At 41.7% G+C, this 72,089-nt stretch overlaps 3 protein-coding genes across 3 annotated transcripts; 1 reads left to right on the top strand and 2 right to left on the bottom strand.

The window, feature by feature from the left end:
• Window positions 1-5,502: 5,502 nt before the first annotated feature.
• On the bottom strand, window positions 5,503-8,596 carry LOC308366080 (ADP-ribosylhydrolase ARH1-like; the record flags this gene model as incomplete). Its single annotated transcript, XM_080839716.1, has 3 exons — window positions 5,503-6,810; window positions 7,096-7,459; window positions 8,281-8,596. 3 exons carry the CDS (start codon window positions 8,594-8,596, stop codon window positions 6,408-6,410), a joined length of 1,083 nt encoding a protein of 360 aa, XP_080695842.1. The 3' UTR covers window positions 5,503-6,407.
• A 6,734-nt stretch (window positions 8,597-15,330) lies between these two features.
• LOC308365944 (SCAN domain-containing protein 3-like) lies at window positions 15,331-18,093 on the bottom strand (the record flags this gene model as incomplete). Its single annotated transcript, XM_080839581.1, has 2 exons — window positions 17,906-18,093; window positions 15,331-16,972 (listed from the first exon to the last, which is right to left on the bottom strand). Exons 1-2 carry the CDS (start codon window positions 18,067-18,069, stop codon window positions 15,331-15,333), a joined length of 1,806 nt encoding a protein of 601 aa, XP_080695707.1. The 5' UTR covers window positions 18,070-18,093.
• A 6,426-nt stretch (window positions 18,094-24,519) lies between these two features.
• arhgap15 (Rho GTPase activating protein 15) lies at window positions 24,520-66,144 on the top strand (the record flags this gene model as incomplete). Its single annotated transcript, XM_080839715.1, has 16 exons — window positions 24,520-24,611; window positions 26,840-26,892; window positions 27,041-27,047; window positions 28,370-28,526; window positions 32,254-32,319; window positions 32,498-32,559; window positions 33,974-34,061; window positions 35,406-35,495; window positions 46,454-46,552; window positions 46,876-47,005; window positions 48,308-48,439; window positions 50,095-50,193; window positions 50,569-50,646; window positions 52,786-52,920; window positions 59,403-59,508; window positions 65,961-66,144. 16 exons carry the CDS (start codon window positions 24,520-24,522, stop codon window positions 66,142-66,144), a joined length of 1,578 nt encoding a protein of 525 aa, XP_080695841.1.
• Between the last annotated feature and the right edge of the window lie 5,945 nt (window positions 66,145-72,089).

Below are 72,089 nucleotides of genomic sequence, written 5' to 3'. Positions count from 1 at the left end.
TATGGAACCTCTGTACAACTCCTTAGACGTAAGCTACACATGCAAGTAGAGACAAAGAAAAACAAGAAAGAAATTGACGTAGAATGCCTGTTTTGTCATGTCTCACAAACCACACTAAGTTGTTGACAAAGAAGCTGTTCTCTCACTGTACGAAGAACATTTTGGCAATTCTCGTGGATCTGCCTTTTTTATCATCACCATGACATATTGGGTGGTTCATCACTTTCATGTTATGTATGGAAATGAACAAACACCCACCCAGCCATGGATTACAACTTTAAACTTGAAATTAAAATCACAACTGAACTCCGGGAACTCCCGGATTTGATTCCTAACTGTGAAGACTTGGCCTTACCAGTGACAACAAGAGTGAATTAAACTCAGTGGAGTCATTGACAGATTTAGCAGAATGAAGGACTATCCATCCATACTGAATGTCATGTAACATATCACTTCAGCCAGGTTGACTTTTAGGTAATGGGGAGAAAGTGACTCCCTCTAGTGAAAGAGAGTCTCCTGTCATCAATAAAACAAGTGAAGCCTTCACAAAGCTGTTAAAGTGGCAAAACCAATTTCCCTGTCTCTGTCTTTTCCACAACATTGATGAATTATTAACCCAGAGTTTACATTGCTGAAGGGTGGCATCATGGCTGGGCTCCTGGCCTTGCCTGCCAGGCAGATAACCCAGCATAGACTGTAAGTGAAGTCAGGAGAATAAAATGTACATCTTACAAATACAATGAGGTTGATACATTTAAAAAATATATATATTTTTACAGAAAAAATTCACATCTTATCATAAACAACACAATTTGCGATCTACGGGGATATGAAGGACACACTTAAAGCACAGTCCACAATAAAATGAAAAGCAAGTATATGTACAAAATCAAGATTATTCTATCGTGTTTAACCAGTGAACCCAGACAGGCCTATCAGGGAAATGAATTTTGTCCAGGCCCTTAATGAGGGATTCTATGGTGACCGCTGACAGCATGGCATAATTAATTTGTCTGCATCAAATCAACAACAACATGGACTTTGATAAACTGAGTCAATGAGGTTACACGGCAACATGACATACTGTTTATGTACATGATGTATACACCTACTGGTACACTGTGAAAACACAACTGGAGAAGTCTGTCTCTATGGATCAACACATAAATAAGTATTGCAACAGCAGTTAAGAGCACATTGTGGAATTATATATAAGGCAGATGCTTATAGATATACAAGTCAGACGCTTACATACATTACATTCACACAGTCAGGGGCACTGAATTGTGTTGTTCCTCCTGGCATTGCAGTACACTTTGTGAATTTTTTTTAATAAGAACATTTAGAGGTTCACCTACATCTGCCTCGCATTATATATGATATGCTACAGGGTGAGGCAGCATTACTATAGCTAGGTAAATGACCTAACGCCTGTTTCACAGAAACCTTGTTTTATGCCCCAGATAATGCCCTGTAGATGGAAGAGGGAGTGGCCATGCTTGTGTTGTTTTGGGATGACATCATTAAGGAATGTGCAGCGACCATGCCAGATGCAGCAGAGATAGAGATCAGTGGTGCTGGATCCCAGGCCTCGGGGGCAGAGCTCCAGCGCTACATATGGCACGTGTTGGTGTTGACAGACAGCTGACCCCCACTTTAGCGGGAGTGCTCCTCTGCTCTTGGTCTTTGTACTGCCACACGCTTCCATTGCTCTCGCCAGAGGGCCTGTTTCCTGGCTGACCCCGCGCTCTACCTACAGATAGGGTGGTCTTCAGTCTTTAAAGGGTTTATTCAGCGGCGGCACGTTCAGAGGCCTAAACCACGGCGCTGGGAGCAGTAGGTGTTTGAATGGTTCTGGGGTATCTGAGCTGAGAGCAGTAGGTGTTTGAATAGTTCTGGGGTATCTGAGCTGGGAGCAGTAGGTGTTTGAATGGTTCTGGGGTATCTGTCTGACTGTCAGTGTTGACATGACTGTATGTCCGATTACCAAGTAACAATGAAACGACTCGTTTCATTTCACTCTTCCATTTTTGACATCTACCAACTACAATAAAAACAAAGAGTTAACCTTGGTAACCTGGGATTCACTTTCATTATGGCGTTATGCCACTGCTTTCTTTGTTTGTTTCATATTATTTTTCACTACTTGTGCTGGAACTGTACTGCGGCACCAAGGGGGAAGGTTCCAATGACTCGAACAACAAGAGTCACATGTGGGGAATGTGGCCCGACAGCTCCAGACAAGTCTGGGAATCATAACCTGTCTCGGCCAGGTGGACGGCTTTTTGGTCTCTCCTCACCCATGAGTGCACGGAGAGGCCTTTTTTAGAATGCAGGATTTTCTTTCCCTATGGAGAATGAAACTGTTTGGGGTATTAAGTGAATATATGGCTTTTGTCAGTCTAGAAATGTCAATACTTTATTTGTGGTATGGTATGTTTACATTATGTTTTTGGTAGCATGTATTGCATGTTTACATTTTGACCCTTAGGCAATGCATGCTATTTGTAAACCAGTCCTTCCTGGTATTTTTAACACCTGGTATTTTTTTAACCTTATCACCAGACTGACAAGGTCTCTATGAGATTACACTCAAGTCTGGGCATGTAGGAGTCAATTCTATCAAGGGCTCACTTGACACCTGGCTTACACTCTAAAAACAGGGAAACAGAGTGAAGCAGACATTCAATAATCAGAAAACACATATTTAGCGAAACTGTAGAGCTACACTGCCACCTGCAGGCCATTGTCCTTTTACTTGGGAATAAAATAAATGAATACAATTAAAAGTCTACAAAATTTAAAACAGAAGTAACCACCATCCAAGAAAAAGTTGTATTTCAATTCATGTAACAATGGCAGAGAATGGGACGGCTGTTTCTTTAACTCGAAATGTTGTTGCAAAGGATGTTGTAAAAAAATGTATTGGATTAACCTTAAAAACACATGAGCTCAGCAGATTGATCTGACCATACAGTGTGGCTTGGTATTCAGCGTTTTTCTTCTTTAAATGATCTAGTTGACGCGTTATTTCCTTTTGGGGAAGATGGAAGAGGTTTTAAATCTGAAACCCTGAGGAGATTCTAAAATCAATGCCTTCCTCTCTCACAACTCTTCAGAACTTAGTCAAAATGAATATGTCTCCATCTGCTGGATAGTTGCAGTGCAACAAGGAGACAAGGTGGAGTGCATCAATGTTTACACACACACAAAGTGCTGTGAATACTGATCCCCATAATGTTATTAAAGTGTAGTTGCACCCTAAAATGTGTTTTTGTTTTTAACCTTGTAAGGCTGACTTGAGGCAGATGCTGACGCAGAATCGATGGTTTGGGACGTCCCACCTCCCCCAGCCCCGCCCCGCCCGTTAGAGTCATTTTCATTTACTGATTGAAACGCAGCACAGTGGTTTATTCACCCCCTCACCTCAATGCCTACTTTTTAGCATTTTTCAAAATTATGTAGAGGGTACAGTTCAGAGCTGGGGGTGAGTTTACACTTTAAAAGTAACATTATGCAACGATTTTACCTTAAAATAAAGCTTCAAAATAATTGCAGTGGTACACTGACTTGTAATACGGAAAATGTCATCTGTGCCACAGCACACCTGGTATTGCACTATGTTACATTTTATGTTAATTACAATTTAATTTACTGATTGAGACTCAGATTGGCTTTTACTCGTTGGCGAGAGCTATAAGTTAGAAAAGGATGCAAGTCAGTACCTAACTTAGCTAGCTTGTATTAAATTGCACTGGCCAATGTATATTGAGCATGTTGCCAACATTTTATTAGATTACACATACTCAACATTTAAACGTTTAGAAAACAATGTATATAGGCTGAAGACATTATATAGTTTAGGCCAGGGGTGTCCAAACTTTTTTCAAAAAGGGCCAGATTTGATAATGTGAAAAATCTCGGGGGCCAATCGTCCCTTCGGACATATTTTAACCATACAAGTTACATGCAAATAATACACAATTTACATTGTCACAATTATCTTTATTTTTCAAATGACAATGTAACCAAATATAAGCCACTTAGGCAGGCGTGAAAAACTAAAAACACAATTCTGCCTTTCATTCATATCTGGAGTCAGATAACATTGAACAAACTACATGAAATACCTTAAATTTCATGAAATTCATTTTAAACAGCAGTTATAAGTAATGCTGTCTGTTGTCTCTAAAAACATGTGAATTTTGCTCTGTCTTTTACAAGATCAGAAAGTAATAGGCCTAGTTCGTGTCACACTCACTATAGGTACAGAACATCAACAGTTATAGCCAGGGATGGATTAACGAATGGGCCTACTGGGCCCAGGCCCAGGGGCCCATGTGCTCAGGGGGCTGTATTTTGTTAATTTGCTAATGGCTTTAATTAAGTGTACTTGTGCCGTGTTAGAAAATGTTCATGTCAGGGGCGTAACTATAGACATTGCAGCCAGCGCAGAAGGTCCGATGGCAAAGCAGACCCTGCTTTCTAAATATTATCGAACGTATGGATGACAAAGTGTCACTCATTAATTGCGACAGTGATTAAGGATGATTTTCTTTTTGAATTTCAAAGATCCCTTATGCTTTATATTCCCTCAAAATGGCAAACCTGTCTCTGTCATGGTATTCATAATTTTTAGGGGGAAATCGTCAGTAATAATCTATACCACAATTAGCGTACATACACTATAGAAACTATTAAAAAGCCGATTCAATTAAGTGAATGATTTCTTATTTAATTTGTTATTTTTGTCATATACAGATATGCAATGATGATTGCTGGGTAATATGTATCTTGTTCGCCAATATTATGCCTCTATTTGATCATGTGACGAGACGATATGATATGATAAAGCTAGTTGCACCACTGAGCACCACAGTCAGAGGCACAGTATACTTGCTGAACAACGCCTTGGCAATGCATGATTTGCTCTTTCAATGGACAGGATAGCCAGCACATTCAGCCTCTCCTGACCCATGCTGCTCAGGTAGGTCTTAATCAGTTTCAATTTAGTAAAGAATCACTCGGTTGTTGCCCTGTCACTCGGCTGTTGCCCTGAAACAATAGCAGGGCAGTGCACCAATAGTGGATGTTAAACTTTGACCTGTTTACTTTCCCAATACAATAGCCAAGGTATCTAATTTGACCGTTAAATCCAGCACATTGTTGATAAAATATATATACACGCCTAATGGTGTTTCTGTGTGAGTGCGTGTTAAGGGGGGGGGCTTTAGCATGTCCAGGCCCAGGGGCCCGTGGTTTCTTAATCTGTCCATGGTTATAGCCAAATCTTATTCAAGAGTTTAATGAATTCCAAGTGCATTAACTGTGCTTTTGGATTTTTATTGTTAAGTATGACAGATGTAACTGTTCAAAACACACATCATTTCAGATTGACAAAGAAACAGATAACTTGCTGACACTATTGAGAATCACTATTGAGATTCGTATTTCAGGAAACAGGCAGGTCGGGTTTGACGGCACTGGTTGAGATGCGTAAAATGTCACGTAAGTGGGAGTCACTTAGTTGACCTCAATCGGTTATTGTTTAAATTCATGACAGAGAAAGTCTGCTCACACAAATAAGCTATGCCGAATAAGGCAACCGTCTCTTGACAAATTAGGCAAACACAATTGCCTCGATTTTCAGAGAAGAAATATTGCAGTTCCCATTTCTCCTGAAAGCGGCTACCCTCACAGTCAACTTTCCTCTTTTTACTTGCTATGGTAGAAATGATCGGAAAAGGGTTCGCGGCAATGTGTGTTTAAAAGTAGGTTGGACAAGTGTGCAACAGTAAAGCTGTACTAACTATCAGACTGTTGCCTTGTTCTCGCGAGACGAACATTGGAACGATGCCAAAGTAAAATTCCAATACCCTAGCGGTTGAAGGAGGAATTGCATTTGAAAGTTTTATTATTCAATTAACAGTGCTGGCGGGCCATAGATAATACATTATAAGACCGAAGCTGCGAGCCTTATGAAATCTGACCGCGTGCCGAGATTGGCTCGCGGGCCGGACTTTGGACACCCCTGGTTTAGGCTGATAAAATGTAATTTAACCCAGGTTAAAGTTAGATTCACCGATCTTACTCTCAAAAAGTGGCAGAGTGTGTCCTTTCCTAAATTCTTTAGGCAGCAGGTAAACATATTTCAAAAAAATTGAGGTTAGTCAGGAATACAAATTTAAACGTGTGCAAAACATACATAAAAAAATAAAATGTGTCCGTATAGTAACCAAGGGAAATAAATCAATACAATTTGAAGTGGCAATTACATTTCTATAGAAGAGCTAACATTCCTAAATGTTGGTTACATATTGAATATGTTAGCAATCATTGGAAACCGAGGTTGAAGAGGGCAGGGCAATATGTCATCCAGAATCCTGCCACCTTTCCCTGACAAAGATTCATGAAAGTGGCTTATCCCGCAGCTGGTAGAGCGCATCTGCCACATTGGATAGGCGTTTGTAGTACTCAAGGCCTTTGTAGTTTCTGGAGGGCACGTTATGAAATCCGTAGAGGGCGCCCCACCAGGCAGCAGCGATGGCGGCAGTGGAGTCGCTGTCACCTCCGTGGAAGAACCCGTGATTGGCCAGCTCGGTCCACGAGTCCCCGGCCCGCAGGAGGGCATCGTAGGCGATCATGGGCGCGTCGTGCCCACTGGCACCACCTGTTCCTCTGTGGCTCACCGATTTGTAGAAAACCTCCCTCGCCTGCACTCCATAGTCATCTGGGAACTGAGCTTTTCCAGTCCCTTCAAGGATTCCCCTCTGCCCAAGGTAAACTGTCCAGCTGTCCTCAAAAAAGTTCCTGAAAATATGAGCGTTACAACCAGATCTTACAATTAATACAAACAAAAATCAAATCAATGGCAGAGCAGTTTTTCTGTAAGATAAAACCGTTTAAACCAAATCTTCTGATTAACGTAAATCAGACACAGAAAATGTGGGTCAGTGTCCAGTTTTTGGATGAAAGGAATTTCAAAGAAGCTTTCAAACATTTCATGCTTGTATAGGCATATAGAATTATAAAATATCATGACCAGACATAATTTCACAACTAGAATCTCATTCTCATTTCATGCAGAAATCTCACCAGTGTTCCATGTTCTCTTCAACGCAATGCTCTGCCTGCTTCACATACTCCTTGGCCCGCTTCAACACCTCCATCAGACCCTGGCCCCAGGCATCCACTGGGGGCTCTCCCCTGATCGCGTAGGCTGTGAAGAGTGCACCGGCCAGCCCTCCCAGGTAGCCTGTGGGATGGTGGTGGGTCATGCGGCCGCTCTCCACGCTCACAGCCACCAGGTGGTTCTCCTGCTCAGGCCCGGGGAAGCGCAGGCCCAAGCACATGGCCCTCATGGCTGCCCCGCAGCCCCCGCCAACTTTGCTGAAAGGGATCCTCCAGTTGCCATCCTGGCGGCCCCTTAGATAGGTGGTGCTACTTATGCATGTGAAACCTGGAGAGGTGAGGAATAATGGTTTTACTGCAGTGAGGATGTTAAAACATCACTACATGACAGTTTGCCCATTTTTAAGGTATGTTGTTTTAATAGGAAAGTAGTTTTGGTATCATTTTCAAATTGATTTTGTTGGGATACGGTCACTGAAGGACAGATTAACATGTGCCGTTCCCCCCTACCCAAACACCCAGCGAAAAAAGTAGAAAAAGCTTTCACAGCATGACATTGCCAACAATATCAGAACCAGTTACAACAGTGACAACTGGGCTGTTGGTGGTGTGCAAGGTTTATGCAAGCCTTTTAGGTAGTTAGCTTGCTAGTCTCAGAGCAAAGATCCTTAATACTGTTATAATGACGATCTATTAATTTGTGGAGAAATAAAGTACAACCGAACACAAATACCGAATCTTTTCCCAGTGGTACCAGTATGTATGGAAATAGTTGAATCTCTACACCTATAGTGGAAGTCTAACCATAGCTTTCCAATATTAAATGTCTTACATGACAACATTGTTTTTATAAAAAAAAAATTAATTAAAAAAGTATTATGACCACCATCAAATGCAAAGCAATCTCCAACACTTCAATAATGAAACCCTCCCACCCAACAAACTGCTTATATGACAAATAGTCAGAATGTTCTCATTGTTGTTTCTACTCAATTTGATCAAATTGATCTAATATTTTGTGATTTGCTTTGGACAGCTTGGTATCTTTATCAGAACTCCCAAATGTCCTGGTGACCACAACCATACAAAATTAGTTGAGGTTTCATCAAAACAATTATAAAGATATATATTTTTTTAACATATCCTTACCTGGGGCCCTGCCAGACATATCATCCATACACTTTATGTACTCTTTGACCAGGGCACCATACAAGTCTTTAAGTGATGCGCCTCCAGTCTTCACTAAGGCATCAGCTGTCGCTAGGTGCATGACCGTGTCGTCACTGATAGGAAACTTTCTGATGTCCAGTTTTGCCAAGCCCCCTTTCTCTGCTACCTCCTTATGGATTTTTTCAGCATTTGACTCAAACTCCCAGTCGCCATTGTTGTAGCCCAGAGCATCGCCAGCTCCACTCAAGATCATGCAGGCCTGGTACCTTTCCTGGAGAGTGGATCCCTCAGCCATGCTCAGCTTGACTTTCAGAAAGGATCTGTTTAAGGAGACATTATATAGTGAGAAGTCTAGGTAGGCTATCAGTGACAGTATCAAATACTGCATAGTAAGCATTCATACATTGACCCCAGATTATTGCCACGCCTCATGCTGTTATTACGTCATCAGGAACTGGCTTTTACCTCATTGTGTGGACCTTGCACTGGACCCTAAAAAAAAAGCAACATAATCCTTTACGATCGTAAACATAGACAGAATTTCTGAGTACCTGACTGAGTTATAGGTCTAATACTTGGCTTTAGCATCCCTGTCCAAACAGTCAAGTGCATTCTTCTTGGCCTATTTTATGTCTGCTGATGTGCCTTGAATATATTGCCTACTTCTCCATGATACATTTTTTTCCCCCTCAGTTTTTGCTGGTAAAATTTACAAAAATCAGATGAATTACGATCTTGCTGGTCAATAATGCCCATACAAAACACAACACGCAACCTTTAACAGAACGTTTGTGTTTGAACCAAATCAAACAAGTCAATAACAGAAGTTTTCTCCATCTTACGAATAGTGCAAGTCCATACAGTGCGAGTCACAACCTCTGTCTGCTTACACCCATGAGACCAAATGGGGAGAAAACTGATTTCATCCAACCACATTTCATTCTCCATCAAGTTGCTGAGCCCAATATCCCTGTTAAGTTGAAAAGTAGGCTGTACGCTGTACGCTGCCTTTTGAATCCTCAGACAACATTTTGACAGCGCTGTGTGTTTTGGTATGCTTCTGGCAGATTTTTACTCTCCTACGCCATATGTCTTGACTTCTGAATCAGGTTGAATAAGGCAGCTGAGAGAGCTGAACAGTCCCTGGAGAATGCCAGCAATCTTCCTTTACCTTTCTAAGTAAGCCTTCAGAGCGAGTGGACTGCCGGGGAATGCCAGGCACGTCTAGGTGAGTTTTTAAGAAACCGCAAGGAGCAGAGGGGCCATGTAACGCAACAGGCAGTTTCTGCTGTCACACCTGTAGGTGGGGCTGGGGAGTCTTCAGTGGGGGTGGCCAAGCCAGATACAAGCTTGCAGAGGGTACCACACTGGACAGGTTAGGTGTGTACCCATAGCTGGCCTAAGCAGATTGCCTGGTTGATGGCAAACCTATTATGGAGGGTGGTCGGATCGGTCCCCGACCAGTAGAAAAAATGTGGGCGGGGGAAGTGGTAGAGTATCACTGTGTGTATCACTACCCTTGACGGGTAAAACGCAGAGATTCAGAGTGTGTGTGTGTCACTATCTCTGCCATAAACATAGTCACTAAGGCTCATTTTGAATTCCATTGTTTTAAAATGCACTAGCAACATCCTTTTAAGATGACTTTTATATCGTTAATCAGGGTGTGTTATTTTGATACTGAAAAGCAATGTTTTTGCTCACTTATATTATATTCCATCATTCTGGAAAATGATTGAGGCCAAGAAGATAAAACATGCGTAACATGTGATACACAAATTCAACTTAATCAAAATTTGTCTAATGGAACACTTTTGCATCTTTCGAATTAGGTACTGAAATAAAAAATGTAGAACATACATCTTTGCTGAAATGTTAAATGTTTCTTGCAACTTGTGGGAACAGAAGAGGTCTGCTTTATTATCTATGGAAATAAAGGTTTTCGGATATAAACCTGGGTTTTCTTAGTGGGCTACCTTGCTCTTTTCCCCAACAGCATTGCTTAGAGTGTGGACATGCGAAAGAATGATCTTACACTTTTACCACAACAGCATATTAGGTCTGATTGAAACAATAAAGGCATTTGATGTTAATTACAATTACATTGAATTTTTATCCTTTAAATGTTTTTTTTTGTAATGTTTTCATTATTCTGGGAAAACATTCTAGGCTTTTTGGTGCAGTCAATGCATCCAGAACTCCAGCAGAACCGAACCCGGTGAATGAAAGCCTGCTTAACTGAGCATTGGATCAGCTGGAAAGAGTGGATATTGAAAGGTATTCATTTGCATAACATAAGGAAACTGGTGAATGTATGTGTAGATAAAATCTACTAGATATTAGTCAGAGACAGGGACAGAACCTGATGTATAACATGCCAGAGCAGCAGAGATCAGTCACCTATATGAATAGGGAATGCATAAGATATGGCATGCTGGGAGCTATGTTTACACTGATGAATTTGAACATCTCGACCAACCTGAATGCAATCTCTTACTACATCCCATTGCTATGGTGGCTGACAGGGGCAAATGCCCTACAGCTTAAGAAAACACATGCAAATTCAAACACCACAACACAAAGGACATTTTTACAGAAGTCCCAAAGAATGGTTCTGAATAAAGTAACTATTAACTTTAGCTATAGCACGATTCAGAATCTAGATGTGTTCATCACTCTTAAGTGCCCTCCTTAGATGGTTCAGGACCTACCAAGTAGGCAGGGGTTATTTTCTTCCTATCCGTACCTAAGAATCAGGCAAAACTGCTATGCCATTTGAACTCCCAGAAGGATCAATTTTTGGGCCCCTTCTGTTAAACAGATACATGCTTCCTCTTGGCCAAATCATCCAAGAGTACAAGGTGGCTTATCATAGCTATGCAAACGCCTATTTAGCGTGCTCACCAAATTACTTCTGCCTCATTGACTCATTGTGTCTGTACCTTGAAACAAGTTTATGATGATGTAACAAAATGTCCTTTAATTAAATAAAGATAAGACTATGAGATAGACTAAGAGATAGTTATGTTTGGGAACAAAGAAGGGAAGTTGTAACTTACCTGGAATCTACGGCACTAAAAACTGCACCCCGCTTCAAATACCTTGGTGTACTCATAGTGGTTTCACTGACCATGTCAAGGGCATAGCTAAAACAGCATTTTGAAATCGCAAAGATTTTGTGTCTTTGCCAGCTTTAGAGAAATTTGTTCATGCCTTTGTATCCTGCAGGGATGACAACTGCAATGCTCTCCTCACTGGTCTTCCCCAAAAGCCCCATTAGACAGCTACAGACAATTCAGAATGCTGCAGCTAAAATTTTAACAATAACTAGGAAAGAGACTTCATAACTCCAAATCTCAGGTCTCAGGCACCCGCGCTCAGTTAGATACAGAATTCAAATCAAAGGTGTAATTGTGAAATTACATTTAGCCATTATGCCACCCACTGCCGGATCCAGCTCCTCATGGAGATCAGATCTGCCCCTTGTTTTAAAAATACGCTTAAAAACTGCCTTCAATGAATCAGTTGACTGTCGTATGTGTGTTTAAAGGGATCGCTTTATAGTGTTAGGATTTTATTTTACAACAATTGGGCTTGGGTTTTCACACTCTTAAATTTAAATTTTTGCCCTGCTGTTTATTTCATATTTCCTATTGCCAAGTGTTTAAGTTCTCTTGAGCTTAAAAGTCTCCTGAGCCTAAAGTGCATATCACATTGGATGACCTTTGTATAATAATGTAATATATAAATAAACCTAACGTTATCAAATGATAAAAATAGTAGGCCAAGTCCAAACATATAGCCTAAAAACACAAACATGTGTTCATACATATGGACTTCACAATATGTATTGCTCAAATAGCCTACAAAAATGCTTCTTAAATCTTTCGACTTCCGTACATCCAGTTGCACTTCTGACTTACCATAGTTCTGTGAATACGTACGGCAACCTGGCACATACGCAATAATACTAGTTTAGTAACTGAAGGGAAATGGAACCGAATCGGGTGCTTCACCAGCATTCACGAAGACCATCAAGTCGAACTTTACCGCAAACAGCGAAGCCCCAATCAAGAAACACAGAAAATGAAAATCTCGTCCATGGATCTTGGATTGTTATGGGAACGACACCAGTGTTTATTCGTCTTTCAATTTGCCATATTACGTTACCATCAGAACAAATTTGAAGAGTAACGTGTCTTCACAATATAACTCAAAAAGGAGCCAATTCTTGAATAGTGTGGCTTTAAATGTGACATTAAAGAGCATAGCCATCTCTGTGTTTCATAATGGATTGCTTCCCGGTAGCAGAGTTTACTTTTGGTTTGAGCAATGATCTGCTGCCATGATAATACACTTTGTCGACGTTTTTTTTTTTTTTTCCAGAAATAGCCTAATGTGCCATTGTAATATTATTCGAAATTAGTTGAATCTAGATTCAATTATTGTTGTCATTCACCATTCTAAAACACTTTAAAATAATCCAGAAAACACTCACTCGTAGTCGTGTAGAAGCTGTGGGAAGTAGCCTACGAACTATTACGGGATGTCCCGCCCCTAGGATGGCAATACATTCCACATTGATGTCAACTGAGAGCATTGACTGTGTGAAGCATCAGATTGGAATGAAATGAATGTAAACATATGGATTAAATTGCCGACAGGCTCAATCTGGGAAATTGATTATCTGGTGTCAGATTCAGATGTCCAGACAAAGTGAAACCCACATGACATAGGTCATAAGGCCTGATCTGGCGTGGGTCAAGGCAAAATCTCTTCTAAATATGCCCCCTACTATTTTGGCTATATTCTCAGACTACACTAGAAGTCAAACAATGAAGGCATAGCCTTGCTAATTTCATATGAAATGACTTCCTACCGCAACAGCAGCTGTGCCATTGTCCCTTTTTGTGTAACCAGCATAAAGTTCCCCCTCCCACCCAAAGAGAGTCAACTGAATGACAGACAGAGGCTGATGTATTAAATATAAAAATAGGTTTATTATAAATACTATTTGTAGGCTTTGGGCAGCCGGTTCAAATCAACCTGGATAAAGTCACTCACAGACACCTCGTACAATGAAAAACAATAAACAAAAGAGAAAGTGGGACTATGAGAAGAAGTCTCTTGGATAAGGCCTCTACCAGGGCTTTGTAGAGGGTGTAGGACCAACCACAACTAAACAGTGGCTGGAGATGCAGTACCGGGACTGGCCAAAGGTAAGGGGGGGCTGGGGAGAGGGGTCAGCGTCACCTAACGGACCGAACAGGTTAAGATGTCTTAGCACACAATGGTGATACACCACACAATGGGCACTCGCTGAACACATTAAAGAGAGGTGAAGGGAGGGGTGTCAAGAACAGCACTTTGGTCAACGTGAGTTGTTTTTAAATGTGCTTCAATTTGACTTGTAGAAGGGCCGGCCAGGCCTAGCCTACACTACAACAAGACGATGAAGCCTCTGGCACTGAGAGAATGGGAAAGGACGTCTTTGTAATATCAAAGGAAACACAGTTCGCAAATTAAAATAACAAAACTTTGGTTGCGCTGTTACACATTTAGTTGCTTTTGTATGGTAGGGTAAACAGTGATTGAACGCGCGGCGCTGTAAATAGCATAGCACGTTTACCATAAATAACGTCGGAGTAACATAGTTACTTGTAATAGGCATACCAGATTATCCGCATCAAATGACAACACAGATCAATAGAATACAGTATAACCCACAATGAGTGTACAATTCACCATATAAATGACCATACACATATGACGACTATACACTGTAGAAAGAGTGTACAAGCTAACTGCACATTTGAGTAATAGCCTACATGAGAATATTTAAGATTGATACTATGAAAAGGTTCCCCAGTCCGGTGTGGCAGTGGGAGATAAAGGAACATGGTGCAACCCTGTAACAGTTGCGCTGTGATAAACAATGCAAAATAACCTATTCACCGTCTTCATCATCCCATAACCCGGCTACATACCCTCCCCGCTCTGCTGCTGGTATCGTACAATAACTGCTTCCACAGCGAAGCTTGATTCTCAATGAACAAACACATACCAGGGAGACGTGACTGTGAAATAACTCCGTGAAGACAGCGAAACTGGCTGCTTGTGGAATCTAATAACCCACAGGAGGAATACGAGCCGTAACGTGGACGCAAAACAATTCTTCCAGCGAGTATGCTGGTGAATTTCGCGGGTGCAATAAAAAAAAAGGATCTGCGTCAGGTGCGCCACACAGCTTCCGCTGAGAAGGGGGGTTCAGAGACTGGTGAGATGGGAGATGTAGTTTTCTTTGGGCACAGCGGCGTTACTAGAGGCAGTGCTGCTAGTGCGGCCGCAACATGTTCGTCAAATACAGATATGCAATGAGGATCGCTGGGAAATATTAATGTTGTTGTCCAATGTCAAGATCTAGACGATATAGCTAGTGAAGGCGCAAAATCTGAACTTCAAGACCGACAAGTTGACTGAGCACCGCCAGAGGCACAGCACACCTGCAAGCCGAACGATGCCTTTTAAACATAAAAGTGGTGATGCATGATTTGCTTTTTCATTTCACTGCTCCTCAGGCAGGTCTTAATGAGTTTGGAAAAGGAACACTCGGCTGTTGCCACCGTCACAGGTAGGCCTAATGTCAGAAACCAGGCACGTGCACAGACCCCTAGTGGTACTCAAGCACCCGTCCTTTTACCCTGTATGAGAAAAGTGCCCAATTTTTTTTTCATTCATCAATATTTCAGAATCAAAATTACTCTCTGTAATTATCAGATAAAACAACATTGGACTTAAAACATTGATGCACAAGTGGCATCTGATTATATTCTAGAAGGCCTCAGCAATAATAACATGAGAGTAAAAGTAATGTAGTAAAATACATTTTTATTTTAATCAAAAGTAAACATACCCTTACAAAAATCTATTTTCAGAGTATCTCAGACTTTGTACACATTGTAAAGATTTTGGAAATAGACATTTGAAATCTAAGCAATTGAGTAGCTTGAGAAGTATGGATGAAATATCTCATTCGTAGTGAGAGGCCTGACCCTGGTTGGTGGCGCATAGCTTGTCTATTCTGGGGCAGATGGAGGTTTTGAGGCAGAGTGCCAGATCAGCTTCATGCTTCAGTCTTGACCAGTATTCCATCTTCAGGTAGGCAAGAGAGGAAAATCCACTCACACAAAGACCTGTAGTAGCAAAAGGTAAAAGACTCCTCATTGCTTTTGCTGTCAATTGAGGGAAGTCTTTCTGGCAAGAAATCCAGAATTGGATGAGTGGTCTTGTCTCATATGCAATCCTGTATGTGCGGTCACAAGATATATCCATGAGCTGTTCTTCCTCTGTCACTGTTAAGTTTGAGCCATCTGCTGCACTATCTTTGAATGGGAACTGTATCCATGTCTTGTCTTTGCGCCACAACTCAGCCTCAGGAAAGTATTTCCCAAACTCATCATCAAGTGCCTCCAAATGTGCAACAATTGTGTGTGTTAGGTGAGGAGACAGCACAGCAGATCCACATAACTCTTCCACAGTTGGAAACATGGAAAAAATGCCCTCTCTGACTCGACCCCTCCATCTTCGGATCTTTTTCAGAAAGCCCTCCATCCTGTCATACAGCTGGATGATGTGTGTACTACATCCTTGCATAGAACTGTCCAGTCTGTTCAGCTCACAGTAAATGTCTGAAAGATATGCAAGCTTGGTAAGCCAGGCATTGTCACTAAAATATTCGGCAAGCTCTGTGGCATCGTGGCACACTAAAAATGCTTGGAGAGACGCACGTAACTCGAACACACGTGGCAGCACAGCTCCACATGAAAGCCATCTGACCCCAGAAAGATCGAGGAGCGGGGTGTGTTCTTCTCCTGCAGCATCACAGAGCGAGGAAAAAAGATCCGTTTGGAACTTCTTGACAAAATTGACAGCTTCAACGACAGTGTCCATGACGTTCGATAATTCATCACTCATGTCTTTTGCGACAAGATTCTCCCTATGAAGCATGCAGTGCGTCCATATCATTTGGGGAGCCACCTCTTTGACAAGCGGAATAAGTCCACTTTTTAAACCACACAGGGCTCTTGCACCGTCTGTGCACAGCGCAGCACATTTTGGCCAGGGTATATCATGCTCATGGAAAAAATTGTCAATCACTTTGAAAATATCTGAACTTGTTGTACGTTCTGGCAGCTGCTTACAGAATAGAAATTCTTCCTGCATCTCATTATGGTCGACAAACCGCACAAACGCTAAAAGCTGAGCGTCGTATGTCACATCAGTGGATTCATCTAATTGTAGTGCAAAATAATCTGCCTTCAGGAGTTTCTCCACTAGTTGTGCCCTCACATCAGCTGCCATGTCATCAATACGGCAGGCAATGGTTGTCTCACACACTGGGATGCTTTTCAGTTTTTCTTCGAACTCGTACTCCTCCCCCAACATTGTTTTGCACATAAGACTTACTACAGGCAATATCAAACTTTCCGCAATCTCGTATGGCTGTTTGGTCTGAGCGACACGTAATGCGAGTTTATAAGAGGCTTTCAAAGCTGGCCCACTGACTGATTTCTCTGAATTACTGGTCTTCTCCCATTTCCGTTTGCAGCTATTCATGGTAGTGGTGTTGGCCTCCTTTGTTGCTTCATGATCATCATCTTGTCCTTCATTACTGAAATAGAAAAGAGATGGTATTTTCAACCACCAACAAGAACATGGTCTTATAAATAATATTTTTATGACTGAATATTTTACATTCCACAACTGTAAAACATCTGGTACACATTACAACATTTTTCTGTATTATTTATGTTACATCAAACATATTATTTTCTAAGTTCATTAGATACAATGTTAGATCTATAGATCTTTATATGTATTATCAATTTACAAAGTGAAAATGTGCCTAAGATCGAGAACAACGGTATATAATGTGAACAAATTTGTTATGTTTCACACAGCTGATTGAAAAATCTACAAGTATCATCATCCTAACTTTCATATAATGTTCAGGGACCTTTTTTAAAATAGAATTCCAGCGCTGCAATTCAGTTAGAAGTTAAAACGTTAAAGCAGGTTCGGTCGTTTACACCTGGCTAGTTTCGATAATTTACCCCTGACCAGTTTCGATTCACACCTATCATACACGTTATAATAGCATACTTTAAGCACTACCCACAGGGTTAAAACATACTTTTAGTGTTTGCAGTTGTACATCCCTGGCTGCACCAAGTGCCTTATCTTTGCGCTGACAACCACCTCAAAACTTCTACAACAAACGTATAACGCTTGAGTGGCCTTGTAAGGGGTTGTTGTTGTTCCTGGCATGTTAGCTGGCATGTTAGCTATTTAATCGTGGGCTTACTTTAACAGAATGACATAAATACAAGTGACTAGATAGCCTACTAGCTTACTAGCTAGCTGGCTAACTGGCGCGCTAGTCCAGTGTGTTATGCTATTTCAACATGCTATACCACGCCAACTGCAAACTGTAGTAGCCTACAATATTTCACTTAACTCAGAGCATAATTTGACTTGCTTTTTAATCCCTATGAATTAATCAACACCATGCGTTACAAGAACCAGTCAAGAAAATAAAACTTACTCGTCAGGGGTATCCTCAACGCGGTCGAAACGAGGCACAAAGTTATGGTCGTCCTCACTGACTTCACTATTTTCTTCGGAGGAATGGTTGTCCTCCTCGCTCTCCAGAGCAAGTTCCTCCCGGACCTGGCATAGTGCATTATCATCAGAGATGGGTAGCGACATGTTGTTTCTTCTCAGTCTGTATGATAACAAACAACACACAATGTGGACTGGACTGGAATACTGCTGCAAAAGGGGCGTTTACTCAGGGTTCCCGCCATGTCATGACCAAATAGCGGTCGCCAAAATAACAGCTCTTTCCTATGAATAGTACTAATTTGCTATGCATTCCATTAGGAGCTAAAGCCTCGCACAGAGACTAAAAATGTGCAAGCTTTTGTTTCTATTCCACTGACAAGTTGCGAATTTCCCTTTTAGTTTCAAACGTTATACATTCTAAAAGTGAATGATTCAAGGTTTCTGGCCCTCCTTTTATATCTCTAGGACAAAATCTCGCGGAGCTAAACTTTCTACCGGTGGGAAAATACATTTAATATGAAAATGTGTGTGATTCAAAGTTTGAAGAGCTCCAGGGTTGGCTGTAGCCTACTTATCCAAAATGTTCACAAAAGGATTTAAGTGTCTCCCCTTTACAATGATACTAAACATAACAAAATAAAATACTCCAATATGTCCAATATAGATTTTCAGCTATGTCCGTGCTCTGCTGATTTATACGCATTATTTTCTCAACCTTAGTTTACATTATGTGTGATAACTCAAAACAGCTACTCTTGTCAGATGGCCATCATACATCATTGAAAAGTTGAGATTCCAGGCTTTCAGAAAAGGTATGGTAGCCTTTGCCACTTTTTCGGTAACGACCAACCCCTCTGGCTCATGGACTAAAACTCATATTTTATATAGGCCTATGTTCATTACACACAGACTGATATATTTCTTTTAAATTTGATGATTATAACTGACAGCTAGCTTAATTAAAACCCAAAATTCAGTATCTCAGAAAATTAGAATATTACTGAAGACCAATAGAAAAAAGGATTTTTAACACAGAAATGTTGGACTACTGAAAAGTATGAACATGTACAGCACTCATTACTTGGTCGGGGCTCCTTTTGCATGAATTGCTGCAGCAATGCGGCGTGGTATGAAGGCAATCAGTCTGTGGCACTGCTGAGGTGTTATGGAAGACCAGGTTGCTCTGATGGTGGCCTTCAGCTCTTCTGCGTTGTTGGGTCTGTTGTCTCGCAACTTCCTTTTCACAATACACTATAGAATCTATGGGTTTTAGGTCAGGCGAGTTTGCTGGCCAATCAAGCACATGGATACCATGGTCCTTAACCCAGGTACGAGCTAAGGTCTTGTCTGCGAATGGGTACATTTCGCATGTGCGAGAGTCGCCATTCGCTTGGCACAATTCGCTTCACGCGAGAGTCGCCACTTTGTGAATGAAGCGCGCTTCACTTAGGACGCGAACTACAAACAAATAGCTACACGTAACCTATAAACGTTGTTGAGACTTTTATTAAAGATAACAATAACAAAACAGAGACAAATAGCCACACGGTCAAGCAATGTAATTTATTACGTTCTACGAATCCAACTGATACAAACATGTAGTCTACTGTTCGGGTAGTAATCTACAGCAACTCTTGACTTCTATTGAAAGAGATTTTGAAATCCTCAAAACCTGGTTTGATGTTAATAGATTGTCACTCAATAGAAAAATAAAAAACTAATTCATGGTCTTTGGAAATCGAAAAAGGAAATAGGTAAGGACATTCAATTAAAAATAAGTGATGCTGAACGAGTGACCGAGATAACATTTCTAGGAGTGGTCATTGACCATAAATTAACATGGAAACCACATGTTTATTATATCAAAGGAAAGATCTCTAAGATGATAGCAATTTTGTACAAATAAAGAAGCATGTTAAACTATAAGGCCTTACATATTATTTACTGTTCACTTATACTTCCCTACATATCATATTGTGTGGAAGTCTGGGGATTGACATATAAAACAACTGTCAATGAAATCATTATTTTACAAAAACGAGCCATAAGGATAATAAATAAGGTTGATTATTATGCACCCACTAACCCATTGTTTATGAAATCATTTGTTATGAAATTTAATGATCTGGTATATTATAAAATAATGCAAATAATGTATCGAGCTAAATCAAACCAACTCCCAGTCAGCATACAAAGGTTTTTTTCATTTCAAGAGACAAAATATAATCTCAGAGATGTCTGTAAATTTAGTGTACCAAATGCCAAAAAATTAATTAAAAGGAGATGTATATCTGTTGTTGGAATTTCATTATGGAATGATGCTAACATAATCTTATGAAAGTGTAAGACATTTTTTGTTTTCAAAGGGATGGTAGCTAAAGCAATTTTTGAGGGCTACAAGTGTCCATAATGTATGCAGGATTTTGTGCTGTTTATTTGAGATCTTGCTTCATTGCTCTTCTTGTGACTAACTTTTTGGAGGCAATTCTTTTGTTTGTTTTTTTATTTCCATTACATGTATTACTTGTAAAAAATAAAATAAAAATGCATATGTTGATGGGTAGCTTAAATTGGTCAAACAGGACAGGCTTAAATACAAGCATTATTCTTCAGCTTGTGCCTTTTCAGTCACTTTGAATGTATTATTATTTGTGTTGAACTTGTTTGTTGTTACTGTGTGTGACTGAATAAAAACATAATCAATATCAACTTACATTACCACTGCACACTCACAACCTTACAGATAATGTATTGTATAGCATTTGTATTCAGTATGATATGGCAGCGCAAGATATATGGGGTATGAGTAGTTGTAACATTGGCAGCAATAGTTGGTCATTAGCGCAGATATGATACAGGTACAAGTCAAGTCAAGTCAACTCTTTTATTGTCAGATACACAGAACAACAGAGTTGGACTGGGCACTGAAATGCTTAAGACAGGACACCATACCACACTACCATAGATACTAAACATAAATACACATATTAAACAGATACTAAACAGATAAACAACCTACATGAGCTAAACTGAACATGAGCTGGACTGAGAAAGTAGTGCAAACAGCAGTAAAAGTGAGCCAGTGAAGAGTAAAGTGGCAAGTGTAAAGTGAGGAGTGCATTATTCTTCATTTAGGAGTCTGATGGCCTTAGGGTAGAAACTGTTCTCCAGTCTGCGGGTGCGAGACCGGACACTTCGGAACCGCCTACCAGAAGGCAGCAGGGTGAACAGTCTGAAGGATGGGTGATGACAGTCTTTTAGGATCCTGCCAGCTCTTCGGAGGCATCTTTTAAGGTAGATGTCCTGAAGGGATGGGAGTTTCCTGCCGATGATGAACTCAACGGATCTGACCACACTGCGTAGGGCCTTACGGTCCATGGCTGTGCAGCTTCCAAACCACACTGAGATGCTAACAGTCAAGATGCTTTCTATAGTGCATCTATAGAAGTTGGTGAGGATGTCTGGATTCATGCCAAACTTCCTGAGTCTCCTCAGGAAGAAGAGGCGTTTTCGGGCAGCTTTGACCACCTTGTCAGTGTGGGCAGACCAGGTGAGATCATTGCTGTCTGATGTTGATATGATATAAGTACAATGCAACGGAATCTAACCAAAGGAACCATAGCAGAAGAGTGCAGAGTATTCTGCATAGTGGTAATATAAAAATAAATAGATGGGATGTATACAGTATGATATGACAGTACAAGATATATGGGGTATGAGCAGTAGTAACATTGGCAGTAATAGTTGGTCATTAGTGCAGATATGATACAGGTACAGGTGAAGGTAGCAATAGAGGTTATGAATGAGGTAAGACATGATAAGATATATAAGTACAATGAATATGAGGTAAGAGTCATGAGGCATGATATGACATAAATAGATATGAATACACTATAGAATGTTAAGTGGCTGAACAAAAAAAATACCAATTCAACACCCACAAGCTAGTTTACACAGCACCAGGTTACAACCATCAAGGCGGCTCCTGGCCTATTGTTTAGGTTGATGGGCCATCAGACCTGGTTCCTGGCTTTTTTGTGTCTTGGAACCAGAGCTCTTACACTCTGATTGTTTGTTTTTGAAATAAATGACATGAAATGACATTGCTTGAACGTGTACCTATTTGTCTCTGTTTTGTTACCGACTTTCAACCACGAGAACGAGTAAAATCTTTAATAAGAGTCTCAACAACGTTTATAGGCTACGTGTAGCTATTTGTTTTGTCTTTGTGAGTCAACAACGTATATGTCTCATATGCGCCCGTCTCTGTGCAATTCTGTACCGACTTTCAACCACGAGAATGAGTAAAATCTTTAATAAGAGTCTCAACGTCTCATATGCGCCCAAAGTGTCGACTCTCGCCCACTCGAATTGTGCCTGATTCGCGTGAAGCGAATGGCGACTCTCGCACATGCGAATTGTACCAATTCTGAAGCGAATGGCGACTCTCGCACATGCGAATTGTACCAATTCCCAGCGTTGGCCTTACCTGCAGGTACTGGTACCTCTGGAAGTGTGTGCAGGTGCCAAGACCTGATGGAAAATGACAACCGCATCTCCATAGAATGGTCAGCAGAGGGAAGCATCAAGTGCTCTAAAACTTCCTGGTAGACGGCTGTGCTGACCTTGGACCTGAGAAAACACAATGGACTAACACCAGCAAATGACATGGCACCCCAAACCATCACTCACTGTGGAAACTTTACACTGGACCTCAAGCAACTTGGATCCTGTGCCTCTCCTCTCTTCCTCCAGACTCTGGGACCTTGATTTCCAAATGAAATGCAAAATTGACTTTCATCTGAAAAGAGAACTTTGGACCACTGAGCAACAGTGCAGTCCTTTTTGTCCATAGCCCAGGTGAGACGCCTCTGACGTTGTCTCCGGTTCAAGAGTGGCTTGACACAGGAATGCGACAGTTGGAGCCCATGTCCTGGATACGTTTGTGTGTGTAGGCTCTTGAAGCACTGACTCCAGCTGCAGTCCGCTCCTTGTGAATCTCCCTTGAATGGGCTTTGTTTCACAATCCTCTCAAAGATGTGGTTATCCCTGTTGCTTGTGCACCCTTTTCTACCACATTTTTTCCTTCCATTCAACTTCCCATTAATGTGCTTGGATACAGCACTCTGTGAACAGCCAGCTTCTTTAGCAATGACCTTTTGTGTCTTACCCTCCTTGTGCAGGGTGTCGATGATCGTCTTCTGGACAACTGTCAAGTCAGCCGGCTTCCCCATGATTGTGTAGCCTACTGAACTAGACTGAGAGACCATTAAAAGGCTCAGGAAGCCTTTGCCGGTGTTTTGAGTTCATTAGATGATTAGAGTGTGACACCATGAGTCTTCAATATTTAACTTTTTCACAATATTCTAATTTTCTGAGATACTGAATTTTGGGTTTTCATTAGCTGTCAGTTATAATAATCAAAATTAAAAGAAATAAACACTTGAAATAGATCAGTCTGTGTGTAAACAATCTATATAATATATGAGTTTAACTTTTTGAATAGAATTACTGAAATAAATCAACTTTTTGAGGATATTCTAATTTATTGCACCTGTAATAGCGTGCACTGGGACCCGTCGTAACGCCACTGTTTGGGCTGCAGGTGAGCTGGGAGATGTTATTAAAAGAACAGCGTCAGGGCTCAGATACACATACGCGTCTTTTTTCAGGCAGAAACGCTTCAGTAACGCCTTGGCAAAGTGCGACGGCCAAAACAGAAGCGGTGCGCTTCCCTGCCTTAAGGCCTTAGGCCTTAAGCACACCTAAAAAACGCTTCAAAGACGCAACGCGTGGTGGAGAAGGGGCGCACGCTTTAAACGCGCCGTACCATAGGAATCAATGCATTTGCTCGCGTCCCGTTTTTACAAAAACGCGTATGTGTATCTGAGCCCTCAGGTGGTAGGCTACACACCATGCAGCTGAGAGGGGCTTGGAGATGTAGTTTGCTTTGGGCAGCACAGACACATTTGTTATGACAGTGTCATACTCCAAGCAGTCATCTACATCAAATGAATGACGATATCAAAGATGGCTCCTGTAGAACATTTGTCTATGTTTTTCTTGTTTACCAAATGTTCATAAGTAATAATCAGTTTGATTACCTTGAACAAGGCTTTCATACTTTTAGGCTTTGCTGGTTCAGAAGCCATTGAGAGTTATACACCCACTCTTCTTTTGGAGGGAGAGAACAAACGTTTAGTGACCAGAGCAGAATCGAGAGAAGCTCATGAGTGTCTCAAACTAAAATTCCACCAACTGTGCGGCCCTCAAACAAATACAACAATGGAAAGGTACAAGTTTTATACAAGAAACCAACGACCAGATGAAACAGTTGAGGCTTATGTGAGTGACCTGAAAAACAAAGCTAAAAACTGCAGATTTGGTGAACTCAAGGACGAGACCCCACATTCACACCCCTCACCCGCTCCAACTCAGACTTCACACAATCATCTGCACCCCCTGTCATGAACAAAACCTTAGTAAAGTGCTAGATCGTGCAAGGGAAGTGAACCTTAGGTTTAACTCTTCAAAGTGCAAATTTAGACTTAGAGAAGTCTGTTATTAATATCAGGTTATATCAGGTTGCAACGCATGATGCTGAGGCTGCAAAAGTACAACTTCAACATCGTCTACAAGAAAGGCTCACAGATGAACATCGCTGTTACCCTGTCGCGTGCTCGTTGGTAAATGCCTCACACAAAAAGAATGTTATGAGAAGTCCAGCAGACCTCTTCGCCCCTTACATCAAGGCGAAGTTGTGAGGATGCAAACCCCTCATGGGCATGACCACCTAGGAACCATCAAGGAAGCATGCAAGGAACCCAGGTCATACATCGTCCAATCAGAAGGAGGAGAGTACCGACGGCACCGCAGGCATATTCTCCCGGTCTCTAAACCTCAACCACAACAGAGAAACCCTCATGACTCCACTCCAGCGTTTCAGTCACCCACCTCCCGTCCTGCTCTAGACCGGGAAAGGGCATCAGCTAGAACATTGTCTCTGCCACGGATGCGACAAATCTTCAGATCGTATCCCTGCAAAAATAAACTCTATCGCATGAACCGCTGGTTGGAGTTCCTCATACTGTTAATGGACACAAGGGGGTTATGATCTGTATACACCAGCAGCGGTGGACCTGAAACATAGACTTCAAAGTGCCTTTAGGCAAGAATCAGTGCCAAAGCTTCCTTTTCAATAGTTGAGTAGTGCTTTTGGTGGACATCACATTTCTTTGAAAAAAGCAAAGAGGACGATCCACTCAATAAACATCTTATAGCAATACAGCTCCAGCACCCACATCACTAGCATCCAAAGCAAGTTTAAAGGGCTTGTTGAAATCTGGAGCTGCTAGCAGAGGGGCATTACTCAACAGTGTCCAAAAGAATTTTGGCACTTCTCACACCAACTAAAACATTTACATTTAGTCATTTAGCAGACACTTTTGTCCAAAGCAACGTACAAGGGACGTAAAAGGAACCGGTGAGACCATCAAGCAGCTCTTTACTAGGCTGTTCAAAAAAATCCTCGAGAGTTGCCATGATTTCACCAACTAAATTCTTGCACAGATCAGCAACAGCCACAAATGAGGCTCTAGACTACTGCTGCTGTTTTACATAAGCAGAAACACACAAAATGGTTCCAATATAGCACACAGCTAACACAGTGGCAAATTTACACAAAAATGTGAAAATGTGAAATTCATGATGTGATTTGATTTTGTAATATGTGACATGCCAACAGTATAATTTGCCTTGCACGTGATTCAGTTTGAGTTTAGAATTAACTGATTTAGTTTCAAGTAAAAATGGCATTGAACTAATTTGTTCATGCACATGTATTAGAACATGTTTTTTCATTGATTCCCACAGCCTAAGCTAAAGAAAGGGGATTTATCTTGGGGGTTTATCAGTTTGAATACCTTGAACTAGGCACTGCTCATGCGCATATGCGGAATGATTTGGAATGACGAGCATGACCCAGGTTGCCTGTAATGCCTTTACAAGTAACCAAGTAAACTAAATATACGGAATCCTGAATCAAGTATCACTTGTCTTTCAACAGCTCCTGACACAAGAGCGGATGCAGCCCTGAGCTGGCATCGATGGGATCCACAGTCAGCTACTAGCCAGCAACATTTTCCCTCTCCAGTGGTCGTTTTGATTTTTTTAGGTTGTTGATTGAAAATGTGTTGAAAACTGTCAGGTTCCAGGTCTTCATTCTCTTGTATGATTAATGTCTTAACATTAGCCTCTTTGAAAACAAGGTCACACAGTAGAATCTACCACTCGTAAGCGCGTAAGCAGTTTAGAGAGCCTAACCGCACAGACCTCAAAGCCACATTGGTTCCGTTTCTCATCGCTTTGTGAGGAGATCCTCTAGACAAAACAATTTGTTTGAGTCCAGTGGTATATCAGCCCACCATTTAAGGTCTTAGGGTGATATCAGTATTAATTTCTGCAGCAATTGATATCAGCTGTTTCACAAACACTACTTGCATTTTTCTTTCAGTTCTGGCACATTTGACAAAAGACCGAATTCACTACGTAGGAATGCCATGCTCAAAATTATTTGTGTGCTGTCACAATAGCACATACATAGTTACATTATAGCACTCACCAAAAATGGCTTCAAATGGTTACAGGGTGTGCGGTAGTGACTGAACAGTCACCACCTGAAAAAGAAGAAGTAGGAAAAAACACACTCGCTCGCTAGCTTACTAGTACCAACGGGCCCTTTCATTTTTTATTCCATCTTCAGATGTGTGTACGTGTGTGTCTACGTGTGTGTACGTGTGTTGTGTGTACGTATGTGTGTGTACGTGTGTGTGTGTTCAGTTTTTGATATTGCTGTGCCAGAGATGCTGAAGTGTGGTGCCTGTTGTGGCTCTGAGGCCTGGCTATTTCTGTGTAGGCAGACTCTGACAGGAAGCTGCAAGGTTGCAGACGTGAAACCCCAACGTTCAAGTAGACAGTTAAACAGCACATTACATGGGATGTTGAGTTGAGCAAACCACGTGAGGCAGACAAACTTCCGCACAGTTGAAGACCCACTCTGCCAGTCTCTTGCACTCACTCTCTATGTCCATTTATTGATCTCTGGGTGTCATGGCAGGAACCAGGTAGGAGCGCTTTAACAAAAGTTTTTTTTTGGTGGAGTAAAAGTGATAATACGCTTGAGCTGTAGATCAGGTGGCTGACATCTTGGTGGTTAAAATAAGAATGATCAAAAGCTTTTATCATGATCCCATCTTTTCTATTTTACCCTATAGCTTGTAAATATTGATTGTTTGTATTTTCGGATATTCTGGCCACCACATTTTGTTAACAGAAAAAATGCAATATTATGTGCATTCTCTAAGTTGATAAGGCCTAGGCAATCTTTGTGTAGTTCTTTTAAGCTATGCAAATAAAGAGGGCAGGGTTGAATCTGTGATAGTCTTTAAGATTCAAAGTTAAGAAATCTGTGCAAGTTTTTAAGATTACAAGTACAAAAAGGCATAATTATATCCTCATTACTCCTCAAACAAAGATGTACACCAGCCAAGTCACTGCCAATTACCTTTACTAGTTGAATATGTATCAAACTATAGATTAATCTTGGGCTAACAATAAAGCTTTACTCTCAATAAAGTCTTGTAGCCCTGGGGGATGTGAGGTTCTTTGCATAACTTGAGCTGAAGGTCTGTTTCCGCAGTGACTTTGGTGCTTCACAAGATTTCCTGTTAGTGGTGTTGTTTTTACACCCACTTTGAGGATGGTCAATGTGCTAAGCCAAATTGAAAATATTCCACTTAAATACAACACAGATTCCTTCAAGGACTGTTAAAGTCAAATAAATGAATTAAACCACATAATGATACTAAACTATCATTTAAGTAGGAATGTATTAAATGGCAACTCAGTCAAGTTCACAGTGTCTCCTATGGATATTCATTTTGTCTTTCTATCTGCAACAAGAAAAGAGAGATTGAAAATACGTAGGATAAATAGTCTCTGACAATGCTGTTTTAGACAAACCAAGAACAGATTACTGTGACTCATATGTTGCAAGACATTTGTGATGCAACATTACTACAAGAAACTTCTGCAAAGTTACGAATTACTTTTATTTTTCCACTCCAGATAGCATCTAACACATCATAAAGCACAGGCTTTTCTCAACTCTTACCATATTCATTAAATATGACCTTACGAGCTGCAGTTAGTTATATAATGAGGCCTAGAGACTCCTTTAGTATAATGTTGTTGCTGTGTCATAGGGTAGAAATTATTAGTTGTGTTTAAGTGATGATGACTCGGACATTTAGATGTCAAAAAAGCTTTGTGTTGTTACCATCAATGTTACTCTCTATTTGTTGACAAATGGTTGTTGTATTTCCATAGAAATGAGCCAAAAAAGTATCCTCATGCTAGAACATGTCCTCATATCCGTTTCCTGTAGAATTACTAATATGCAGACGGCAGCGAAACAGCAAGGCCTGCTTCTTCCCCCTCTTGGACCGGTTCAGCTGAGGACGAAAACATCCAATAGTAGCGGGGAGAGACTGAGCCAGACAAAGTCCATGGTCATTCCAGAACCCGAAACGCCTGGAAAACCAGTGAGTTTGTCAGAAATGATCCCATTCCACCATGCACACTCACACTCCTGCATATCTACATATCTTAATAATGGTATCACTAGTACTTTTTTAGCACAAATGCCAACAAGGAAAATTCAGCTTGTGCTTAAGCACATCAATAGTTACCACAGCGGTTTATACTGAGGGCTGTATCTTTTTTAAATTACTCTGAAATTTCCCTAGACATTTTGGGTGAGCAGCTTTTATGGAAATTACATTAATTAATTGGGATTACTTTCTTAACCTGCTGCAATACATTACGTGATTAACTGTCAGTGTATTGCATATGAGTGGTGGTGTAATTATATTTTGGTGAAATTTGTAAATGCTGTATGGCAGCATGGTTGTAAAGTAGTTGTTCTCTGTCAAATCATATCATGAACATGTTTGTTATTGTGAATGCAACAAATATATTTCACAAGTGTTGAATCTGAAAAGAATAGAACAACGCTAAGGTGTGGTAATCCACATTGCATGAAACAGTGCATGAAAAGTGATTGTAGTTCTGCAGCTCATGTGTGAAAGAGCTTAATTTGTTTGTAAGCGTGAGCAAGAGAGCTCACTTCAGTCCTGTTGCTAAGCGAGACAAAAGACCAAAATTGATATTGTGAATAAAATAATTACTGTGTTGAGTGAGAGCTCTTTTTAAAAGGTTTCACCTCAAGGAAAAATAATAAGCCATAAGAAAGCCTGTGGAGAATAAATTGTGAAATGGTAAGAATAATGCTGCCTTTCAATTTCATTTAAGTATCAGCATTTTAAGTGTCCCTAATGCCTCTTCAGTAGGTTCATTCTTCTGACTGCACAAACCAGTTTATATTTAATCATATTTGAGTGCTGAGCATCATTCAGAAGGTGCATGCTGATTTATTCATTCAACTCAATTCACTCTCCTAACCATCTTCTCTAACCTACTTAGTTAAGCAAGCTCAAACGCTTAATTTGGAGCCGCGGATCCTGCCAAAGGCTGGGGGTGCCAGGGCACAGTCAGGGATTGGCATGTAAGCGGCATGTGCGATATGCATGTTTCCCTGACCAGAGAAATCCAGGCGGACAAATGTCTGTGGGTGTAGAGCCAGATTCTCACGCTGTTCTCTCGGAGGCTTCCCGTTGGTATAATCACAAACAGATGCTCTGGTAAACAGGCCTCTTCCACACTGATGCGAAAAGTCAGAATGGTGACCACCCCCCCCCCCCCCCCACACACACACACACACATACACACACACACACACACACACAAATAAAGCTCTGACCGTACTTTCCTAAGCATACACATTTCTGTAATTAAGGCAATTTTCATGTTATAGTTATTTTTCACCATTGATTGACTAGCTCGAATAGCAAATGTGTAGGTTAATGAAGAGCCCTGATGTTAGTTGAATTAAAATACCCTGTTACTTCCCTGCTGCTGATGATACTGATAACAGGGGTTCCATAGGCCTCAAGTGTATATAACATTGCTTTGTTCTCATGGGTCGCAGGATGATTCACTCGCAGGTAGTCAGCATATGCCAATCATCATGTCAAACTTATGAAGCTTTAACTGCTGAAATGTTGCATTAGGGCTGGTAATGTGACCGAAATAGTCAGAACACCGATTTCATCATAGGATTAGTCGGTGAGATGCAGAGCTCCCAATAAAGTCTCTGTGGACTACTGACATCACTTCATGTTCTGGGGTGTTGGGAAAGAAAGATCATTCGTTGTGACAATGTCCAAAAGTGTATTGTCTGATCTGAATTTTATCCCTCGTATTTGGTTTGAAGCAGTTTCCCTTCCTGTGCCGCCTGTAACCTTTTGTGTGTGACTTGGCCTCCCTCTATCCATACATTACTAATCTGCGCTAAAAAGGACAGACAGGTTTCATGTGAAGCTTTTTTCCCTCCTGAAACGCTGTCAAATTGGGTTGATCCCCTCTCTGGCCAGGCTTATGTAAGCATTCCTAAAACACGACTGACCCCTTGTACTGCAGAGCTATGTCACTATGTGAATTGGATCAGACCAAAGATGAGTCAGAAATAGCTACCCGGATCTCACAAACCACTGAAGAGAGGAGGTTACAGCCAAATCTGTTTATCTTGGTACGACTGTACAACTGCTTCTTAGAAACAGTAGAGGGCAGTGTAGCACTATAAAATTGGCCACAACTGCATCACAGAAATACTTGAAGAAGTTCTACTTATTTAGTTTTCATCTTGGTGCCTCTGCAACAACCAATTCAACCAACTTTGCAATTTTATTTATATATATATATTTATATTTATTTATTTTTAAAACATGTCAACTTTCACAGCAGTGTGGATTTAGCTAATACTTGAGATAGGTTTGGGCAGCTCTCCTTCTAAAAAGTCTGGTTACAGTTGATCTTGTGTGGCATGTGTGGCATGCCTAATTCAAACAAGTATTCAACTCTGTGTCATGTATGTCTATGTAAAAATGAAAAAGCCAACCAGGGACTTGATTCCCCCGGAAATTCTTGAATACCATGTAAACTGAATCAGTTGGATGGATTCCTCACAGTCGTTAGCATATCCACACTAGATGTGAGACATAGATGATTTCACAGCTGTATAGCTTGTTCCTCAACGCATAGGCCAGCCCCATGTCATCATTCAGCAACCACCCCGGACTGTTTAAGCGATGTAGTGATGTAACGATATTAATGAAGGGGAGGCCCATTTGCCTGTGTTATCACACGCAGTAACTCCGCACTGAGACACAAAAAGCCCATCTCTGCAGCACTGACCAGCTGTTTGAAATAAATCTAGGCCTCCCCTCTGCCAGCCTCTCATTTGAATATATTTTTAATGAAAGGCACGAAGATCAACAGAGCGCTCGCCTGACAAGTGATAAAAGACGAACACCCGCTCCAAAAGGGGCTGGGGAATAGAGTGGGATTGCTAAAAAAAAGGCCTCTTTCTTTTGTTTCAGTTCCTCCCATTTCTGGTCGTTTCTTAGGATTCAATTTGTCAGATCTGAAAAGTCGCTGCGGCTAATGTTTTGGCACAGAGCGAGCAGGCAGCTAGTGCTGGAGGGTATAAAGTAGGGAGACATTGAAAGTCTCCAAAAATATGGGTGTAATCTGTGGCTTTGGAGATAGCAGAGAGACTGGAGAGAGAGAGAGAGAGAGAGAGAGAGAGAGAGAGAGAGAGAGAGAGAGAGAGGGACAGAGAGAGAGAGAAAGAAAGGGAGAGAGAGAGGGAGAAAAACTTAAGCCTTTATAATAATACTGGTCCTGGTGGAGATTGGTGGTAAGAAAAATCCCCTGCCACAGGACACCTCATGTCCGCACCCATTATGTGCAGTCCAATCATTTATTACACGTGGAATAACATTCATCTGTAATCTAGAGAACAATTTACATCTGAACTGAGACGACAACATTGATTATCATTTTGAAAAAGGAATGCATGGGACTCTCTCTACCACGTAACGTAACTCTATGCACTGTAGTAGCACTCTGTAGTTTTTAGTTCATTAATATATTAGTAAATTACTGCTTTAGAACTACACACTGATACAAGATGTTCATACTCTTTTGGTTAGGTTGAGGGCTATGGTCAGTAAAAGGTAATAATAACAATATGCACCTACAAAAGAGGCACACTACTCACTACTTAGGAAAAACTGCCATGGGCCTAACTCAATATTGTACCACAGCAACAGTAATTATTTAAAAGTGTATTTTGTCATCTTTTTTTAGATATCTCGCCATCGGAGGAATCAATCACAACATAGTATCGGTGGTCCAAGCGGAGCCGATCTATCTGTGAGTTCTGATGTATACGTAGGTCTCTGATAGATGCCTGGCGGCAGCTTAAGTAAAGGCTGAAGTTGCCAATAGATGTATGTTGACTGCCATTGAGAATGTGTAGTTAATATGTAGTGTGTAAATAAAAGAATATGCCCTATTCTGCAAAGATGTTACAATCCACTCCTTGTGACAGGTTCCTCTGCAGAGCGCGTATCTGAACAAAGCCAAGATTGTGGAGGGGGGCAAAAAACTGAGGTGGGTTTGCAGAGCCCAAAACACAGTCAGCTGTGTGGTCAGTGATGCTCATTTTCTTCTCTCGTGTAATATTGACCAAGTCTGACTAGACACCAGGCTTGAAAGTCAGACATACACATCACCCTCAGGCATGTCAGTTCATACTGGAATTCAATAATGGGAATATGGAAATTAGAGGTGCACAGAGAAATCATTATCTTTATCTGTATCTGTTCAACCAACAGAATTATCTTCATTTGTATTCTGATAGAAGACTGGATGTGGGTGTGGTTTATACAGGAAGTCACGTTAAATCAGACAAATGTTGTATTTTCTAACCTAAAACTCTTTGGTTAATATTAATATTCAAGTAATATATGTCCACATCCTCATACTGTATTTTTCATATCTTCCTCTCTCTTTTTTATTTTTGTTTTTAACTAATTTAAATTGTATGAAGTGTCTAAACACCCCTCCCCATTTAACTGAGGGACAGTGAGCAATCAGAAACTGAAATTATTAGAAATAGAAACAATTTACAGTAAATATACAGTATATAGAAAAATAGCCCTCAGTTGAAGGGAATAATCTTAAATTCCAATAATGCTATATTTACTTCTTGATGCGTTGGAAGAGTGTCAAAAGTCAAAATTCTGTGAAACCTATGGCTGATACATACAGCATGTTACATCTTTAATGGATGAATACTGAGGTAAAATGTATTTTCTTGTTAGTTTTTTTCGACTGGGATTTTTTAAAATGAAGGACATAAACAAATACAGCTAAAATTTTGACGTATAGGTTGCAGGGGCTTGAAAGAAATCCAGCTGCCACACCAGGCTTCTGTCTCTGTAGCTCCCGCACATAACGCCTCCTCCTCCTCAATGTGAGAGTTTCCATGGGTGATAGCTGGGAACGATCAGCTCTCTGAGCCCGTTGCCTGCTGTGCACTGACTGGGGGTGACTACAGAATATAGCGATCACTTTTCAATAATGTGTAGAAAAGGAAACGACTAGTTAGTGGAATTAATGGTCACTTATTCTATTGTCGACATCCACACTGATACGAATTTATTTGAAGAAACATAACGGCTGACGTACAGACATGTCAATCATGGAGCTGATACCCCCCCCAGTAATAACAAGCAACTTCAGTTAGAATAAATATCTGTTTCCATCACATTATTTATGCTTTCCCGAATAATGTATTCAGAATCAGGTACATCCCTAATAAAAATGTATGCCTTCGGACTGTTCAGACTGAGATCCGGTTTTGTCAATACTGTTTGAACCACTCCATGGGCAGGGAGCAGAATCACATAAGATACTGTGAACCATGCCATACCATACCATAGCTGTTCTAAAGAAGCTGATACAGTAAGGGAGTGACTGGATGTTATTTCTTTACAGACTCAGTATTTTCCTGTATTTTCAGGAAGAACTGGACTACTGCATGGGTTGTCCTTGGCTCTGATCACCTTGTTTTTTACAAAGAAAGCAAACAGGAAGCCTTGGTTAATCTGGTAAGATTAAAATAAACACACACACACACACACACACACACACAAACACACACATACACACACACACACACACACACACACACACACACACACACTCACGCCCACACACGGTTTGATACACTATTTCAGTAAGCATATCAGTATAACAGCATTTTACAGCATATGCAAGACATAAACCTGATGTTTAGTCTTTTCTAAAGACACAAATAAGTAGATGTGTTATACGTCTGCACAATGGTGCTGGAGAAGACGGAAAATCACGCAGTCCTTGGGTCAATGTGTCATTTTTTTGGAGAGATAGAAACAAAAAGTATGTCACTCACGCTAAAATCGTTATGGAAATCCTATTTACGGTGTGCATATGAGTTTCCGTTAGCTCTTGGCCTGCCGCAGAAGAAAGTGCCAGCGTTTAGCGGTGGCCCAGAATCAACCTCTGCTGAGCTTGTCTATCATAGCTACCACGAGTCAAATGTTAATTACAAATGCACATATCTGGCAACCACACTCTGAGCCCTCACTGGATGCAAGAAATGAAACGTTCCTATATTTTCAAAACTGGCAAATTAACTTTTGGCTTTGATCCTAGAGACTTGAGCTCACCCCTCTCTGAAAGCTGGTGAGGAAATATTTACCCTCTCTCGCTGAGAACGTTATAGTGTTATTTTAATCCAGCCAACTGTGATGAGGTCCAGGAGAGAGAGAGAGAGAGAGAGAGAGAGAGAGAGAGAGAGAGAGAGAGAGAGAGGAGTGAGGGAGAGACTGACAGATAGAAAGAGAGATTTTTGTAATGGAAGGGAGATGGCATCCATGCAGTGCTTCAAACTTTACCCCTTTAGAAGTTTATTAACATTTTCAATGATGCACACTCTGAAATAATATGGCCGGCTCTATCGAAACCAAGTTAATTGACCCCAATACACACAGGCAGATTTTCAGTGATGTGTTGATGTGACTGAACTCTCTCCATTTCTAATGTTTTGAGCAACTCAGCTGTGAATTAAACAAACCAGACATAATAAATGGTCATTGTTGAATATCAGCAATGATGAGTTTATATTTGGTTGTGAGTTGAATAAACAGGTTCATCTCAACCTTTCAGTAATTTTGGAAACAATGAGAAGTGTTTACTGGACGAAGTCTTCATGAATTAGGCAACACCTAAGGAAACAGCCATACATGAATGAATCGATACATTCTCTTTGTTTTTGCCTGTGGCTCTACACTCATGTGGTAAAATATACTGAAATAAAAGTTCCTGATAAGCTTCTGGTTCCTGTATGCTCAAGAAACGAATGCTATGTCAGTGTGGTTCACTTCGATTTTTACTCCTTTTTCGTAATTCAGAAGCCTGGAAACAGACCAGGTGAGGTGAATCTTGGCGGGGCCATTGTGGAATGGACAAAGGAGAAGTCCAGTCGGAAGAATGTGATTCAGGTAAGGAGAGAGCGTTCCTTGGAGAGCAGTGCTTAGATTACTCTAGAAACATACTCAAATGAATGTAAGTCCCTTACACGTAACTGAAAGGCATGTCACATTATCGAATGCTGTCAAATAATTGATTTGACTGGCATGACTATAAATGCTTGGGTTGGTGATGTGTGTAAAGTGTCTGTGATGAATGGCTCAATAAACTCTGACAGAAAAGAGCTGCTATGTGGGAGTAAAATGACTCCGCTGGAGGATGTAGACCCATGGAATAGAGCACAGGACAATATGTGGGCCAACGCGGTGTAAGAGGTGGTGGTGGGGGGGGGTATGCTTGAGTTTGCACAATAGTGATAGTCTCTCAGGGCTGTCTCTAACCTATGGCCCATCAGAGGGCCCGTGGACACGGAGAGGGGTAAGAAGAGGGAACAGGGGTAAGAAGAGGGAACATGCCTCCCAGTGGACTGTAGGCTCAGGCAGGGGTCAGTCATGGAGGACCACATGGCCTCAAAGAAAGCCCCCTCCTTGAGAAATAAATTGAGGGTAGCCTTCATCTACAGGGTGACAAGCATATAAAAAACACATGCTTACTTTTTCAGAGGAAGTGGGTATTTTAAGTTAGGAACAGAGACTTTTTATTTTTTTAATTACTCTCTGACGTATTATGTTAGCATCACAGGGTCTGTGTCTAGGGGTCTTACTGACATTGCCAAAATGATTATGTTCAATCCTGCATCTGAAAATAGCAAAAAGACCACCGTCAGATGGGTTTTTGTCACTGCACAGCTGTGTGCTCTCTTCATTGTCTGCCGCATTGAGTGCAGGGTGTTTGCGTGGTGCTGAGCGATTAAACAGAAAGTGAGCCACTGGTTGTGATGAGCGGCAGATTTCTTCCAGATTATACCTTACTTCAGAGGAGATTTGACAAAGTCTTCCTCATCCCGTTTGTCAACCACCTGCTCATGGAAAAGAAAGAAAAAAAAAGTCTCTCATTTTGTGAGATTGCATTTGCAGAAAAGTGAAATAGGGCCATCGACTTACGTGCCTTTAAGTCATCTCTATCCAGTCATTTTTTTCCTTCTCTTTCCTGCATGGACTCAAAGTTTATGTGCCTTTTTCTTATTGCCTCAAGAGAGATAATCTTTGGATAAGGGCTTTAGGGGTAAGGCTAACCACGGTGAATTAATTGACGATGGAAGAGTTTGCTCACGAATAAGCAGTGATAAAGGGGGACGAGATGAGGATGAGAGCCAGAATCCCGATCTCATCACACGTTTAAGACATTTCATCACCGCTGAGCGTTACTCTGCTGTCCAGTATTTGGCCTGCGACTCTTGCTGCGGCAAAGATTAAAGAGGCATTACAGTATAATCTTAAGTAATCCCAAATTCTACGGACACAGAAGTGCTTGTAATGATGGCTCAAAGCCATTCCGAGGTCTGACAACATTGTCAATCACCACCAGGATTAAAATTAAAATTAGTGCTGAAAGTTGCTGTTAATTCATTCGCCACTCAGAGTTAGATTCGCTATCTAAAGAGGCGCAAAAGCAGCCCACCCCACCCCCCGACTCCCGCCCCCTCCCCAAAAAATCTCACATCTCACTACAGGACAAAAAAAAGTAACATGAGGCATAGACGTGATTAAGAAAAGTGCAAGTTTTTTATATATCTGAGTTTGATCGCTCTTAAGCATCTTGATCCATGCTCCAGTTGCAATCCCTTTAACGGTTCCGTTTTTTCATTATCATCTTTTTGTCATCTCCTTGCATGCCCTTCACCGCAGAAGGATGCTGATTTCCTTGCTACTTTGAGGATTACTCAAATGTAATTGCTCTTTTGAGCCAAGTAAGCTATGAGTCCAAGTGTTTGGTGCTCGTTGGCATTTTTGCTGTTTGATTTTTTTTTTTTAAATGTGATAGAGATTTGATAGCAGACCATTTAATCACTTACAGCTTGTGAAAACACAATAATCGAAGGGGATTCTAAAGAAAAAAATAACATAGTAATGAGAAATGCATTAATAAGACTGCTGGAAGTCTTGGACTTTTCTCACTTCTCACTGATAGATTTAGTCAATATGATAATGCATAATGCTGCACACTTCTTCATCTTTTACATGTTTGCGATGCTGTGACCAAACAGTGGTGCAGTTACGGGGCTCTGATTATGTTTGTTGGGTAAACGTGACATGGAGCACTAAGAGCCGCTGCCAGCGTACCATCAGCGGAATCGCCTGGTCTTGCGTCAAGTGACTACAGTACATTCAAGAGCATGTACTGCTATAGATATCTGTTATTTAGCAAATTGTTTGACGTCAAAGTTAAATACATAACGATTACGAGACTGAATACACCGAGTGATGGTCAAAACAATACATCTGTGTGTTTGGTTTATCTCCTAACATTCCAGCATAGATGACAGCACAACTCACCACAGTGTCACTGTCTACAGCACGTATAATGACTGTGTACACGTTGAAATCAGATACACGCTTGACAGGAGCCTTCTTTCTTTTAGCACGTCATTGCCATTGTTCTCAGCGCACCAGCATGGGACTATTCCCTGTGGGTAGCGTGGCCAGTGTCAGATTAGACAGCTGAGGTTTAAGGTCGTTGACCCTTCGAACACCCCGCTCATCCTCCCTCCTCTTTCAAGTGCCCCAGCTGTTTTCCGCAGAGATCAGAAATACCAAACATGCGCAGGCCGACCATGGAAGCCACACTGTTCCAACAGGAAGGCCTCTCCTACCCCTGATAAAATATAAACTGTCCTTCCGCTTATCGCTGACATGTTCGAGTTGGATACGGTTTCAGCTGAACAGGTCTACAGGCACAAAATCATGTGTATCACCTGCAAGAGTTACTGGAAAATGATTTTGTAAATGGGGAGTCAGCATTTACAATTTACCAACACAATTACATCATGTGACCACTTGTTAAATTACAAACTTGTTCCCAACATTGTTACATTATGGACTTCACTAGAAATGAATGCCATGTATTGTAATGACTATGGAATTACAATCTCATTTATTGGTAAGAACCTGTTACCATTATTCAATTATTACCAATCTGTGAAGTGTTGAAGTTACAGTTGTGTCGGTTGCTTTATGTGCTTGTGGCATTCAGCCATATTTGTCCAGCTGTGGGGTCATTTCAATGTCCTCACAAACTGTACTGTTGCTCCTTTTGGATGTATTTCTTCCCACAGAGGGTGCCACATTCGCTACACATTGTATGAATGCCTGAGAGAGCGAGAGGGAGAGAGAGAAAGAGAGAGAGAGAGAGAGAGAGAGAGAGGGAGAGATTTGTTTTTTATTTATTGGTTTTATACACTTGCACCCCCCTCACCACCACCACCCCCCACGCACACACACATAAGCAGACAAAGGAAATGCATTTACAATATCTCAAATAGCAGATACAACATTGGTAAACCTAATTCACTAAGCATAGGTCACAAGTCGCTGTACTGCCATTTCTTGTAAAAGTTTGTTTTGGCAGTCAGCCCGGGCAGATGATACCCCACAACGCCTTCTAGATGATTCCTCTCTCCTGCTCCTGCCCTCCCAAACAGGACTGTCTCTTTTTTCCGTGTCGAAAACAATGGGAGATTCCTGTACCATTCACCTATCATTCGACAATCGGTAACAATAACTGTTGAGGGGGTGAATCCAAACCTCCTGGAAAGATAAAAAAGAATGTAAGCGGGATGTTTTTTCAAACTCTCCTCGCTCTTATTGTGTGTCTCACCAGCATGGAAAGAATGCTGACCCAAACCACTGTGTGAAAGGAGAGCTTGGCTGGCAGTGACTGAGCCTGTTGGTTTCTGTTTCTTAACCCCCCCTTACTAGGCTGTCGGTTTAAATATCACACCAGAGAGGAGAGGAAGCAGTCTCCTCTGACCCCAACTTGAGTGACCACAGCTTTCGTCACAAGGACACGCTACACACGCTATACACGCTATACACACGCTACACACACGCGTTTTTTAAACTGGTGGCGACTTTCCACAAGGATCTTTCCATTCAGTTTATAGCTGAGCTTTTCATTTTTCTGTGCGTGAAGCTAAAAATGTAAATGAGGTTAAATAAAATAAGATTAAAAGGGAAATTTGGAAGTTTTTGGTCCATAACCTACAGAAAGGGGACAAGTTCCCAGCTGTTGATCAAAACTTCCTCATTAACAGGCTGACTCTTTAGAGTTTCGAGTGGCTAATGTTGCACGGCTTGAACAGAAGACTGTATTGACTCTGTTTCTTGAGATGTTACACAGTTTTAGCCCAGTGTTTGTCAGTCTGAAAAAACAAAAGGCGAGAGGACAAAAACATCTTAGATGATGAAACCATACCTGAGGCTAGAAAATAATGAGTGATTTTTTTTCTCCCACTTTGGCCCACCACCATACAACAAAACATTTCAGCGTTATTAATCACAAGAATGTTTAATTTATTCACAGAGAAAGTGAGCATCACACCTGACCCTTTTTGGATAATGACCAATACTGAAGGCATATTATTCTGGCAAAGGATCAGATGGTAGGAGTTTGAATGGGTGGAGGAGGTTTAGGTCAACACTGTCGAGTTACTAAACTCCTCCATAGTGTTGCAGGAGACATCCCCCTTTTTGGCTTTGTAGTTGATGTAAGGCACTGAAATGATTTCTATTGTACATGATAATAACGTGTTGATGATAACATCATTGAATTAAGTTTCTTTTTCCGCCTTTGTGCAGCTCTTTTGTGTGGTTGATCAACCTGGAATTCAGAATTTGTTAGACACACTGCCCTGAATGACCATTAACAGTACATTAACCGTCATGTTGTCATCCAGTCAAAAATGAGCGTAGTCAGTATTTAACAAAAATATTTTCTTTCATCTTAAACTCACAAGGATTAATGACATCCCTCACCCTACCTACATGAATGGATAATGTTCTTTTTTTTATGATTTAACATTGTTAAATGTGTGTCCTCTATAAAAAAAAAATAACCAGTCTTTTCAGTGAAAATTAAGATACATATTTCAGATTAAATAGATTTAAAATGCATATTTCATGCACATTTTAAATGTCTGTTGTTCATTCTTAAATACATTGTGACACAAAAAACTGATTTGCACTAGTTATATGTCTGTTTAAATATTTTGTGAATTCTCTTATTTTAAATAAAATCAAGTGGTACAACATCATTAAAAGGAGGCTTCAAAAATAGAAATGACATATTACAATACAAAATTGTAAAAGACAATTACCTTCCATGTATAGAAAGGTTAAAATATATCAAAATCAAATGTTTACAAAAAGAACTATACTATCTGACTGGTACCACAAGAAGTGTAAACATGTTGCTAACACAGCATGATGGTTGAGTCAGTATCCAGCTAATTAGGACAATGAGCACCTGTTAGTTAGTAACATATCTAGTCAAACAGTAGTTGTCTTTTCCAACATTTAACAACTTGCTGAGATGAGCAGCAACTGCACAGTAGCCATTTTGAAAGATGAACTCTTAAGCAAGAATTAGATTTAAAGCTAGGGAAGTGCCTGAAACAATGGGATTTTATCACAGAGACCAGAGCTCAGTTTTTTAATCTTTCCCAGAGGCCCTGACCTGGCTGCTCTAATGCTGTCCACCGCACACAGCACTTGATTGTTTTTTTTGTGTGTGTCTCCATGATTCAAATTCACTCTCAACCCTTGAACTCACACACTGCTGTTCCTGTTTTTAACCCTATCTTCTTAAGATTGTGGAATATTACATTCAAGGCAGGTCCTTAAGTGTAGCATAGCTTGTTATGTAGTTGGCTCTCATTGATTCTCTGGTGTTCCAAAGAAGAATGTAGTCTTCGAAAGAGAATTGATACTTATGAATCCGAGAATTATGCTTCCAAAATAGGTTTTTCTCTTTGCCACCTGAAAAAAACCCACAAGCGGATCCACACCATCCATCCCCACAAATGAGACATGTTAATTGGGTTACTAATTCAAATGAAGCTCTGAGAGTGAATGCACATTCTCTAATTATGTACAAATGTTTATTTATTAAGCCCCTGCATGTATTACACCCCCAGAGAAAGTTCTTGCCCTGTGTGCCGCTAATGGGGTTTGGCGCAGTGCCACGCTGTGGCGTAATAACTTGGCAAGGAGCCGAGCTCCATGGCAAAAAAACGCTCTCAGGCAGTTCCAGGCCACACACGGCTTATGAAATGTGCATAAGGTAAGGTGCCCACACAGTTCTCATACGAGTCCCATTCCAACTTTTACAGTGCAGAGGTTACTTTCTTTGCTTTTTCACCTCCGCGACCACCGTGCGTGATGTAGGTAGAGCTACCCATGGGACTCATGTTTCGCTTTGAATTTCTGAATGTTGCGGGTTCAAGTAAGTTAGGCTTCACGGCGTTTGATTTAAAGATACAGCCCTTGATTATAAGCCATTACAGTTTTTCGTCAAATTCAGTGCATTTTTTTTCACAGCTGTACCTTGAACGTTTGCCTTTACAGACTCTCCGTTGTTATTTCGCACCCTTCAGATGGATTTCTGTGCAAGCTCAGCTCAGCGTAGAGCTGTCATCACAGAAGGTTCCATGTTTTCATGTTTCAGCAACTGCACAGCATGTGAAATAATGCCTGTTGCCGTGTAATCATCATCAAGGCCCACATTAAAAAAATAAATCACCGCGATGTTGTGTCGTCAAAGCGCGCTTGCCAAAGGCCTGGGTATTAAACTGATAAATCTTGTTGCTCATCGTCTCATTGTGGCACTGCGAAAGAGACTTACAGGATCATCTCAGATGATATTCATTAAAGCCATTAGAGCAGACTCTGGTGTGATGAGTTGCATATTGTTGCTGTTCATGCGCTACCTCTCAGGCCTGATGAGCATACAGACAGGAGGGGAGGGCATGTGCAGTTGTTTAGCGACGCACTGTCAGACCAAGGCCTCGGCTATAACTGCACCTTGTGGGCATGCCGCATGGGTGACAAGTGACAATGATAAGAGGGATGAAAACCCCAAACTGTTTGACTCCAACCGACGTAGGGTGGGGGGTAGGGGATGGGGTGGGGGGGTTGCTCCAAGGATGGCTGAGCCTCTTGTCTTCAAGAGACCCTTGTTATTTGTGTTATTCCACATCAATTAATTAGCGCAATGTGTCGTTCGCCGATGCAGTCGAGGAGCAGGAACGCTTGTCGGCCTGTCAGCCAGGATTGTGATCACACTTGCGGTGTCACTCAGCAATGAAGAGGGGGCTGTTTACAAAAGACTTGTAGCTGTGGTGATAGAGACACACTGCAGATTCCCATTAAAACTAAGATCTCGCAATTAACTTTCTGTTTAAGTTCAAAGGTAAAGCAGGCTTTTTCTAGGATCACTGTTAGGACTTTGCCTTGTCAGTTGACATGATAATATTATATTGGAAGTATAAAAGGTAATCAGTGTTTTGTTAATCATTAGGTGAATGGAAGGATTTAGATTCAAACAGGGGATTTGTGAAGGGATTACAACTTTGAAATGACCTACCACAACTAAACCACGAGACTTAGACTCTGCACAGACATGCTGCATATTAAATCGAAGACCTTCTGTGTATTGTAGTATTAATATACACGAAGCATAACAATGTCCTCTTTTCCCAATATTTCTGAACAGTTGTGTGTTGCAGAGATTTACCAATTTCTTCTCATACGCTTTCTTTGGTATGAAAAGGTCTCTGAAATGCACGTAAGTTTCACTCCTAAGTTCTCAGGAAGCTGAACACATTTTTGAGTAAATGGAAACTTCAAACTCTGTCTTGAAATAATAACTTGCTGTGTATTTGTACTCTTCTCACGCGTCCTGGTAACACTCTGTGTCGACTGGCTCTGTTCTCCCTTTGTTTTCTCCTAGCAATCCAATACTTTGCACTCTTAGACAGATCTGCAGATTTGTGGCAAATTGGAAATAATTAACCCGGCAATCTAGATTGCTTCAAAGTTGAATTGTTTCTTTATGTTGCTCCATAATTAATGTTTAATTTAACAGCAAAATGCAAATTTTTAAAGCACAAATGGCATTCTCTCCTTTGTAGCACTGTGCATATTTAAATATTAATGAATTGTCAAAATAAAGCCGAGACACTCAAAATCGTCCTTAATAAGCGGAGCATTGAGAAAAGAAATCTATTTTATATTCTTTTTCATTACTCGATTCAAAACAAAACTTTGCCATAGTTATAGTCATTCACATTTACATTCTGCTTAACAATTAAGGGAATTAAAAGGCTAGACCTCATTTACTTATCACGGTTTTGAAGGCATTCATGAGCCATAGCTTTCAGACTGTTTATCATTTCATCCAGTTGATTCAATTCAACCTTTGAGTCTTTGAAGCACCAGCATAATGACTTGGATGAATTACATTGGCCATTAGACTTAAATTTACATTAAGGCAGAGTAATATGTGTAGAATGAAATCAATGCAAAATATTTCACAAAAGTGTCAGTTGGAAGCAGAGGGCAATGTGATGGGAATGAGACGGAAGGATATCTCGTCTGGTCCTGCGTGCATCTCCTCAGACAGAAATATTGAGCTATTTATTGAGCTGATACTCATGAACACACTGTATAAACAATGATACCAATGAAGTGATACCAATGAAGTGATCAACATAAACAGCACCCTCAAAATAAAATGTATATGAGATTAGGCCATTTTTTTTGTATTTGCATTTACTTGTTCTTCAGACTGACACTGCCCACAAATCACTGTTTTTGCAGCAGACAGATGCTCTCATATGAAGCGGAAAGGGCCTCCGACGTCTCAGTCATTAACTGGAAGGGACTGGGACTGTGAGGGAGGGAGGGAGGGAGGGGGAGGTGGAGATCTCTGCTTTCGGTTGTCACAGCAGTGTTACGGTAAACGTACGATTTACATACAAGGATGGAACAATTATGTCCTTGTGATTCATCCCCATCCTATAGAATTTATGTAGAATCTAGAAATAGAATGGACCAACCGACAACCTCCACCCCTAACATATTTCCTCTCTGAAGTAAATGACACCACGAATTAAAGTCACTGGCGTTGTTGTCCAGTCCCTTAAATACCAAACATGGACATTAATATCCAAACGGATTACGGAGATTGCATCCAAATGCACAGTTACACTCAAGCATGTTATCATACCTCTGCTTAGCAAGATTACTGCCGCAGAGGAGTCGGAAGATGAGGCTGGATAGGGCTGTGTGTACTTTGAGGAGCTTATCATCCTTTTTTTCATTAACCAAGTGAATAGGCTTTGAGAGGGCCGCTGTTCTTGTCCTTTTAAGGTCGGCGGTAATCTTGAGCGCATCTATGACTCAAGACTCTTAGAGAGATGTTTGATGTGCTGGGGTGGCAGAGTTTTTCTTTCTGATTAAGCCTTGAAGAAAAAGTGTCATCGTTATCGTATGAAAAAAGGCCAGTGGATTTTGGCGTAATCCTGACAATGCCATGTACTGCAAGGTCTCATCTCATCAGCTGAGGATGCGCCTCTACCCGGGTCTGTGGGTACCTCTCACACACACACACACACACACACTAATGAATGGATGAAAAAAAGAAAGATGTCATGCATTTCACCCTACTTTTTCTGTGGTGACCAAACATGCATAACGTGATAAATGTGTGCATCGCAAAGCACACATAAGCCTAGGAATATATTAATATGAATTAGAGTCAAATGGCTGGAGTCAAAACTGTGTTCTACAGGAACCACGGAGAACTGATAGTGATCCAATCAGCTGAAGAGGAGTTTAAGGGCAATGCCACTGCACAGCCACTTTACCGGAAACCTGATCTTCCGCAGTTCTACACCCCCCCTCCTCTGACGGCCGTGTTCAGCCTCCAGTAAGGCTCAGGCACAAACATGCTTGATCGCATATCCGTTACCCCCAAATACAGAGGATTCACAAACACAGGCTGACATGTGCCTGGCCCCAAACCTTTTCGTCCTCTCTTTCTTTTCTTTTTTTCTCTAAGGCATCACCCAAAAAGCTTTTCCAAAACTCTCTTGACACCCTATCACAAAGTCAGAAAAGTAGCACGCGTAAACTTTGGGAGTCTCTATAGAGTCGTCACATTTCGTGTGGTTCTCAACAGTTTTTTTTCATGATGTGAATATTCTCAGCTCAGGTTTTATACAATTTTTTGGTAAAAACCTACTACATGTGAAAATGTACTACATGTGTTTCTGTGACATTGTTTAATCATTAATGTCATAGATGTAGCTTTGTATCATTTCAGTTTCAAGCATGCACGACAATGCTGACCTTCATCACACTGTTTACCATAGTTTTACATGTGGAGCGCTTATTCCATTTGACGGTGCCAAGTGTGGTTACCGTGCTGTCTGAGAAATGCACAACGAGCTCAATATTTTAGTTGACAAGTATCTCACTAATTTTATTCCCCACCGGGATAACTTTGATTTGTTCCTCTTACATTTTTTAACCTCAGACTGGATGCTATTGCAACCCACAGTTGCATTAAAAGCAGAGAAGTACATCGTATCACACAGAATACAAATTCCCCAGTCAAACCTAAATCCATTCACAGTCAAGTCAGTGATATCGCATTTGACATCCTTCCTATGTCATGTCAGTGACCTACAAATAGATGCAAATTTATGACAAATTAGATTTGAATGATACATGTCATTTGGAATAATGTTTCTCTTGACAGTGACAGCAAACACAAGGCTTTTGACATGCACCATATTCACTGCCCCAAACAAAAGAAACTTGAAATGTGTTTGACTGATGTGTTCATAATGTTATATAAATATGCAAAACATTGTGACTTTGGTGAATTAACATCATTCATAGCCTGGCATGTTTTATTATGCGGAAATAAACGTTTTATATTTTGTATGTAGCAGAAAGACACTTTAATGTTCTGAATGAACTACAATTGTTTCATGTAGTAATGATAACTTTTTTCTCATTTGTAGATAATTACCAGTATCGGTGACGAATACCTCCTTCAGTCTGATGATTTCCCTACAATAAGCAAATGGCGTGAAGCTATCAAACTGACGGCAGACAGATCAGTAGGTCTTTTTCAAGTTTTCCTTTTCTCATTGAAAAAACTGCTTTGTATAATTTAAAAATCAAACTTTCCCCACTCACACTACCACACTTAACTGCATTTAAATACCACGCTAGCATTTATGACTCATGAATTAGCCAATATCGTTTTCCTTAAATTACATCATTACTTATCAGAGGACACAGAGTGGATGTTAATAAGATTTTTGTCTTTTGCCCTCAAGTCCCCCTTTGTTCTAAAATGGTCTTAAAACCTAATGAGATTTTAGTTCTATTGAGTTCTAAAGTTCTAACCAGTGCTCTCATGGTGTCATCCATTCTGAAGTGCAGTGGGGCGGGAAGACAGATGGCCAGGCCGGGCCTGCTGAGATCCAACAGCACAGAGTTCCTCTCCAGACGAGCCTTGGAGGTCCCCGCAGCCAAAGAACCCAAACCTGAGCACAGGCGATCACTCAGTGAGTACAGACCCACGCCAAAGGTCACGCTCAGCACAAGGCTTTTATCCAAAGCAACTGGGAGTGCACTGATGCTAGGCGTTTTATCAATATCTGCCCTCCCTGGGAGTTGGAGCCGTGACCTCCATCCTGTTCCTGCCTTGCTCTACTAGTGCGGAAAGCAAATGTTCACTGGATGTTTTTGACAACATTTATTTTGGTACAGAATAAATGTTTTGGATGTATCATATGATTTTCATCATATCTTATGCTCACATATTACATTTCACCTTGCTATTAATTCGTTGACTGTTTGAGAAAATAGTGTCATTCCTTTTTTTTTATATACATAAGTGTGCGTTGTGTTTTATAATCTCATGTTGTGTGAGAAGAATGTTGATTTGAAGAATAGCACTGGCAAAAATGTGACACGAACATGCTAAATAACATTATGTCAGCATATGTCACAGAGCAATTATGCAAATCCCTGTCAATGGTTCAAGTCAATCTCATAAATTTATACACAGAAAAAAAAATCACATATTGATGGCAATGTTGGGTGATCATATTAAAATCCTAATTAGAGACCAGGGACAAGATAAGCCAAATTCCAGTCTCTTTGTTATTTTGAACCGTTGGTCTTTTGTGGTGCTACTGGCGACAATCTCGCTAATTTGTGTACATGGAGAAGACAATCTTCTATAGTGGCTGCAGGGCACTGATTTTCCCAGAGCCCCATGCATTTAGATGGCTAGTATTCCCAGGCAGTGGCCCTTTCCCACACTGCTGAAAATGCATTAGTTGCAATGCTCAGTTTTTGGAACTACACGTGAGGTTAGATATCTCTTCTGGTTGGAGAAGAGAGCAGTGGATCAGGTGAACACAGGGAAATTGTAATGCATCAGAACAAATATGTAAGACGTACCAGTAATGACACTGATTCTTGCCATGCTTGTCTTGCTTGTGTAGGGTCGTAGTTTTGTGCTTCTAGTGGACTTTTTCTAACTTTTTCCTCTTTAAATGAAGTCGGCCATAATGGATACTGGTGATGTTGGACGTCTGATGTGTCAGACCAAGGGTCTCAAAGTCTAGGTTGCAACGATTGTCAGATTGTCACAAGTTTACCATCGTGGTTTAAATTATCGCAGAAGGTACTTCGTAACAAATATTTTTTGCTAATTGCTAAATATTTTTGCTGCAGTAGTTCAGCAGCCCAAAAAAATATTGGGACGCTCTGGCAGATAAACATGCACGTTTGAAATTCCTTTATCCTAATTCTTTGCTTTTTCTTTCCTGCCTGCCTGTTTGTCTCTTGCTCCCAAGTGTTCTCATCTGGGAAGCTGAAATACAGCACCTCAGACAGCGCCGACAAGAACGGTGTGAAGAACAGACTGAAGAAGTTCATCTCACGGCGGCCCTCCATGAAGACGCTGCAGGAGAAAGGCCTCATTAAAGGTGAGGACTGAGGGGGCGGGCGGCCATCTGGGCTCGGACACTTGTTTGCATGGCAACAATCATTTGCACAATAACACACATGGCTTTTGTTTGGAGGGAGGCGGTGTTATTCTCTTACTCTGAATGATCGTGACAGCCCTCTGGCTTTGAAATTGTCATTTCAGACTTCAGTTTGTTAGGGAACCTTTACTTTAAATAAAGTGAATGATTGTTGTTAAGGTAAATTGAGTGTGATTTGGATACAGGGTAATTCTATACAATTGATGTATTTTTATATGTATGCCGTTTTGGAAGAGAAAAAGTATAATTACATTACATAATTTCCTCCATAACAAATTACAGCATCATAGGACAGAGGGATGCTGAAATTCAAAGGAAAGAATAAATTCACTGGTTAAGGGCATACTCACCATTAAAAGGGTATTTTTAAGCATATTGTAGAAGCCTCAGAAGGTAACTGTATTTTTAAATCCCTCCCCCCTTTGCATACAGACGTTCCCCCTTTAATGTTGTGTCCACAGGACAAACCGTGAGATCAAAGGGAGAGGAGGTTATTGATGGCATAAATAAAAACACACTGGGATTAAGTCATGGTGCAGGTGGCCCCCAGACTGCCGTCTCTGGCAGGGCCGACAGGCAAGCCGTGCCACTTCACAGAGCGTCTCGCCCCTGAAAATCAGGTCTCTGCTCTGGTGGCACACCCCTCTCCCAAGGAAGGATTTCTCCTCGAGTGTCTGTCTCTTCCACCAACCCCAGCCCCACATCCACCCCCACCCCTCCACCCCTCTACCCCAACCCCAACGCCTCCCACATTCCCCTTGCCTATTTCTCTCAGTAAGTTCCCAAGCTCTCTGAAGTTGATTTAGCATGCAAAGGTGGCCTCCTCTCAGTCATCTGTGTATTTGGTACACCCCCCCTACCCCCCACGCCCCCAACTGCTAGTATGGCAGAGAGAGAGAGCTGGCCTTCTTTGATGTAGTGCAGGCTTTAGGGAGTGCTCCATTGGCCCCACATTAAATGAAAACCGATTGATGATGAATCCCATTGACTTGGTACCTTTGTATAGACGGACTCGGGCTGAGGTTTGCCATCGGCCCTGTAAAAAAAAAAAACGGCCACTTGAAAACATCCACAGTCTGTCCGTGGTTATGGTTTATCACCTTGACGACGAGCATCGCGAAAGGCTGGAAAAGAGAACCTATTAGGACCAATCGGATGGTGCAAAGTAGCCAATTTAATAAAGGACATGTGACTAAATGTATTTTTGGTAAGTGGGATTTGTGCAATTGCAGTGCTGTCATGTGAATATGTGTGATGTTGTGACAGTTCAACAAGACATTGTGCCAAGGGCGCAGTGCTGACCCACATTGAATATTGATCACTTTGAGACAGATTACTTACCAATGTTGAACATAGGCTGTGTTCTCATGGCCTGTCTGCGACCCTGTGCAGTGAGTCTCTCACACAGGGACCTTTACTCACAACTTGCTAGGCTACTTTTCTTGTTGACTTTGACCAAAAACCACAACGTTATTTTTATTTATTTCATGGTGATGATGTTCTGAAGGAATTGACACCATGAGACCAGTCCTTGACATTGGGTGACAAAAATGTAAATGCTAATGTGAAAATGTGTCTGCTGTTCTTTTCCTCAGATCGAGTGTTTGGTTGTCACCTGCCGACCCTTTGCAGTCGTGAAGGAACTACAGTGCCAAAGTTCATCAGGCTATGTATACAGGAAGTGGAGAGGCGTGGTAAATTGCAAAAGGTTTCACTATGTCAACTAGAAAACTAGGCTTTCAACAAACCACTCTGACCAACCATCCTGGCACACTATGGCCCCAAATAGATGAAATACATTTTCCTTAATAATAATTAATTTGGTCAGTATTTGTTTATTTGTAAGTAAATTGCAATCTTAAATTGCAACACATAATGTTATCATGCTAATGCTAAGTATTGTCCAGTGTATGTGAAAAGTACTTAAATGCACATGACAACATTTTTAAATAACAGCGATAATAATAGCAATGCTGTCTGTGGTGAAGCAGCTCCTTCCTTCCTCACGAGATTTAAAGGCCTTTAAATACTTACTTAAATATTTAATATACTTTTTTATACTTTCACAGGTCTGGAAGCCGATGGCATTTACAGAGTGAGTGGTAACTTGGCCACAATCCAGAAGCTAAGATTCAAGGTTGACCAAGGTAACATTTTGCCTCTTGGAAGCAGGATATAAACACTAGTCTCACCGGACCTTTGTGAACTTCTCAGTTTGACCAACACTTATTCTGGTTGGCGAACAAAATGAATATGCAACATTTCCATTCATCCTGCTGCCTATTGTGTTTGAGAATGGCATTAATCACCTACTGCCTGGCAGAGTGGTTGATGTAGCCTGGCTACTGTGTTTGCAGAGGGAGACATGCTATGACATGATGAGCCGTGAGAGGGGCGCATCACCCTCAGGTGACCCAGGGGAGGAGGAGCGGAGACGCTAATTATTCTGCATTAGATCAGGAATCTTCAAAAAAAATTGATTAGGCAATGTAATTTGACCCCAGTGGCTTGCCTTCAGGTTCGTGTGGAGACGTATCACTGAGAGAACGTACCCGTGGCAACGTGGAAATGGCTGCAGGTTAGCCGTCGTCAGCTCTGACGAGTATAGCTCATAGTCATGCGCAGCTCAAACAATTTAGTGGATTACATTTTAGTGCGATGCTCCACATAATGGACTGACAGCCTATTAATTTCCATGGGCTGGTGATGCTGCAGTTGTGGTGTTGTTGATAACATGCTAAGGCCTGGCTAAGGTCAAGCAGGTGTGCTATTTAGTTTGCCACAGGTAAGATACATTCACTTTGTTCTGTTCATCTGCCCTAACCATACAAACAAATTACTGTGCAATTCGCACCCTGAGTTCAACCACTCAATAGGACAGAATACATATATTTAAGAAACAGCATAAGTATTTGCAGTGCCATTCAATGCTTCAATGTTGATTTAGCTTATATAGATTAGTCAAGACCATCAGAATATGACTTTCAGAGGTCTTTCATATGTGTCATTTTTGTCTCTGATTTTCTAAATTAGTTAACTGATTAGTTTTCGTTTGATGTGCTCTGCATATTGATTTACAAATCTACCCCCTGCACATTTCATAAACACTTCAAAAGAACCAATTCACTTGACTTTAACCCCAAAGACCAAAATCATTTTTTGCTCTCAAAAGACCCATATCACTTGAGATGGAGATTTGCCTTCAGAGGTTTTAGCATACCTAACAATAAAATGTGGGGGAAATCTTACCATTTAGCCTAACGTGTACCATAGCCTGCACATGACATGTATTTTGAGACTTGTTATGGCACAGATCTTTCCCACAACTCTTTTAAATCTCTCAGTATGTTTATCAGCCACCTCCCTCACAAAGATGTTTCCATGACAATCAGCTAGTCTTTGTTCTACACGTTTCATGTGTATTACACAACCTTTGATTTCTCTATGGGCAGAACATTGCCACAGCTAAATGCTCCCTCTTAATCTATAAGACCTATAAGGTTCTCTCTAAGGCCAAATGATACTACTGATATGATCTTGATATTCTCATGAGAGAGAACCTTTTCATTAGCATGGGTAAAGGTTTTCCCAGTGAGAGCGTGCTGATCGCACAACCCCGGCTGAGGTCAATACACATTCCAGCGCTCCAGGCTGGCTTTCCCCTGGAGGGCTCTTGAGGAGGATCTGAATGTGATGTCTTTAATGAGGCAACAGAGATGGCCTGATTAGCAATTAGCTGTGAAGTGGCAAGTGTACACTCTGGAGTGGATGGGGCTAATTGAATGGATTCCTGGTCTTTGTCTCCAGGAGCAGGCTGGGTAGATGTGGCTAAAGCAGGTTAGGGAGAGGTCTGGTCTCTGTGAAGCAATTTTTACATTAGTATTCTGTGCGAACCAGAAAACCACTTAGCCTGATGGTTTGTCTAGGGAGAGGGTACCTTGAAGTGGGACATTACACAGAGGATCTGAAGTAAAAACAAAGTCAGTTATTTTGTAGTGGCTGTTATAGGTAGTCCTACATGAAATTATATGTTTTTGTTTTGCACTTTTCAAGGGTCATTTAGAAACACCTACTAACATTGTTGATCATTGCTGATCAGGAAAAAAACAGTGTCTATCCATAGCGTATAGAACGTGACACAAACAAATGGGATCCATCGCAGCCGCACCTGTTTGAATGTTTCATTGTCTACTGTTCATGATATTCTATGTAAAACACTGTCATGACAACCACCTTTCACTGATTCTGTAGTACACGTTGTCATGTTTTTCTGTTCTATTTCCCAGAGGAGGAGCTGAACTTGGGTGACAGCCAGTGGGAAGATATCCATGTCATCACAGGAGCACTCAAGCTGTTTTTCCGGGAATTGCCTGAGCCCTTGTTTCCTTTCCGCTTCTTTGAGCAGTTTGTTGAGGCTATAAGTGAGTATACCATGACCTGATGCTGTTGAACGTACAAAGACTGTGCTTGTGAATTATAAATTATTAAGATGTTTTCTCATTGCTCGTCGTCAGGATGTTCTCACTCCCTACTACATGCGCTGCTGTTGAAAGCTATAATTTCTTCTTGTGTCATTCTGAGGCATTGATAGGGTTCATTACGTTAAGTCTGAGGGGGGGGAAAAGTAGATCATCCAAAAGAGGTCGCTGTTCAATAGGAAGGCATTGCTACCCCTCACTCCACCCCCACCCACCCTGACCCCACCCCCTTTAAAACCCACTGCCTGGGGAGTGGGGGAATTTCTCAGAGGGCACAGCCACGGCCTGCAGTCCAGACAGAAGCTGTCACCAAAACAGACTCACTGCTGAACGTCCACCTTCTCTGTCACCGAGACGAGCCAAGACCGATCCCTAGCCGTGTTAGCTGGCTGATTGACACCGTGGTGGCTCTTCGCTGGCACACCCCTCCGTCAAAGGCCAAGCGCTCACGGCGGCGGTGGCACGCCCCCGGCTCCATCTGTCTCCCACCCCCAAGCACTCAGGTGGCATACAGGGAGCCCCTGAAGAGTAACATAACACCACCGTAGAAAGACCTTCATATGGCACATGTAGGAAGAGAAGGAAAGAACAAAGATATCTATATATATGAACAAACCATGTTGTGTTGTAATAAGCAATACCTTTTATTGGGAGAAAAATATCACATTTTACATTTCTGTGATGAAACAATGCTATTGAATTGAATAGCAATACCCCACCCGTATATACTGGCAATACTGCCACCTACTTTTATCCAAGGATCTGGGTACATGGGAGACAGGAAGACGCAATCCCAAGGTGGTGCTATAATTTGGCAATAAATATTTACATGCTCCAAATGTAGGCCAGAATACCCACTGGCCTGCAAGGTGCTTCCACCCAGTAAATCAGCCAAGTCTACAAGGCTGATCACTTTCAGATAACGTTTAGACAACTAATTAGTACTGCAAGGAGCCCCTCTTAGCAGGAGGTATAATTAGCCCAACCTGCAACATGTTCCACTGGAATTGAGCTAAAGAAAGCTTGGGGGAGGAGAATAAATATAGACCCATGACGATAAACAGCAGTTAGAAAGAGAGCACCAGAAAGGGAAACATTGACAGCCCCTATGAAAGCTCTCAGCGCTGGCGGCGGTAGCGCTTGCATAGAGTTCTTTGTGAGTTTATGGCATTCAGGTAAGAGAAATCTTACTCGAGAACTTCAAACACATTTCCTGTTCTTTGGCTCTCCCCATTTCCCAGGTTGAGCCGTTAGGAATCAGGTGAAAAAAAAAAACACATTTAGTTCAAAGTTACACAGATATTGGAAGGCGAGCCAATGAGCTCACGTCAATCTTTGCTCTATGAAAGCCTTCATTAGTATCTCTCCCATGTGCACTCACACTTGGACACAACAACCCCTGTTCATCCATCATTGCCTATTTAAGATGGCGGCCCTGAGTGTGTAGTGGCAGCACTGTGGGGATCAGCGCTATTAGAGTCACACGGCTCATCCTGGCTGCCCTTTTGATGTGGTGGCATTAGCCGAGGGACCGGGGGACTGCCTGACTGGACAGGAGGGGGTCTGATTAGGACAACAGCACATTAGCACATCACTAATTGTAGGCTCTCTCCTCTGGGGACTGGGAGAGTGTGTGTGCGTGTGTGTGTGTGTGCGCACTGATGTTTTTATAGTCATGCAAAGCGCTGTCTGTTACATATCCAAAGCCCCTCATGCTCTCTGGATGGCCTGATGAGAACCTTTAGATAGGGAAGCAGAGAAAAGCTACATACGAATCCATGCCATGCTAACAATTTTAATCCACTGCCATTTTCCGGCATAAACACGAATCAGAGAACTACAATCCCAACAATTCCAAGCATTTGGAACTCTTTTTTCATTTTTTGAAAGCTGTCATATGAATCTTATCCCTTTCCCAATTTCCTTTCCCCCTCACCTGGCTCTCCTAATTCTCCCCTCCTTACACCAAGCGTTTACCCAGAGAAGCTCAGGTGGGGATCAGGAAGGGGCCAGTGCCTGCCCCCCGCTCAGCAGTGGAGGGGTTTTTGGAAGGTGTAAGGGGAGCAGCTGTGTCTGCGCTGGCTCTTGGCTCATCTGGACTCCCATCTATTATTCATGGAGCCTTCAAATCAGACTGGGACCCTTCAGCCACCTGTCTCCCTATCAGGCTCAACCTTGTCCATTTTATCCAGGCTGTCACGGCCGCACAGACTACAGTACTGCGAGTTTTACCACATAGTTAGCTGCCCACTAGCAGGATGAATAGCTCGAAAGCATAATAGTTAATATTTTAAGTGATAAGTCAGTTAATGCCTTCATTTGTAATGACAGTGGTAATGACAATACAAAATACAGGCCAGTTTTTAGCTGGCAATAATATATTTTATATTACGCTGCTAAAGTATTCAGTGATAATATTGTAAAATTTCTTAATATCGTACCCTCTCATAACTCTTTCAACTCAACTCTGTCATAGCTTCATTGGCATGCAAGCTTTGCTGTCCGCAGAAAGCTTTTGAAATGCAAAAATACATCCAGTTTCTATATTTCATCAAGAAGCTTTTCATGTTTAATATATTACAGCCATGATCCTCTAAGACTTTGTTATTCATTAACCAAAAGCATACAATTGGGATACATTTAAAATCTTAATCATAACCTGCAGGACTATTTGCACTGTGCTAATATTTGCCTTGATGGGGTTTAAGGAAGCCAGCAGACTAAGCCTGCAGATCAGGTTGTGCAGTAAGCTTTATTTGAGCAAAGTAGACTCCAGTGTTTGTAATTGGATTATATCCACTGCATTTTAGGAGCTGCTGCATGCATATCCTGCATACGCAAGGCAAGGGATCATTGCCTCCTTCAACACAGATGCATACAGTCAACCGATGTTCACATAAAACCTTTGTTTGCATGTCAAACCGTACATCTTATTCTGCAAAGTTTCTTTTGTTCGGTTGCTTTTGTTGGGTAAGATGTGCTGCAATGCTGATGCCAACTGCATGAGCCAGTAGGAGAGGGCAGCAAGGAATTGCACTGATTATGGATGCTGTATCAAATAATCACCAGCTCAAGTGTGGGACACAGATAATCATTTCACTCTGTCAACACAAGGGACGCGGTACGAATGTGGGTCATTCTGAGCCCTCCTGAACAATGCCTTAGGCTGCTGCACAGGCTGACTCCAAGACTCCAGTCCTAGCGTTTGAGTAGGAGAATATGCTGTCAGTTTGTACTCTTGCATCAGAATCATTCTCCTTCGGATTTACCCAGTGCTGTGCTGTGGATACAGGTTGAACGTTGGTAATGAGCATTTAATCATGGAGGTTGCAGGCTTTGGTTTGGATCAGGATTTGCCACTGCATGTTGAATCACTTCATTTGCCATTTTTCGTATCACATTTGTGGTATCTCTTTAAATTTAATGTAAAGCTGTTGATACCACAGATTTACATCTTTGTCTACAGACACAAATATGGTCTTAGAACCTGTGACTGCTCACTTACTACAGAGAGCATTTAGCTGATTAGGATATATAGATTCCTTCAGAAACCCACTTAAGGATTACTGTGTTTTATAGTTATAAGCGAGTACTTAAAAGTTTCCAATGATTCAACATTGACTTACTTGCTCATATGCATTTTCATTTTCTGATGTGTTTGTTTTCCAGATGTTTGATCTCAAACCATATTAGATTTCTGTTTGTCAGTGGTTGGGCACACAGGGAATGACCCTGACCTTGGAGGCCCTGACCTTGGGGGTCGCAATGCTAGGTTCTAGCAGTTGGGCACCAAGGACGATAAGAAAAAAAAAATGTTTATTTGTGTGCCTGAAATTGATTCTATTGGGAAATTTCTAAAATGCTGTAATTCTCTCTTGTCATAACATCATAAATCACTCAGGTCCCTGTTGGTTTAACAATATCCTGCCTAATGCTGTAACCTGGGACCAATGTGGGCATGAAAAAAAAGCCTGATTCGAGTGCAGAACGCTTCGTTTTCTTCTCAAATGACATTCCAACCGCGGAGAGCTCACGGTCCAAATGGCAAGATTGAGATTGATTAGAGACGTTTTCCCAATAATCAGTACGGTATTGTATTGTACACAGTTATGTTCATAGTCGTGACCAAAAAAAAGGACTGGGCTGTGAATAACATGGATAATGATTTTCCTACACAAGATTCAAAAATCTGGATCCTTGTAAACTTTCAGATGGTTTCTACCTAATGACCTTTCACTGATGCTATTTTTCTGAGAGCCTGCCCTACCCCACTCTGCATCGGGCTGCAGTGAATCAGCACATCTAAATATGAGTATGGAGGCTTGTTATATATTAATGACTCCATCCCTGCCATCTGTCAGAAATGGAGGATGAGGGGGCATCTCCAATATGTTAGCTACCAACGGCTAAGTAATTAGTGATTGGTGTCCTTTATGCCAGCAGTAATGACCAGATTAAATATTTTAGAGGCAGACTGCCACTGATTTGTTATAGCCCCGGGAAAGTAAGGGGCCTTTGCCTCTTTGCATAACCGTGGGCCTATGGTTGGATCCTCCAGCATTATCAAGGTTTTGCAGGACTCAGTTGATAAAAGTTATCGGCCGTCACAAAAGGGAAGTGTGCAGGTCACAGAGCAGCGTGTTCTGTCATGAGTTAACAGCGCAGGAACAGCAAAGAGGTTAGATTGCACGGGCCGTATGTTTTGTTCCAGGCCTTGTGTTTCTCCTTTTTTTTTGCCGGAATAAAGACCATGTCTAATTGACCATGATGACAAAGCAAGGAAGTGTTAACAGACCAAACCAATCAAGCAGCAGGCTTTACCTACAACAGAAGGTCAGGGCCTTGGCCCGTGCTCCTGCTCAATCCCAGGACGTGTTCACCGTCTGTGCTCAACTGGCAGACCTGGCAGTAGAGGCAGGCATCTGCTGCCCGCGTCCATGCCAGCTCGGTGTGTACACGCAGACATCTGCTCCGACCATACCCAGGGGGCCTCCTTCACTGGTACAGTTGACTAGGAGCTCCTCTACTTTTCTACTCAGCAATGTTGTCCTCATTCCATACTAATGGAGGCAGGGAGGAATCACTATTGTAAGTGTGGGCCCTGCTATAGGAGTAGTGCTTAGCTGCACATGAGTGAGCAGAGTCTGCAGAGAGTTGTATTCTGATGCAGTTTTGCTGCTGTGCTTTTGTTGCTTGTTGCAATAAATCTGTACAATGGCGTGAGCTTCCTGTTTATATAATTTCTTCGATTCAGTGAGACTATTATCTGTCGTCAATTAAACTGTGACTCGGTTATAGCTAAAAAACAGACCATCTGTGGAATCTTTTCTCTCGAGTGAAAACCTATTTTAACCAAATGTTTTGTTGTCAGTGGAATTATCAGAAGCTGCCTATCTTTACCCAAATGGCAATATGTTACTAACATCTGAAGCATCAGAATGAGGAGATCCTGCCTTCAAAGTAAAATGAAAATATTTGTATTTTGCGGCCATAAAAATATGGAACCCTACAACACCAACTACTGGCAGCTGGTAGAAATAAATGCTTCTGCTAAATGTTTGATAAATGGGAAGTTTAGCTGCCTGTCATCTCTTGAACTAAACATTTGAATTTCCTTCATCTTCTTGAACAAACATTTGAGTTTGCTTTTCCTCACTGATACTGATATAACGGACAAATGCAGAGCCATGGCAGTCCGTGATGAATGGAACACATCGCTCAGGGTCAGAGGTCACATGGGTCCATTAGCAGAGGAAGAAAAAAAAGAAGATTATGGACAAGATGGTTTCTCTGGGGTTTCCCTTTGAGTCAGAGGGCATCCCATGTCTTGGGAAGGGGGGGGGGGGGGGGGGTCGTCTCAAGGCCTGGTACTGGAGCAGAGGGAGCTTACGAGCCTGGGGTCAACGATCAGGGTCTCCAGTTACAACCTAACAGCCTCTAATGGGATCCCACTATTAGTCGTCATTATGTCACGGTGCTCTCTGATGTAGAGAGGCCCTAGAAAAAAATCACCACAGACCCAAGCGTCGGTCTGCCTCGTTCGTTCAGACTGTGCCGGAGTTAGATCCGGAGGGCCGGGCAGAAGGCTGCATGCAGGAAGCACTGTGAATGAACCCACTCTTGTGCTGTGCACTGGTCATAGTATACTGCATAAGCACCCAGCCCCCTTTCTGAGCACACATGCTCAGACACGCATACAGTACCCACACACTGGTTTGGTTTTGCTCTGAAAAAAAACGGTGTTATTACCCTCATTGTACCTCATTGTGCTCTATGGCAAAGTTTTGCAGTCATAAAGAACTTGTGCATGTGGATGCAATAAAACACTTGGAAAAATAATACAATATGGTGCCTGCAATACATTTCTGTGTGTCCCTGTAGTTGGGACTGAATATTGAAGATGCTCTCAACTCTTTCCCATACAGAAAATAAGGACCCAAGACAGAAGGTTCAAGTCGTGAAGAAACTGGTCCATCAACTCCCCAAGCCAAATCACAACACCATGAAGCTCTTATTTAGACATCTGCAAACGTAAGACACCGTTGTCTGTTATCAGTGCAACCTCCTGATGGTATTATAAGAGAATGCACCTTGATGTTTTTTTCCATATTTATTGATGAGGTTTTATTTCAAAGCAGTGGTTCAGTCTTTTACAGGTTTAACGAGAAACCATTACAGCAGCTGTTCAAAGCTCTCAAATGTCCACGAAGGGACCACCGGCGAGTGTGTAAAGTGTGTTGTTCAGTGCTGTGGGTGGGCAGGAGTGCTGAGTGTGTTAAAGGGCTTTCTAAGTTCCCCTTCATGAGCCCCCGGTAAATCAGTTGGGTGGCCATCAAAGTGACGCGAGTCGGCCATGACGTTTTTTAAGGCCATACCACTATATTTATGTTTAGATATCTGTGAAGTCATGCTATTTTCAGCTAGCAGGCATGCAAGCACACCTACAGAAATGTGACGCACAGACCACAGGCAGTTAGCAGGTAATAACTAACGGTTTGACGAGTAAAATACTACAGACTTTCCGATGAAAATATGAACAATGTTACCCCAGATGGCAAGTGGAAAGCCTGCTAAGCACGCGACTTCGCTCCTAGAATTTGCTTCTCTTCCACGCCGCACAGCACAGGGCGGAGAGGAGAGGCTGTGAGGACACGAGACCATGATGGCCATGCTGGCAGAGCCCACTGGGCCATATGGCTAACTCCATCTCCCAGGAGGGGTGTTCCATCCCGTTTTACCCTTACGTGCATTTACCGCCCTGCCAGGGGGGCCAAAAGACTCATCTCAGATTGATGAGCAACCCCCCCTCCCTCCCTCCCCTCCCCTGATGGAACATGCCCTTTGGCTCTTGAGCTGAAGTCTGTTTGGTTTCATATGCCAGGTCCCACCCATCTTCACCAGGGTTGGGATGCAGCCCAAGCCGGGCTAACAATGATGGTGTGCTGATATATTCGTACGGGGAAATCACTGTCCTGCATTTTTTTGTAGGTGCATATTGATGTAAATGTATTGTTCTGTCATCGACCAACTGACTACACACACACACACAGACACGCACACACACACAAACAATACTGATGATAAAATCTATTCAAGGCCTCACCAGATTTCTTTTACAAGCCAAAGCAGACTTAGTCAGTCACTCGGTCTTCTAAATGATTTCAGTCTAAATGACCCAAGTGCAGTAGGCGTGCCTAACACCAGTCACGTTCTCCGTTTAATGAGCGAAACAGATAAACTTGAGGACATGCTCCTTTCCCAGAGCTTTTCTACGACTTGTGGGGACAACGTAAATCCCGGCAGTGCCACAGAGTCTGTGCTCATAGCACTCTCCCTTTCTGCTGGTAGAATAATAAGGGCACGGAGCCCAGGTTTGGAGGGCCAGGCACTGCGTTTGCGGGAGCCACTCCCATGCCCACTTGATGTGGTCCCATTTACATTCAGCTTTATGCTTCTCACTCTTATTACACGTCTTAGTTTTTCTGTGTCACATTGTTTTCTTCAATTGTACTTAACTCTCACTCTCGTTCCCATCTCCCTCTCCCTCTCTCTTTCCCTCTCTCTCTCTCCATCTCACTCTCTCTGTAATTGGGGTTCTTAGGATAAGATAGATCATTCAGACCAAATGGTGAGGTGAAGTTTCATTGTTCACTATGAGGGGAGAATTCCCTAACATATTGTTTGTCACTGAACTAAATTCATAGTCACAGCTAGTCTGGTAATATTTTGTACTTTGACAAGAACACACACACACATACAAACAAAAAAAAAACCTGAATTGGGCTTCAGCACCTAAGTCTTTCATGTGGTTTTCTGGTCTCAGGAAGAAAACTCCACTCCTCTCAGGCTCTGCAGAGCAGGATGTTCAAATCAAGAATAGGCAATTGTTTGTCACTTTGCCTGTGTGTTTGTCTCTCAGTGTGCGTGTGTGTGTGTGTGTTCATTCCTCGCTCAAACTGTGGCATTCATACCAAAGAGGGGAAGTGTGTTTTAGTGTCCCATTTTCCTTGGGGGTTATATTTTCATTCTGGTTTTGGCTGCACTGGGAGTGGCGTAGGAGTCTGGGAAGTTTTGAGCGCTTTGTTGTGGTCTTTCGTTGTACCCGTGCGCGCTCGTTTTTTCTCTTTCTCTCGTTTCTTCCCCACCCCGCGTCCACCGAGCCTGGATTCAATAACCAGTTGTGTACTCGCATTGTGATGATGTGGTCAAGGAAACCAGATTTTCTCAAGCGTACCTTCGCTTACCCATTCTATTTATGCTTCTTCTTGTGGGTGTTTTTGTCACTGATGCTCATATTTCCCATTTACCACAAGGGCTTTAAAGGAGCTTGCGAGGTCTGTTTTTCTGCCGTTAATTCAAGGTTCGCTCACCGCGTGCTGGAAAAGAAACCTTTTGCAGCGAAAACCCTCTGCGGCGAGGCGAGCTGATCACGGACAGAGCCAAGGGAGCAGTCATCGAAAATGCACTCCTGTCTCCTGGCCTGGTGTCCTCCCTGTTCTTTCCCTCTCTGATTTATAGTCAGTTTTAATCATGCACCTTAGCTGTGTGGCAAATCTGTTCGTAGTTATGGCCTCATGCACACACTGTTGTGGAAAATGATCCTTAGGTGTCACAGAGTGCAGAGCAGCAGAACATTAGCCTGTATGAAAGCACCATTTGCAAGAAAGATGTGTAGATATAAAGAGAGATGTGTTTGTCTTGAATACGCTTAGCGCGAGTCGTGTGGATGAGCTGAGAAGCACGTGAGTGCACATCCACATGCTCGTCGTTAGAGCTCTTCCTCCGCTAGGCGAAGCCCTTTCCTCATTGGCTCACATTTAGACAGCAGGTTTCCTCTCTGCACAGTGCCACTTCCTGCATGGGGGGGTGGGGGGTTACACAAACACCCGCGCGGTTAGTTTATCAGTGGGCATTATCCCCCCAGTTCAGCCGGGGCCAGCCGCTATTAACACGAGGAGCATCGGCGCGGTTCAGACCTCACAGCGATGCCTCTAACAGCCCGCCCCCAACTCCCCCCCTTTCTTTTTTTCCTACCTCAATTTATTATTCGTCCCATGATCCTCAAGGAGCCGGCGAGCCTGACCCAATTAGCACAGGCCTGCCAGGCGGGGGAGGACAGCATAGTGCACCATCCTCCACTTCCTGTCATACCCCCGCTTGGAAATGAGATGCTAATTAATGACCACTGGCATCTTGAGCCCGCACATGTCAGCTTACGTTGGGGCTATCAATGATTTGTCAGATGCAACCGAGCGTGGTGCGGTCACTGCCGGTTAAGCTGGCCACTGGCGAAGCGCTCGCGCACACAAACCACAGGCTGCTAGCGAACTGATAATGCTGTAATGTGCGGACTACCTAAATGCACCATTGGCTCGTGCTTTGAGGAGGGCACGAAACATCCCTCGGTGTCCCTCAGTTATTATTGCACCATTGTTCACACATGTAAATGTGTAAAAGTACAATGGTTGTCATCACCTTTTAGATTACCAGCGGACTGACAAGGAATGAGGAGGAAGGAACAAGAACACAACAGGTATTTAGGGACACCATCCTGGCAAATTGTGCCGGATCTAAAGTGCCATTGACCTTTTATGGCTTTGTTCAAATACAGATGTTTAAAGTCCACTCAGACAGACACAACACACTTTATTTGCCTCTATGGTGCATGTTTTATACGGTATACAATTCATTCACAGATGCTCTTTCTTTTGGTCATTCATCATTTTTAATTGCTGTACTTAAAAAGGGGAGGGGGAAGGAGAATTATTTCCTGTTTAAACCCTTTCCATGATGGTCAAGAACACGTGCACAAAATGCACTGTAAAAGTAATACTATTAGGTTTCGCTATTAGCCTCATTATCATGGTAATCATTGGTGTTGTGGACAATTTCTGCTGCGTCTAGCGTAAAGGGAAGTGGCAATATTTTGTGCAGAAGTGAAGTTGCAATTAAGATGCGTGGGCCAAATGCCTTGTTTATGGCAACTCACGTCAATTTGGAAATTGAATCACCTTACACTAGATCATTAGTGGACCATTAGCAGTGACAGCCCAGATCCTTACATCAGAGTGTTCTAATTAACTTAAAATGCTGATGGCAGGACAAGTGCCCCAGCAGTGATGTACAGGGGAATACGACGGGGCTGGGGTTAATTACACACATTAATGGAGAATTATTGTGAGCACTTGTTGGATGTAACAGCCTTTTAAATCGCACCGCTTTGATTACACAAGCCTCAAATGGCGATTCCCAACCTGATTCATCTCTCGAAGGGTGCACATTCATACGGCAAGAATCTGATGTCTGATGTAGCTCAGGTTCATGATCAAAGTCTTTTTTAAGTCACCCTTTCTTCTGCCTCACAGTACAGTGCTAGCTCAGGCCCAAGGAGGGCACATGTGACCGGTAACTTCCTCAAACAGTCTTTAATGTGCCCTAACAAGCCTTTGATAGGCCTGATTAATGGGCCCTGATTAACAAACTTCCTGTAATAGACGTCCCCACCTGTAGCTGCGCCCCATGCTGGGAAGTCGTTAACTTATAACCAGTCCTATTTAGGCATCCTATTTAGGCATCTGTTTCCCACACACTAATTTTTCAGGAAGAGTGACACATTTGTTTTGGGGGGGGGGGGGGGGGGGAGCAGGTACTGTAGAGCTTAAGGTTATGTAATAAAACAATAAACATGTGGCTTTTTTTTTTCAAGCAGGACATTCTCGATATTTGCATTTCTTCATTGTTATATGTCTACATTTGCATTGTATTTCGCACAGCAATCATGTTATTAACCCAGAATCTTTGTGTACGCATGCTTTGCCGCCAAGTTTGCAGAAAAACTCTGCTCCTCTTTCTTGTTTGGTGTGTCCACTCTATCTAGTTTCTATGTCAACAACAACACAACTTGTCTCAACTTATCTGTAAATGTAAAACACACACACACACCCACACACACACACACACACACACACACACACACAAACACAGTATTGGCCCCCTAATTCTTTTTTGAAGACACTCTTCACTGTAAAGCAGAGGGTTTGTGCGAGTGATTGTGCTCATCCTACCTCAGAGCTTTTAGGCCGTGTTCCACTGGAAGCTTGGAGCTGAGCCTTCTGCCACAGTTCTTCCATCACCTCTCCAACCTCCACTCTCCAGTGCGTCAGGCAGGCCTGGAAGTCCACGAGCCAGGTCACCCCTGTATTGATTGTGTCTGTGTGTGAGCCAAAACCTCAGCTCAGGGAGGATGACTGTGCCGCAAGAAACCAGGCGCGAGTCCTCAAATACACTCTGTACACTCTGCCCTCCCTCCGCCTTACAGATGACTTATGGTGTTACAAAAGGCTTGCCTTTTTGCAACATAAAATTACAGAGAAGAAAAAAAAACATGTAAATCTTTCTAGGACTGTGTGGAAGATATGTGCTTAAAATGAATGCCAATGTTTTGCTGCTTGTGGTAAGACATTTCAGGGCAGTTGCTCTGTCAGTTAGCTTTTTGCTAGCTTAGCTGCACGTTAGAATTGTACTACTTAAAGGCACAGTGTATAGTTTTATGTGGCATCTAGTGGTGAGGTTGCTGAATTGCAACCAGCTGAATAACCTATGGTGCCCTTCAAATCCCATATGCGAAAATCCCTATCTCGAGCCAGTGTTTTGGTTTGTCTGTTATGGGCTTTTGTAGAAACATAGCGGTGCAACATGGCATACTCCGTGGAAGAGGCCAATTTCTACTAATAGATGCCACTCAAAACCACACTCACAGTTCAGGAGTTGTGCTATGTTGTACGTTATTGCTTAAAAAAAAAAAAAAAAGGGTTCAGCTGTTATGCAGTTAAGCAGTGTTGAAACGATATTCTACTATATTCGGACTGTACAATGGTACAAGAATGGCACTTAATGGTATCAATAATGAAGTTATATCTGCACAAATATCAATATGTTACTATTAAAAGGTGCAATAATTAAACAAATGTAAGATTTTTATCTTAAACTAATAAAGAAAAAGCTTATTTATTTGGTTATCTATCATCTATTCTTTAGAAAATTAAAAAAAATATTAGGCTACGTAAACGTAATCCTACACATTTTTGGATCCTTAAATTTAATGTTAGGCATACACAGGTAGACATGCATAGCCAACAAGCCTGACATCTGTGTATGTAATAATATTGATCGTAATATAATAGCGGTCTAATTCTGAGGGTGTTATCGATTTAATCTTTCAGTTATGGCAGTTATGAGACTCAGCAACTTAAATCAACCTAAACCTGAGCTATAGGTAACACCACAGGTGCTTATGACAGCAGTAGGGCTTAAGAAGCCACGTGACTTCTTCTGCAAAATGCAAGTTTAACTCTAAAATCTTTAAAATCTAAAAAGGCAGTTTCAACTTAGATTAGCCAAAGTGATGCAGGATTTGCCCACGTGAATACATTACAAGCTCCTCTTATTGATCACTTTGTTTTTCTCTTTTGTTTTCTTTTCAGACTTCTCTGTCATTCCTTAAAGAACCGCATGTCAACACAAGGCATCAGTATTGTGTTTGGTCCAACTCTTATGTGGCCAGAGAATGACGGAGGAAACATGGCATTCAACATGGTGTACCAGAATCAAATCATAGAGTACATTCTTATCGAGAGCCGGGACATCTTTGAAACAGAGGACATTTAAAAAAAAAAAAAGTACAGAATGGTCGAACAGGAGTGGGGGATATGATTTTTGTATTCATTTTGAATTAATTCATATTGGTATGAACACTGACCAGAGACTATATGTGAAAGGAAGCTATCCAGAGTAACCTGATAACCATGTTGAGTGCCTTTTCACACAAGGTATATATGACTGAATGAAGTTTCAAAGTGTGTATTGTATATATTTATGCCGTGTATATATATATGAGTTTGAAAGAGAATATTTTCAGCTGTTTCTGACAATAATTTGGCCTCACATTCATTTCATAGTATGATACAGATTTAAATCAGCCACTGAAATGTTATTCAACAAAAACAAAAAAGCAATGTCCAGCTAGTTTAAAATATTTTCATCCTTGTATTTTCACACACATGACTATTTGCATCCTTAACAGAGTCTATGTAACACTTCTGTACTGCTCAGGCGTCGTTTTATATTACAAATCAATTCAGTTGTATTTCCTGTGCTCAGTTTAGTAGTTCTATGAAAGAAGGACTACATAAAAGAATAATAATGAATTTAACTATGAACATTCGTACAATATTCATGTTATACATTTGTGTTATTAGCACATTTGTATTGCTTTATGAGTTATGCATTGTGGAGTATAACAATGACTTATGTTTGTATCACTTATTGTAACATCTGTTTAATGTGAGCAAGTAAGAAAACTTGTTTAATTTGATGTGTTATATGTGATATAGTGGGATACCAGCACTGAGAAGATCTCAGCAATAAAGTTTCTTTACATAACGCACATTAGTCATGATCTCTCCAATCTACCTGCTGGTACAGTAGTGTGGCAAAGGATAGTTATCCATAAGCTGTGTTTCTTTTGGTACATGGCTGAAGTCTAAATAAACACATCTGATGAATATATGAATGTAATTCAATATATTTGTTTCAATATTTTTCAAAAGTGCCTTTTTGTAGCTGTTTGGAAAAAAAATGTCAACAGTAAATAAAGAATAATCTGCCTCATCTTGATGTTGTGAGGAGCTTCATCATTGGCTGGATATAATTTTTCAACACTTAATTAACACACCTTATGTGATTGAACAATTGCCAGAGATGTACTGAACACAGATGTACTCTCTGATCAGTGCATTTGATATGCAGTCCGAACTACACCATATATGCCTTATGCCAACAAGAAAGATCTCCACTGTTTAACTGCTTCTTTCATTGATACATTGAAAACAGTCTGTGAAGCATCAGGCTGTAGGTCATTGCTGTGGAGTATTTACACTGAAGAAAATAGAAGACGAGGTCACAAACGAGGAGGAAGAGAAGCATGGTGTGCATGACCGATAGGCAGTGGCTAATAACAACAGATCAGACTGGATTTCCCCCTTCAAATGTACTCTTGAATAATGAATCTGTTGTGCTTGGATGGACCAAAGTCTTATCGTGAAGTCATTAGGGGGATTTTGGCTAATTGACTGTTAGAATTGCATTATAAGCCCAATTCTGTGTATGAATAAGTAGACCTAAAAATATTTCTCTTTTTAAAAGCCAGTTAAGTCAGTCTGTGGATCGTTTGTGCTCTTGTAAATATATTAATGTCGTTGCAAATGGATGTAACAAACAGCCAGGAAGGGTGGCTCCTGTCGTCATCTTCTTTGAATAATTTCTTCTTTTTTTCTTTTTTCCCAGAATGAAGGCTGAGGCCTTGGATGAGAGGTACTTTGAAAGAAACTACATTACTTCATAATTCCCACTGTATTCTCAATCCAAGCCCAGAACTGCACAATCTGTATTTAGAAGAAGTGCACACATGTTCCCAGCCTTTGCTAGTGTGTACCAACGAGCATCTACAACAATCTTCTATTGCCTCCACTTTAGCTCCACACACACATGCACACAAACATGGCAGGAAAAACTAATTATTTTCTATTAAGCTGCCTCTATTAGGGCCCTCCCATCAGACTAGAATTTATGGAGCCACTCCTGAAACCCATGCTGCAGAGAGAGGCACACTGTGTAGTCTAATCACAATCACAGGGCCCATATCAAACGTCTGTCAACATCAATAAAACATGTCATGTACATGGTTGCCCACAATTAATGCAGTCATGCACTGTTCGGCTCAAAAGAACTGGTCTGTTTCTCCCCTCGTGCAAGTCTGTCGTATTAATCTTTGGTTTACGAGCTATCAGGAACCAAGAATTGTCTGAGCACAATTTCTCACTTAAACGACTCCGAACCGCTACCCTCTACAACAGAGGGCAGGAAATAAGAAAAACGAATGGCGAGTTTGGTTTGCTGCAGGTTGTGTAGAGAGTAGTGGTGTAAACTTAGCCTGAAGGTTTGTGTCATGGGCCCAATACCAATGTCCACCCTCGTGGAGTCGAGGACTTTGAGGTGCATTCCCGCTAAATCTGTGAGGTGCTTGGGGCTGCCCCTCCGTCAAATCATCAAGTGTATGAACGCAGATACTTTTAGCGATTTATGCACACTTTCCTTAAGTCCACATTTCTGCAGACTTTGCCTGAGGGAATTACCCACAGTTCAATGCATTGTGATGTGAAACAAGTGGTTACTAAGGGAAGCCAGGAAGAATAAAAAAAAATAAAAAAACACGGAAAACATAAACGTGATATGTCTCAACGGGCTGTCCCATTTCTATTCATACCATTTCGAGCGCCAAGAGTTGGTAAAGGGGGCCTTAGACCTGATGGGGTGCCATTGGCTGTCTTTGTCGGTGGATGAGATGGTCGTAGAAACCACCTCTTCGGTGCTAACTTAAACTTGGAACCATAAAATCACAGGAAATATACCACACTTATCAGTCCTATTTTCACATGGGCTGAAAGTCGAGATGTATTTGGGACCTTGTTTCTTGACACTTTTGGGTGGGAACCATATAACACAGGGGAGTGCAGGAGTTCGAAGAGGGATGATCACTGTTTTATAACGAGCTATGTGATCTAGATATGGTGCAGTGAAACAACATGTTTGTCCCTCAAGTAAATAAAAGCAACTGATGTAACATGGGTTTCTACAGTTGAAATAACCCCAAAGGTTCTTTTAGACAAACTGAAAGCAAAACTTCATAGCTTTAGGATGCCTACTCTTACTGTAAGGTAATTTGCCTGTACACTTTCAGAACAACATCCCCTCTCTCTCTCTCTCGTTATTATCGTAATTTGACAGTAACAGCAGAGGTTTCCCATTTTAAATGGGCTAATTCCTTTTATTCTCACTGTGTACGAAACATGCATTTCTTAACCAAAATTAATATTATTTTCTTTCATCAAAAAGTATAAGGTTAGATGGTGCCGAAATGAAGAAAAAAACAAGAACAAATACAGGCTCGCACCGTAAGCTTGCACACAATGGCAGATGTGTTTTCCTCGCATGCTCATCTGGGACGCCAGAGGGTAAGTGGATCTAATCAATCCAGGATTGCCCCGACCAAAAGCACATGCCCTGCAGTGGGAGTCCCCCTGGGCCTTGTCAGGCAGATGGTGGTATTCACTGGGCACCTGTATCACTCTTCACTCCTGCCTAGTGTGAGCCCGACGCTAATGCTGCCACATACAGGCTGATGGTCTGCGGAAGTCTGATAAATATCACCCCACCATCTTGTCCAATACACCCCCCCAAATAACAGCAATGTTAGACTCTATAGACAGCATTTCAGAGTGTTTCAGTGTCATCCTAAAATGTATTTGGTTGTCAAAGACTCTTCCAGAGGCATAGTTATGTGATTTCGATAATTCAGGCAGACTGATTCAACACTTTATTTTGTTTTTATCCTAAGGTTGCTAGATGATTATATAGCAGAATGTCATCACGAGCGTGCTGGTATTCTCTTGATTCCTTTTTGTACTCATACAAGTGTGTTCATGTGCAAGCTGAGTGCTGTTTATATTGATCTCTGGCAGGGACCGATGCCGGGGGATGATGTATAGCCATCAGGCCATCAGTTTCGAATCAAACTGCCACAGTGCTTTTCAAATACCCATGTGGCCATCTCTTTTCATGTGCGCTGTACAGGCCAACACTGAACTGTCTCTGTGGAATGCGTGTGTGTGCTTCATTTTTTTCCTTCTCCCTCTCTCTCTCTCGCTCTCTCTCTTGGGTTACAGATAAGAGAAAGTCTATAATTACAAGGAAAGGCTGTTGCTCTGCGATACATTTTTGTTAAATCAGATGTCTCATGCTTCAGTGTTTTGGCTGGTAATAAGGAGGACTGTATAGCTAAGAGTACATTGTGTGTATGTGTGTGTGTGTGTGTGTGTGTGTGTGTGTGTGTGTGCATGCTTGTATGTGTATATACATGTTCGTTTATGTGTGTGTGTGTGTACATGTTTGTATGTGTATATACATGTTCGTTTATTTGTGTGTGTACATGCTTGTATGTGTATGTACATGTTCGTTTATTGTGTGTGTGTATGTGTGTGTGTGTGTGTGTGTGTGTGCATGCTTGTATGTGTATGTACATGTTAGTTTATGTGTGTGTGTGTGTGTGTGCACATGCTTGTATATATCTGTACATGTTCGTTTATGTGTATGGACATGTTTGTATGTGTATGTGTGAGGACACGTTTGTACAGAGTGTGCCTATGAATGAGCATGTACATGTTTTGTGTGTGTGTGTGTGTGGGGGAGGGGGGGGGGGGTGTGTTTGTGTGAGCAGCAGTGACATAGACCAGCTTTTTGTGGTTCTGCATTTCACTAAATTTCCGCCGAAAAAGAAAGAGAGAAAGAAAGAAAAAAAAAAGAAACGAAAGGGACAGAAATGAAATCCAGCTTCGTGTGACCTCCCTCCTGGCACTGGGAGACACTTTCTAAGAGCGTAACGAGCCCGGCAGGCCACCAAAGCTTTCAGCGCTACATTTCATTTCGCCGTGCGGCGGCGAAGGAACGCGCGGTGCAGCACACAAAACACACAGCAATTTCTCAAGATGTGCGCTGGGCTTATCTCATATTCAGAGTCGTGTTCATGTTGCTTTTCTGGAGGGTTATGAGGGCAGTGGAGCCAAAAAGAAGGAAAGAAATAAAGAAGGAAAGGCAGAAAGAAAGAAAGGCAAAGAAAGAAATTGGCTGTGTCATGACATTTCTATTTTATTTTTTATTTTTTTCTGCACACAGAAGCGACGTGCATAACAATTCTTAACTGATCGTGGACACATCTGGGCATTCTTGACGCAAACTAACCTCAAGCACGATGGCCTTTGAGGATGAGAGGGTGAACTGCTGACACAGGGTCACACACGTACAGACACACACATACACACACAAACACACACACCTCTGTCCTTTTAGGTGCAGTAGGAACCAACTAGCTCCATCTGCTAGATGTGTGTGCGGCATGTGTGTTCCTCTTTCAACAAGCCAAGTCCTCAAAGTAATTTCAAACAATAACTGCAGACCACTGAGCTTGGGAGAGCCCCTTTGAAGCACCCCCTTTGTCTCCGCGTCCCTCTTGGAAGAACTTCATGGAAACAAGAACGTCAGTCAGTCAAAAGAAAGGGGGAAAAGAGAAAGAGCCCAAAAAGTAAATGAAAGCATAACAATACAGTGTCCCTGTGAACCATGGCTTGCCATGCCTTAACCACCGGCCCCATTAAAACTGTGACTGGGCTCCAAAAGAGCATGGCAGCATATTGATAGCATATGACTGTGTCACTTGAGGACACGTCTTTTTGTCCCCCTTCTCTCTCTCTTTCTCCCACCCACTCACTCACACACACACACACACACACACACGTTTGCCAAAGCACGCGCACGGACACACACGCACACACACACACACGCACAACAGGAACACCGGCGCAATGAAATCAAATTGGCCCATATGGCATGAGTATAAAGCATAATGTGGAATCAATGTGTGCCTTTGGCTAATTATGATACCTTTAATGCCTTGGCTCCAGGGATTCCTAGTCCTCTGAAGATCCTTGGTCAGTCCATGT

This window comes from Sprattus sprattus (assembly GCF_963457725.1).
Source record: "Sprattus sprattus genome assembly, chromosome: 5".
Classification (NCBI taxonomy): Eukaryota; Metazoa; Chordata; class Actinopteri; order Clupeiformes; family Clupeidae; genus Sprattus; species Sprattus sprattus.
This window is presented reverse-complemented; position numbering and strand designations above follow the sequence as displayed.